General features: G+C 43.5%; 1 protein-coding gene across 1 annotated transcript; it reads right to left on the reverse strand.

Moving 5' to 3' along the window:
* Positions 1–3,905: 3,905 nt before the first annotated feature.
* On the reverse strand, positions 3,906–32,511 carry LOC138654368 (interleukin-8-like). Its single transcript, XM_069743416.1, has 4 exons — positions 32,340–32,511; positions 18,932–19,064; positions 15,749–15,835; positions 3,906–7,429 (listed from the first exon to the last, which is right to left on the reverse strand). Exons 1-4 carry the CDS (start codon positions 32,410–32,412, stop codon positions 7,411–7,413), a joined length of 312 nt encoding a protein of 103 aa, XP_069599517.1. The 5' UTR covers positions 32,413–32,511; the 3' UTR covers positions 3,906–7,410.
* Between the last annotated feature and the right edge of the window lie 39,578 nt (positions 32,512–72,089).

Genomic DNA, 72,089 nt, shown 5'->3' on the forward strand with positions numbered 1-72,089 from the left:
CAGGCTATTGGTTGCAGTGGGTTTGCGATACGTACATGTACTGATCCCCCCCTTTTCATTTTTAGTAATTTTGAGGTCTAGAAAAGCAATACTCTGTTCCTGAATGTCGGACGTGAACTTCATCCCTATATTGTTGATGTTAATCTCTTCTATAAATTTGTCAAACTCCGCCCCTGGGCCAGACCACAACACTAGAATATCGTCAATGTATCTGGCCCAGAGGCAAATATAAGGCTGCCACCACCTCTCTTCCTCAGGAAAAATATGGGTTTCCTCCCACCAGCCCAGGAACAGGTTGGCATAAGTGGGGGCACAAGGGCTCCCCATTGCCGTGCCCCTGAGCTGGTGGAAGTATTTCCCATTAAAGATAAAATAATTATGGGAGAGTGTAAAAAGAAGGAGTTGCTTAACAAATAAATTGTGTTCCCCACATTCGACAGCCCTTGTTTTGAGAAAGTGCTCTATAGCTCTCATACCGACATCGTGGGGGATGCTGCTGTAGAGTGCCTCTACATCAATGGAGGCCAGTTTAACACAAGGCTCCACAACGACATCCTCCATCTCTTGGGTATGTTGGAGGATGTCGTTGTGGAGCCTTTCTCAAAACAAGGGCTGTTGAATGTGGGGAACACAATACTTCCACCAGCTCAGGGGCACGGCAATGGGGAGCCCTTGTGCCCCCACTTATGCCAACCTGTTCCTGGGCTGGTGGGAGGAAACCCATATTTTTCCTGAGGAAGAGAGGTGGTGGCAGCCTTATATTTGCCTCTGGGCCAGATACATTGACGATATTCTAGTGTTGTGGTCTGGCCCAGGGGCGGAGTTTGACAAATTTATAGAAGAGATTAACATCAACAATATAGGGATGAAGTTCACGTCCGACATTCAGGAACAGAGTATTGCTTTTCTAGACCTCAAAATTACTAAAAATGAAAAGGGGGGGATCAGTACATGTACGTATCGCAAACCCACTGCAACCAATAGCCTGTTGCAGTGGCAGAGTCATCATCCTACCCCTCTTAAACGTGGTATACCGAGGGGGCAGTTTCTTCGAATCAGAAGAAACTGCTCTGATATAGATACGTTTAAACACCAAGCCAGTGAACTACATCAGAGGTTTAGAGAGAGGGGATACCCCACGGACATCTTGGCCCGGTCCTATAATGAGGCACTTGGGAGGGATAGATCCCTGTTGTTGAGAACGAGGGAGACCTCTAGAGCATCTCCTGACCCCGTTAGACTCATAGGGACATTTGATAGTCAATCGGAAAGAATATTTCAAATTATGAGAAGACACTGGGGGATACTTCGAGCGGACCCATACTTGAGGGATGTTGTTCCATCTACACCCAGTATCACCTACAGGAGAGGGAGGTCAATTGGGGATAGGCTAGTGCATAGTCTCTATCAAAAACCACAGGGCACAGGAACATGGCTGGAGAGAAAACCTCTGGGTTTCTTTAGGTGTGGTAATTGCTCCAAATGTCAATATGTCAAGCAAACAAGACAGTTTGCCAGTGCTGCCACTGGTAGAACCTTTGATATTAGGGACTTTGGCAATTGTAAGTCCACTGGAGTCGTGTATAAGATCACTTGCCCCTGCCCCCTAGATTATATTGGAAAGACCACTAGGGAACTTAGAACTAGGTTTGGTGAACATCTGGGGGACATCAGGCATGGGAGGGACACTCCAGTTGCTCGCCATGTTAACCTAGTACATGGAGGGAAATTGGATGGGATTACCTTTTGTATGATAGAACTCTTACAACCTAGGATAAGAGGGGGGGATTTTGATAAAGCCCTCCTTAAACGTGAATCGGAGTGGATTTTTCGCATGCAGTCAGTCTCCCCGAGAGGCCTAAACGAATCTCTTACGTTTACCTGTTTCCTATAAAGTATGTAACTCTGGTATTTGGTCTAGTCCTGGTTTTGCACTGTGTTTTAAGCAATTTAAGCAAATCAAGATATTGGGAACCGTAGTCGGAACCGCCATATATACTGCATATTGTGTTTGATGCAGTAGTCAATTTTGACTCTACACTATCTTTCTATTATTGTTCAACTCCCTTTATTTATCTAATTTTTCTATTCGTCTTTCATACCAGTTCTATATGGACATGTATATTTAACCATATTATTGCGTTAACATGGCCCTCTATTTATTGCTCAGGTGTGTTTATCATGGGAAGCTAGATAGAATCTCATCTTTCCGCTGCGTGTGATTATATGTCTATCGTATTAGTTTTGGCAGCTGTTTATATATTAGTTTTTCTATTTTTACGTCTGGGGTTCTTCTGGTCATTTTAGCAATTTGTTGTGCCCTCTTTTTGAAATTGGCAAGAGGTGCAAATGCTACCCGTGATTGTCTATATCTAATATGCACTGCCATTACATTGTGGCCCTTGAGGTTATGTCCCTTACTATGCACATCTATTCGGGCTGTAGGCAATGTGGGGTCCATACGCGTGCGCATTGTGCTGCCTTGACTGTTTCTATTCCATTGCGCAGGCGCCTTCTGGCTATGTCACTGCACAGGTGCGACTCCATTCATTTATCTGATGGATACGCACTATCGCCGCTATGCGCTCCAAGTATGCGTTCCACGGTGTGTCGGCGCTTCCTTATGCGCGTGGTCTGCGCATGCGGGCTACGCACGGTGATTTTTCACGATGGCGGCTTCCATCGCGCCACGTGTATCCTCACGCCTATATGGATGATGCCATACAGATTAGACATGTTATGTACTGTTTACTTTCATTATGATCCGGTAGAGCTGTGGGTGAGGGAACCACATGCTCTTATGGACAGATCTTGAGCTATCGATCCAATTTATGGATCGTATCATTTCTACCCGGTGTTGTTGTTTTTGTCAATTGGGGGCGGGTCTCCACCGGCGGGTTTCTACTGGCCGGTGGATTTGATTCTTTACTATAAATCCCTCCCCCTTTGGGATTTACTCAGGCCTGCCCAAGCATCATGGCGCCTGCATCCATCCTATATGCCTCCTGATATCTCTGCCTCCTGAGGAACCGTTTTGCGGGGAAACGCGTCGGGGCGACTAACTGGCAGCTAAGTTGATCTGGCCTATGTCCTTCTCTAGCTGTACTATATATCTGAGTATACCAATATGCTGAGGCTGTGAATTGTTAATATAATGATCTGTTTTCAGTCTGGTGCCTAAACAATGAATAGACTTTTCTATTTGACAATGGTAGTGTTTTTCATGTCAGCTACATATGATTGCTATGTCATACTATCTGTCATCTACCATGGCACTATTGGCACATACTATCTCAGGCTGGTCTAAAAGGGTCTGTTGGTAACAGTCTGCTGACATACACTGAATCAGGCTATTGTTAGGTTATTTTTCCTACCCCAGTTATCAGGATAATTTTTTGTAGCGTGTAACCTCTTTAGTGTTGGCTGGATTTATGTATTTCAGTCTTCTTAGCCAGCCCACTATTAGTATAGCTCCTGTGTGATAGGATCTATGCTTGTATGCAGCACACATAAGGAGCTTTTGTGACTGGATGCTATAGTAATACTGGGGCTATTTATTCATTATTTGTTTTTTTGTGCACCTTAGTTTATCTCTTCAGCCCTTCCTTCATTTCTTTTAATAGCTTATTGTTTTCCCACCTGTAGCTCGCTAGACATTTATCAGGGTGAGTCTGGGTCAACCGGCGTTGAGTGGGGGCGCCAAATCGTTCTATTAGAGTGCCAACCTCCACTGGTAGGTAGGGATAGTAGCTGAGTGCAGGGCTGTTTGACAGGGTAGGTGTACATTTGGATCCTGTTGTTTATTTTTTGTTGTTCTTCACTGGGAATTGGTTTTTTAAGATATATATTAATAAATTGATGTTTTTAAGGGATTATATGTTACATAATAGCAGCATGAGGTTAACCAAGTATAAGGTTAGATAACGGCAGTGGAGAACAGTGACACAAGAAGTATGAAATGTCTATCTCCAGCAGAACTGCTTATCACTGTTGTTCATAGTTTGATAGAACATATATATTTGAGTAACATTTATAAAATTCATATGAAAGTTCAATTATGAAATATTATTCCTTTTTTTAAAGCTGGAGTCGGTACATTTCTACCGACTCCGACTCCAACCAAAACTAACTCCAACTCCACAGCCCTGGTGCCCAGTGTTAAAGATGGGGTACGCAGGACGCATGCCGACGTAGGTGGAGCTGAAGAAAGAGGTGCGGCAGTAGGTGGGGCTTAACGGAGGAACTACGCAGCCCTCCTCAAAGCCCTCGTCCACAAATGTGAAACTAGTGTAAGTTGGTTACTTCCGCCTCATCTCTATCTTCGTGTTGATTCTAGTAACCTGTTCACATGTCGCTGGAAGATGGTTGAACACATACTCTTAGAGGTCACAGAACTTCCAACGCTGAGCAGTGGTCTGGATGGAACATCATCCAAAGGAGGAATGTCAGAGCCAGCAGTGTCAGGCGGTGTAACCATGCCTTCAGCGTCATCACTGGCCGAGCTGAATCACAGAGGCCTTGTAGTCCGAGCTTGCCTGTGTGTGCATGCAGTTTCACATTGAATGAGCCATCATGGGTCCAGAGAAAACGGGAGAAGATGGTAGAAAATGGTGCTGGCCACCACTACTGAAATGCTCTTGAAAAAGAAAATGGAATCAGAAAAAGCTGAATCTTATATAGTTTTACAAATAAGATCCCAAGACAAGCATATTTACTCAAAAAGAAAAAATAATGGGAGTGCTTCTGTAAGGATTGTATTTTTTTCCCAAATTTTTTTTCTCATTCTCCTAATAATAATCTTGCCTACAAAGATAGTAAACACAATGTATAATACAATTGAAATACACCTAATATACAGATGACCACATACGGTAGATGGGGGTACAAAGATCTTAGTAGAAGAAAAATAATTCTCAATATAAATTCTAGAAGAGAAATTCTATTCCTTCCAGTTTGCCTCGGAGTTAATATGGGCACGTTTCTGCACTTGTTTTATGGCAGTTTCCTGGCCTGACGTGGCGCTTATTACTTCGAACTGATGCTGACAATTTTCGTCATTAAATTCGTGATCAAGCCAGGTCACTATTAGTAATGTGAGAGCAAAAATGAGCTCTTTTGGCATATCTGGAAAACTGTCAAAACCTACAATAGGAAACATGTCCAATTCATCCTCTGATGTTTATGAAATTGCATAATGATGTATCATCCAAAGGGTAAGACATTATCGTGGTTCATAAACACTAGAGACGCAGGACATCTGGAAGATGGTGGTGGGAGAGAAAATTAAAAGATATTGATTAACATTCAGTTTATTTGTATAGATATCCATATTGTTGCATTTTTTAAATTCAACCATACAATAGTGTTTTCAGTAAGTAAAGTCTGCAAATGTAAGAAATGGGAATGGGCGATTGGGACGTCAGAATCACTTACTGACAAAATGTATCTTTATACAGAAAACATCTTTGCAGATCTACCAGTGCACTAAAAAATCCCATAATGGGCCCGATTTTTCAAGACCAGCTTTCTTCACACCAGTCTTGATGAGGAGGCATGGTGGAGTCAGACGCCTTTGAATCACAAAGAGGCATACACCTCTTCATGAATCAGGACTCCTGGACAAGTGGTGTACACCTCTGTGTGCACCTTGCCACAAATCCCTGCTGGAGTAAGACTTGTGCATGGCAAATGCCGCCTATCATCATGAGTTTACCTGCACCCTATATCCCCCTAATCTGTTCTGGCTAGGCGAAAATGGTGTAGAATGGCAAAAGTCTAAATTTTTTATGCAACTAACTAGATGAATGTAAAGATTTGATTGGTGGGATCTAAGTCTGCCTACCCAGTTTATAGCTGAACTTGCATATATGCCTATGTTATGTTTGAAGAACATTGTTTCCCTGTTTTCTTCCCTTTCACATAAAATATGATGCTATCCTACTTATTTTGTACTCAACTAAAATATCACAATTATATTATTTTCCTTAATATTCTTTAAAATGTCTATTATAAAAATAAGTAAAAAATAAACTTTTAAAAATGCCCTTTTGATTCTAAAAATATTTAATTGCAAAATAAATGTAAAAAAAATAGAAGAATAAAGAAATGTAACATCTTGCACACAAACTATACGTTTAAGATCTTGAAAAACATTTGAACCCAAATTCATCAGTAGGCTTGAGCGAAACGGATCAAACAAATTCAAAAGTCGCCGACCCGACCCGATCCTAGTGTGGAATCGGCCATGCGGTCGGCGATCTTCGCGCCAAAGTCGCGTTTCATATGATGCGTTTGGCGCCATTTTTTCAGCCAATGAAGGAGCGTGGGCAGAGTGATGACATAGATCTTAGGGGCGTGCACGCCTATCGCCATCTTCTCGCTTGTGCGCTGTAGCGATTTGCAATGTATAACACCAGCTTTTCTGTTCAGGGACGGAGAGAGAGAGAGAAATTTCCCATTGACTTTGCATTGGGTTTCGTGTTTCGGTCGATCCCCGACTTTTCGCGATAATCGGCCGATTTCACTCGACTCGACTTTTGAGATAGTCGGATTTCGCGAAACCCGACTCGACCCTAAAAAAGTAAAAGTCGCTCAACCCTATTCATCAGGATTTTCTCTCCAGTCTTGATGAGGGGGCATGTAGGAGTCAGAGGCTTGTGCCTTCTAATGAATCAGGAGTGTCTGACGAGTGTCGTGCGTCTCCATGCGACATGATAGAAATCTTACTCCAGTCATTGCCTGGAGTAAGATTTCTGGCATAAGAAATGCCACAGTTCATCATGAATGTGGCATCATGCCCCAGCTCCGTCATAAACAAGCCATAACGTTTTTAGGGCAACTACAGGCTGCTCCAAAATATAGTGAATTTTCAAACCAATGTATGCCACAATTCTAGAAAATTGCTTTGATGATTCGGGACCATAGGATTTAATAGAATAACCTAGAAAATATTAGATAACAGACGAGATGCTTGGGATTTCGCCGGCCAGTGGTGCAAAACTTAAAATAGGTTACCAGGGGGCTATATAGCCACAAGCATGTTAAAGTTAATTGTAAAGGCCAACCCATATCTAACACCTGGTGCCAAGTTAACCATTGTTTAATTTTTCACTAGAAATCCTCTATCAGTAATGTCAGAACATTTCCCAAATGATATAAATTGCTACATTAATCTACTATAACGGTAGTACAAGCTATAAGCTAAAGCCATTATATACTTCATAGTTGACATAAGAGTAAATATATTTCATATCTTTCCACTGCTGTTTTGCCCTACGAAATAAGGGAACTGAACAAAAATCTCATACTTGTAAACTGTCCATGGTTCAAAGACTGATACACGTAACGTATCTGAACTCTGACAATGGAGATTTCAATGCAGTTGCTTTTGTTAGTTCTTTCGTTGTAGCTTTACTTTGTTCTTGATGTCCTGTTAAGGCGATGACAATAGAAAGTGTCATTACTTGTGGGGTATTGATATATTTTCATGAATGTAGCAAGAAATATGAACATACTTTGCATATTATTATTATTTATTGTTATAGCGCCATTTATTCCATGGCGCTTTACATGTAAGAAGGGGTATACATAATAAAAACAAGTACAATAATCTTAAACAATACAAGTCATAACTGGTACAGTTGGAGAGAGGACCCTGCCCGCGAAGGCTCACAATCTACAAGGGATGGGTGAGAATACAGTAGGCGAGGGTAGAGCTGGTCATGCAGCGGTTTGGTTGATCGGTGGTTACTGCAGGTTATATGCTTGCCGGAAGAGGTAGATCTTCAGGTTCTTTTTGAAGGTTTCGATGGTAGGTGAGAGTCTGATATGTTGGGGTAGAGGGTTCCAGAGTAGAGGTGATACGCGAGAGAAATCTTGTATTTGATTGTGGGAAGAGGAGATAAGAGGGGAGTAGAGAAGGAGGTCTGAGGATCGGAGGTTGCATGTAGGTAAGTACCGGGAGACGAGGTCACAGATGTATGGAGGAGACAGGTTGTGGATGGCTTTGTACGTCATGGTTAGGGTTTTGTACTGGAGTCTCTGGGCAATGGGGAGCCAGTGAAGGGATTGACAGAGGGGAGAAGCTGGGGAATAGCAGGGGGACAGGTTGATTAGTCAGGCAGCAGAGTTTAGAATAGATTGGAGGGGTGCGAGAGTGTTCAAGGGGAGGCCACAGAGCAGGAAGTTGCAGTAGTCAAGGCGAGAGATGATGAGGGCACGGACTAGGGTTTTTGCAGATTCTTGGTTGAGGAATGAACGGATTCGTGAAATATTTTTGAGTTGAAATCGGCTGGAAGTGGAAAGGGCTTGGATATGTGGTTTGAAGGAGAGATCAGCATCAAGGATTACCCCAAGGCAGCGAGCTTGTGGGACTGGGGAGAGTGGGCAGCCATTTACTGTAATGGAAAGAGGTCACGTGAGATGGGGGAAAGATGATGAATTCTGTTTTGTCCATGTTAAGTTTCAGAAATCTAGCGGAGAAGAAGGATGAAATAGTGGACAGACATTGAGGGATTCTGGTTAGTAGGGAGGTGATATCTGGTCCAGAGATGTAAATCTGTGTGTCATCAGCATAGAGATGATACTGAAAGCCATGAGATTCTATGAGCTGTCCCAGGCCAAAGGTGTAAAAGGAGAAGAGCAGGGGCCCTAGGACTGAACCTTGTGGGACTCTGACAAATGGGGGCGAGGTGATGAGGTAGTGTGTGAGTGGGAGACGCTGAATGTTCGGTCTGTTAGGTATGATGAGATCCAGGATAGGGCCAAGTCTGTGATGCCAAGGGATGAGAGGGTCTGTAATAATAGGGGATGGTCCACTGTGTCAAAGGCAGCCGACAGGTCCAGGAGGAGGAGGACAGAGTAGTGTCGCTTGCTCTTGGCGGTTAAGAGGTCATTGGTGACTTTAGTTAGGGCAGTTTCAGTGGAGTGGTGTGACCGGAAGCCAGATTGTAAGCGGTCAAAGAGGGAGCAAGAAGTGAGATGGGAGCACAGTTCAAGGTAGATGTGTTGTTCCAGCTTGGAGGCATAGGGGAGCAGTGATATAGGGCGATAGCTAGATACAGAGGATGGGTCAAGAGAGGGTTTTTTGAAGATAGGTGTGATTGAGTCATGTTTAAAGCTTGAGGGGAAAACACCAGTTGTTAGTGATTGGTTGAAGAGATGGGTTAGGGTTGGGATGAAGACTGTGGTGAGGTTTGGAATGAAGTGGGATGGGATCGGGTCAAGTGCACAAGTGGTGAGATGTGATCTTGAGAGTAGAGTGGAGAGTCGATCTTCTGTAATGGTGGAGAAGTTGGTTTTGGAGGTGGAGGGCTGGGAAGTCGGGAGGAAGGGCTCTGGGGGTTGTTGACCAAAACTGTCTCTGATGTTATCAATCTTCTGCTTGAAAAATTAGGCAAAGTCTTCAGCTGAGATGAGTGGGGAGGGAGGAGGTGCTGGGGGACGGAGGAGAGAATTGAAGATGTTGAATAACTGTTTAGGGTTGTGAGACAGGGAGGATATGAGAGATGAGAAGTAGGTTTGTTTAGCTGTGGCGAGTGTGGTCTTGAAAGTAGTGAGGGACTGTTTGAATGCGATGAAGTGCTCGTTGGAGTGGGATCTTTTCCATCTGTGCTCAGCAGCCCTGGAAGCTTGCCTCTGTTCTTTGGTCAGGCTGGTGTGCCAGGGCTGTCTGTTGATTTTGAGAGCTTTGGTATATGTAAGTGGGGCAGCAGATTCCAAAGCTACAGCTATTGTGGTGTTATATAGAGCGGCAGCATCATCCGCATTGTGTAAGGAACTTATGTCTGTGAGAGGGAGGAGGGATTCAGAGAATGAGTGAAGGTCAAGGTGTGTAAAATTTACATATTGCAAAATACTTGCATATCAAGTCCATTTTAAAAAATATAAATTTTTGATGAAGTTCTAATATGATTATTTTAAATTCTTATTTATTTCAGTGCCCCTTTATTTGTCTGTGTCAGCCATGACAGAAAAGGGGGCTGGCTTTGCTATTGAAATAAGCATGTGAATCAGCCTCTTAGGCTTCTTTCACATTTACGTCGGTATGGTGCCATCACAAAGAGTCGGCGCGATGTACCGACGTACGTTTGTGAGTTTGTGCATAACGTGAGCAGCGGACGCAGTATTTCAACGCGTCCGCTGACCATTCTAAAGTCCCGGGGAGGAGAGAGAGATCTCCGCCCGGGCATGCGCAGTTAAAAATGCAGGATGCAACGTACGAAAAAACGTTCCCTTGAACGTTTTTTGAAAACGACGGGCCGCCAAAACTTGACGCATCCAGTGGACGACGCATGCAACGTATTGCCACACGTCGCAATGCGTTGCTAATGCAAGTCTGTGGTGCAAAAACGCATCCTGCGGGCAACTTTGTAGGATGCTTTTTTTTCTCAAAAACGATGCATTGTGACGATTCCAAAGCAACAGAAAGGTGAAAGAAGCCTTACACACACACACCCACCCTATGCCCTGGCACAGGAAAAGTCTCAATTGTTGAGCTAGGACTTTAATGTGAAGCTATTGGAATCACAGTGACACCTAAAAATCGGTAAAATAAAAGTACGGTATATTTTTAAGTTCTATAACAGAATTGGTTGTTTGTTTTTTAAAGTGGACAACTTCTTTGAGCATGGTGTTCCTTAAATGTGAACCTGATTTCTTGCTGACCTAAAAAGCATGTCACTCACTTTTAAATTTCCTGCAGATTACAAAAAAATTACATTTTTAAGTGTAGATGAGAAATAAAAATGTAAGATTTTTGCCATGGCTTTTTTATAAGGGGCATGCGTGAAAAAAACCAAGTGAAAAAGACAGGTCTACAGTCATGGCCAAAAGTATTGACACCCCTGCAATTCTGTCAGATAATACTCAGTTTCTAATACAATCCAAAAAGGGGTCCCAGAAATATCATTGTGTCAACATAACCATTCAAATCAAATAAATCAGTCTTTTACTTGTCAAACAAAAAGACTAATAGCACAATGTTTACCATAGTGTTAATATCATAAAGTTTATTAATAATTAACAATAATAAAACAAAAATTTTTATTTATAAATAAGAAGAACAATTCTCCCATGTAATGGAACGATTTAACAACATGGCCAACAAAACAAGGAACACCTGCATATATCATAGGTTCACTACCAAAGACAGCCTGTATTATTTATATATCACTCTCAGCTGGGCACCATTAATCTCCCATGCATCCAGCCCTCCAGTGACAAAAGGTGTTGTATCCCCGGATGCTGCAGATGATATTGTCACTGCCTTAAGCATATGACTCACTCATTAGCTGCCCCTAAGTAAACATCCCAGACAATGGTAAGAAATACGTTGGTCTAAGTGAGCCCAAGACTACTTACATAGTGTGTTTGTGGAGCCCGTGTCCGTTCCTTTACCCCGACGCGCGTTTCGTAACACTTCCTCAGGGGGCGTCACTTAGACAAACGTATTTCTTACCATTGTCTGGGATGTTTACTTAGGGGCAGCTAATGAGTGAGTCATATGCTTAAGGCAGTGACAATATCATCTGCAGCATCCGGGGATACAACACCTTTTGTCACTGGAGGGCTGGATGCATGGGAGATTAATGGTGCCCAGCTGAGAGTGATATATAAATAATACAGGCTGTCTTTGGTAGTGAACCTATGATATATGCAGGTGTTCCTTGTTTTGTTGGCCATGTTGTTAAATCGTTCCGTTACATGGGAGAATTGTTCTTCTTATTTATAAATAAAAATTTTTGTTTTATTATTGTTAATTATTAATAAACTTTATGATATTAACACTATGGTAAACATTGTGCTATTAGTCTTTTTGTTTGACAAGTAAAAGACTGATTTATTTGATTTGAATACTCAGTTTCTTCCTGAAAATGATTGCAAACACAAATTGTTTGACATTATTATTTTCATTTAATTTGTCTTAAATTAAAAAACACAAAAAAATTGTCCTAAAACCAAATTGGATATAATTCCACACCAAACTGTAGTGTGCAGGCGCTGGGCCTCTCTGACCTTTCCGGCACCTGCGCACTGCAGTACTTTGCTCTGCCCTCAACAGGGCAGACAGAGTACGCCTGCGCCGGAGCCGTGACAAGAAGAGGACGTCATGGAATGAAGATGGGAGGCGCCGGAGCGGACCTGAGACGCCCATCGGAGCGGGACCGCCCCTGGGTGAGTATAATCTAATGTCTTTTTCTCCTCTTTCAGGTAACATTGGCGGCTTATCTACAGCATTACAGAATGCTGTAGATAAGCCCCTGATGACGGTGAGCTTACCTCACCATCAATTTTGGGGGTGACAGGTTCCCTTTAAGTGCTCTGTCATGGCGAGAGCACCTACCACTCCATTGGCAAATAAATCAAAATACTCATTTCTCAGGAATGCAGCAATATCTAAAATACAAAGGTATTCATGGACTAACATATGTGCAGTTTAGGGGGTAGGCCTCGCCCCGGGTAAGGCAAACATACCATGGTTTAATATTGTACTTCTACACACTTGACACCACTGTAAGGCTCTACTTTGCATATCAAAACAGAACTTGCTTTATAAAGAATGTAGTTATTGGTGGGATTAGGCACAGTAATGTGATCCTGACAGAATAATTGGAAAAATACCCAGCCCTCATGTGGTAGTAAGGATGTCCACGTACCTCTGAGAGTGACACTGGTGGTTACATGCATACGAAAAGCGCAATATACAATTTTTACAGGATGGGTGAATAAATAGGTGTGCATGGCACAACCACTATTGGTGCAAAAATGATAGCCACTGCGGCATCCATTGTATTATTGTAATAGAAATAAACAAAAGGGAGTGGAGTTGTTCTGCGCTTTTATAAACGCGACTTTCAAAAGCGTCAACAAGAAACCACCATCTATTCTTGTCCCAGATTCCGTTTTTTATAAATTCAGCTGCGCAAAACAACTCCACTCCCTTCTGTTTATTTATACTGGTGGTTACATAGAGACAAAGTAAAATAACAAGTATAATAACACCCCCTTTCATTTAAAATAAGTTATGGATGGAGATTCTCATGGAAATCTATGTCCCACCCATAGATCTTAACAGCTCATTTACATGTAAGAAACACGTGGATTTCTCAGGTATAAAACACCGGCTTGCAAATATCAAGGTATCATTTTATTCCGCTTCTTATGACATACATCCCCATGTAGATGTCTTAGAAGGGTTGATCCTACTGACAGATGCCCTTTAATATAAGTTGTTGGGAGTCTATTCCCCCTTATCTCATCTTGCACTTATTATTCCATGTTATATAGTTCTGGCAAAAATTAAGAGACCACCACATCAAATCCCTGTCATGGGCAGCCCAATCTCCAGACCTGAACCCCATTGAAAACCTCTGGAATGTCATAAAGAGGATGATGGATAGTCACAAGCCATCAAACAAAGAAGACCTGCTTAAATTTTTGCGCCAGGAGCAGAGTGAAAGGCTGGTGGAAAGCATGCCAAGACCCATGAAAGCTGTGATTAAAAATCATGGTTATTCCACAAAATATTGATTTCTCTTCCTGAGTTAAAACATTGGTATTGTTGTTTCTAAATGATTATGAACTTGTTTTCTTAGCATTATTTGAGGTCTGAAAGCACTGGGTTTTTATTTTATTTTAAACATTTCTCCTTTTCAGAAAAAAATAGTAAAATTTATTGCTTGGAAATTCGGAGACATGTTGCCAGAAGTTTATAAAATAAAAGAACAATTTACATTTTACTCAAAAATATACCTATAAAGAGAAAAATCAGAGAAACTGAACATTTTGCAGTGGTCTCTTAATTTTTCCCAGAGCTGTATATACAGTCATGGCCAAAAGTATTGACATCCCTGCAATTCTGTCAGATAATACTCAGTTTCTTCCTGAAAATGATTGCAAACACAAAGTATTTGGTATTATTATCTTCATTTAATTTGTCTTAAATGAAAAATCACAAGAGAATGAAGCAAAAAGCAAAAGATTGATCATTTCACACAAAACTCCAAAAATGGGCCAGACAAAAGTATTGGCACCCTCAGCCTAATACTTGGTTGCACAACCTTTAGCCAAAATAACTGCGACCAACCGCTTCCGGTAACTATTAATTTTTCTTACAATGCTCTGCTGGAATTTTAGACCATTCTTCTTTGGCAAACTGCTCCAGGTCCCTGATATTTGAAGGGTGCCTTCTCCAAACTGCCATTTTTAGATCTCTCCACAGGTGTTCTATGGGATTCAGGTCTGGACTCATTGCTGGCCACCTTAGAAGTCTCCAGTGCTTTCTCTCAAACCATTTTCTAGTGCTTTTTGAAGTGTGTTTTGGGTCATTGTCCTGCTGGAAGACCCATGACCTCTGAGGGAGACCCAGCTTTCTCACACTGGGCCCTACATTATGCTGCAGAGGCAGCAAAGCAACCCCAAAACATCAGGGAACCTCCGCCATGTTTTACTGTAGGGACTGTGTTCTTTTCTTTGAATGCCTCTTTTTTTCTCCTGTAAACTCTATGTTGATGCCTTTGCCCAAAAAGCTCTACTTTTGTCTCATCTGACCAGAGATCATTCTTCCAAAACGTTTTAGGATTTTTCAGGTAAGTTTTGGCAAACTCCAGCCTGGCTTTTTTATGTCTCGGGGTAAGAAGTGGGGTCTTCCTGGGTCCCCAACCATACAGTCCCTTTTCATTCAGAAGCCGACGGATAGTACGAGTTGACACTGTTGTATCCTCAGACTGCAGCGCAGCTTGAACTTGTTTGGATGTTAGTCGAGGTTCTTTATCCAACATCCGCACAATCTTGAGTTGAAATCTCTTGTCAATGTTTCTTTTCCGTCCACATCTAGGGAGGTTAGCCACAGTGCCATGGGCTTTAAACTTCTTGATGACACTGCGCACGGTAGACACAGGAACATTCAGGTCTTTGGAGATGGACTTGTAGCCTTGAGATTGCTCATGCTTCCTCACAATTTGGTTTCTGAAGTCCTCAGACAGTTCTTTTGTCTTCTTTCTTTTCTCCATGCTCAATGTGGTACACACAAGGACACAGGACAGAGGTTGAGTCAACTTTAATCCATGTCAGCTGGCTGCAAGTGTGATTTAGTTATTGCCAACACCTGTTAGGTGCCACAGGTAAGTTACAGGTGCTGTTAATTACACAAATTAGAGAAGCATCACATGATTTTTCGAACAGTGCCAATACTTTTGTCCACCCCCTTTTTTATGTTTGGTGTGGAATTATATCCAATTTGGCTTTAGGACAATTCTTTTTGTGATTTTAATTTAAGACAAATTAAATGAAAATAATACCAAACAATTTGTGTTTGCAATCACTTTCAGGAAGAAAATAAGTATCCTTTATTTTGAGGTCTCATATGATCTCATGTTCTAACTATATACTGGCAACATATGTGGACCCCTTATATGATTCTTTTCTCGTGAGCTTTTGTTCTGTCTTGCTCCTCACTTATATTATTAATTTTATCATTATATACTTAATAAAATTATATTGATATTTACAACTGTGCATGTGCCTACATTGCTACTTGGTTTTGAGTATAGTCCATGAGTATAGGAATTATTTTCCAGATTAGATTTTAGGTTGGTCCTAAAATGTAAATGAGAAAATGAACACAAAGATATAAAGATAATCTGATTGTAGGCACAATGCTGTGTGATGAGATTATTGCGATATGTACGTTTTTCTGTATTGAATATGATTTTCACAGACTGAATATCTTGAGAGAATTTAAAAATACCTTTTCCTTAACATTTTTTTGACCATGCGTTTCACCCACTTGACTTCTGGATTTAAGCAGTCTTTGCGCCCATTTTTAAATGTTACACTGCAAAAGACAGAGAATCCACTTAAAATTATACATTTTTGTAATTTTGATTCTCTATTATAAAATATATTTTTATGGCAAAATTAACTTATATTATCCTTATAGTAAAACATTTAAATAAATATTCCATTCAGAATTGTGGTCCACATTCCTCAAGACAGGCATTGTTAACACCAGTCTTGATGAGGGGGTGTGCTGAAGCCAGAGATGCCTGATATGGGGTTTTCTCAAATTGTCTCTTGAGCAGCTCAGAACTATGCAATCTCCTTATGGTTTCTTTCATGGTTTCTGGCTGGGCGGATTCTCTTCCTTGAATACAGCTGTGGTGAATAGAACTATAGTGTGACTCTCGGACAAACTGAGAGTCAGGATAGTCAAGAAGTCTGAGGTCAAAAGCCCAGAGGGTACGTCATAAACAGAGGGAAGAGACAAAGGCATAGTCAGATAACTGTTCAGGGTTAGAATGCCAGGAATAAAGCAGATCAGAGCAAAGGGAGCAGGCAAAGCAGATGGTCAGAGCAAGGTCAGGCAGCAAAAAGATCCACAAGCAGAACACTAGGCACAGAGAGACAAACCACACAGAGCTAAATGTGTAACTGGCAGAGATCTGGGACTGATAGCCCTGCTTTAGTAGCTGGGCAATCACCTGAGATGGAACATCTGAAGGCAGTCTAGAACCTCCCAGTCTCAGATTGGCCAGCCGAGCTGTCAATCAAAGTGCTAACAGCTTCAGCATGCCTCTGCACCAGACTGAATGCCTTAGTGGAACTATAAAGCCCAGCACAAGTTCTGATATAATACACATAGCTATTAGTGATCCGTTCTAAGTCTACACTGTTATGCCTGTATCTACACACAGAGATAACAAGCACACAGGTCTGGATAGCCAAACCAGAAAGCCATTATTAGGAGACTTTCTGTGAAAGCTGTAGGTTGTTGATGTATAACTGCATCTCTTCAGAAGATGAGAGGGAGATGAGCAGCTAAATTCTGTATACAATTCAATGGACTGAAGAGAGCTGGCTGGGATATTAAGAATTAACACCTCTCCTGGAATGTAACTATTACACATTTTGGTCCAGCGCAAGACAACAGGCTCTATGGAAGTTATACACAATAAAAGATAAAATCTCTCATTGCAGGAAAATAACAGCAGATAGAAAAAGTCAATTGCAAACTTGCTTATTTTCATGCTGTCTAAGTAGGTAAAGGAATTTAAGAACTTGAGAATACCCCTTTAAGAGGCACATGCTTCTTAATGAATCAGGCATGTCTGAAAAGGGGTTGTCACCTCTGTGTGCACCTCACTACAATTCTTACTCCAGTCAGAGAAAGGTTGCATCTTAGATAAGAATACACTGCATGGAAATATCATTTAGAGTGCTGCTTTAATATTTGCTATCTATATATATAATTGTCTAAGGGGTACTTCCATCTTTCTGTCGGCAACTTCCGTAACGGAAATCCTGTGTCGCTGATTGGTCTCGCCAGCTGCCTGTCATGGCTGCCGTGACCAATCACTGACGGGCACAGTCCGATTAGTCCCTCCCGTACTCCCCTGCAGTCAGTGCCCGGCGCCAGCTCCGTAATCCCCTCCAGTCACTGCTCACACAAGGTTAATGCCAGCGGTAACGGGCCGTGGGTGCCGCACTCCGTTACCGCTGCTATTAACCCTGTATGTCCCCAACTTTTTTACTATTGATGCTGCCTAGGCAGCATCAATAGTAAAGAGATCTAATGTTAAAAATAATAAAAAACAAAAAATCTGCTATTCTCTTTCGTACTCTGACGATGCGCTTGCGCCGGCTGCCATCTTCTGTTACCAGAGATGCATTGCGAAATTACCCAGAAGACTTAGCGGTCTCGCGAGACCGCCAAGTCATCTGGGTAATTTCGCAATGCATCCTGGGAATGGAAGATGGCGGCCGCCGCGCACGCATCGCCAGAGTTTCGCTGGATCCTAGGGGATGAGTATATAACTATTTTTTATTTTAATTATTTTTTTAACAGGGATATGGTGCCCACACTGCTAAATACTGTGTGGGCTGTGTTAGATACCGCGTGGCTGCTATATACTACATGGGCAGTGTTATATACTCCATGGGCTGTGTGATATACTCCGTGGGCTGTGCTATATACTACATGCCCTGTGTTATATGTTACGTGGGCTGTGTTATATACTGCGTCGCCTGTGTTGTATACTGCGTGGCTGCTATATACTGCGTGGGCTGTTATATAGTACGTGGGCTGTGCTATATACTACGTGCCCTGTGTTATATACTGCATGGCCTGTGTTATATACTACGTCGCCTGTGTTATATACTGCGTGGCTGCTATATACTGCGTGGGTTGTGTTATATAGTATGTGGGCTGTGTTATATACTGTTTGGGCTGTGTTATATACTGCGTGGCCACTGTTATATACTGCGTGGCCTGTATTAACGCATCGGGTATTCTACAATATGTATTTATATAGCAGCCACATAGTATATAGCACAGGCTACGTAGTATTTGCTATATACTACGTGGCCTGTGCTATATACTATGTGGCTGCTATATACATACATACATACATATTCTAGAATACCCGATGCGGTAGAATCGGGCCACCATCTAGTTTTTTATATTCATCTATGGTGGTCTTTGGGGACCATGGTTTGCATGGTTTGCACGCACCCAATTTTCTCGCAGAAGGACTGAGTGCTGTTTATGTGAGTTTTTATTACTGTCAGAATAAGTGACTGTTGAAAGGATTAACATCTCCTGTAATAGTTCAATGATGTTGGTTCATTCTGGTTCTGTTAGATGACAAAGTCATCATGATTTGGAATATTGTAATAAGAGCGTATGTTAGAGGGCTTTTTCCATCTGTTAGGATATATGATGGGTTACGCTCTGCACTGACCTTTTCTATGAGTGAGCGAAGAGCCGCTGAGTATCCTTGGCTTCCACTTAAACAGATATAGCGCATGCATGATATAGATATCCATTGAAACATATGACTGATAAGAACTTTTTAAAGGAGTGGACTATGTATTTCCAACATCGAAACAAGTGACAGCATCTGAAATTATTAACTGGCGTATTAATACTCACATGAGTTCCACTCTGGAGCAGTGAGGACCACTGCTAATAAGCTGCATATTCATAACTTGCGTCTTTTTGATAGGTTTTGATACAGTAGCACTTTTAATACATTGACAAAGCAGATTAGCTGCCCCAGTTATACCTGTAAGTGACGAATGCGATGTTTAGTATGTATAATTTAGTAAACCAGTTGCATTTAAAGTGGTTTCACTCTTTCACGTCAGAGCCTGTTTTCACCTTCATGACAAGGCCAATTTTTTCAATTCTGACCACTGTCACTTTATGTGGTAATAACTCTGGAACGCTTCAGCGGATCCAACTGATTGTGAGACTGTTTTTTCCTGACATGATGTACTTCAGTTAGTGGTAAATTTAAGTCAATATTTTTTGCATTTATTTGTGAAAGTATTAATACTTTTACTCTTTTGAACCAGATAGTTTCACCAAAAATATCAACTATTACAAAAATAGTTAGTAAATAACATTTACCACATGTCTACTTTACATCAGCATCATTGTTGAAGCATATATTTTTGTTAGGAACTTAGAAGAGTTAAAAGTTTATCAGCTATTTAGCCCCAAATGTAGCAGTCTCACAAAAGTAACAGGAGAAAATGGACCATACTGTTTTTTTTGTTCAATTTCTTCTAAATACACTGATACCCCCAATGTGATGGACAACTATTGTTTTGGTGCATGGTAGGCCTCGGAAGGCAAGGAGCACCGTTTGACTTTTGGAACACAAAATTGTCTGGAATAGATAATGGATGCCATGTCATGTTTCCAGAGTTCTTGATGTTCCCCCCCACCAGTGACTCCATTTTGAAAACTGCACCCCTCAATGAATTTATCTACAAGAGTGGTGAGCACTTTGACCCCACATGCGCTTCACAGAATTTTATAATGTTGATCCTTGAAAATAAAAATACATCAAATTTTTCCTACAAAAATGTTGCTGTAGCCCTAAATTATTTATTTTCACAAAAGTAAGGCTATCTGCGGATTTGCTATGGATCCGCAGCATTTTTTCTGCGCGGAATCGCACGAAATCCACAAAGGATTGCTCAAGCAAGGTTAATCAATGGGAATCCAGAATTGGTGTGCACATGCTGCGGAAAATTCCGTTCTGATTCGCAGCGTTTTATTTTCTGCAGCATGTCAATTCTTTTTGCAGATCTGCAGCGTTTCTGCACCCATACATTGAGTCATTCAAATCCGCAGCCAAACCGCAGGTGTAAATAGGTTTGCGGATTTGTGTGCCAAAAATGCAGAAAGGAAAAGCTGTCAAAAGGAGGAAGAGTGTGTGGGCGGTGAATATGTGCACGTCTGTCTGTGTGCGGGTGTCTGTGGGTGTCTGCCTGCAGGTGTCTGTGTGTGTATACCCAGGCGTCGCCTGATGGGATTACTACTCCCATCTGGCTATGTCTGCTGTCACATATAACAGTGATGGCATGAGCCGATGATGGGAGAGTAGTTCCATCATCCAGTGCCTGTGTTCAATTGTAAAACAAAAATTAAAACATTTACAGAATTACATACAATATACATACTCACCAAACACCTAACCCCCCCGATGCCCTCATCTCCTGCAAGCAATCAAATATAATATACCAACATATACTCACTTGTGATGAGCGAGTATACTCGCTACTCGAGATGAACTCGAGCGTGAGAAAATATTCCGAAAAATTCCCACGCTCGAGTTCATCTGAGTTTATGCCAGCAGGGGGCGCAGCTCCGCAAGTCTAGGTAGCTACGTTCCCCTGCTTTCCATTCATTCCCCAGTTTTTACAGGCAGGGGCGACTGCATTAGCAGGCTCCTGCTTGTAAGATTATTTAACCCCTTCAGATGGATTTACAGCGTGGGACAAGACCGAACGACGGAAGGTATGGGATATTGTTGATTTTTTATTTTAACTTTGTTTCAGGTGACAAGGGTCTTCAATTGGATTGAGAGTATAATAAACTATTACAACACCCTGTGTCTTTATTTCAATAAAATACTCTTTTCCTAATGTGTGTGTTTTATTAACCATTTACTACTATTGGATTAATAATGGATAGGTGTCTTATTGACAACTCTTCATTATTAACCTGTCTTAATGTCACCTTAGCAAGGTGACATTAACCCTTTATTACCCCATATCCCACCACTACACGGGAGTGGGAAGAGAGAGGCTAAGTGCCAGAATAGGTGCATCTTACAAATGTGCCTTTTCCGGGGTGGCTGGGGGCAGATGTTTTTAGCTGGGGGGTCCTATAACCATGGTCCCTCTCTAGGCTATTAACCCCTTTCTGCCATTAGACGTACTATTGCGTCCATGTGGGGTGGGCTTTACTTCCCAAGGACGCAATAGTACGTCATATGCGATCGGCAGCGCTCACGGGGGGAGCGCCGCCGATCGCGGCCGGGTGTCAGCTGCCTATAGCAGCTGACATCCGGCACTATGTGCCAGGAGCGGTCAAAGACCGCCCCCGGCACATTAACCCCCGACACACCGCGATCAAAGAACGGCAGTGCAGGGAAGCACTGCGCAGGGAGGGGGCTCCCTGCGGGCTTCCCTGAGCCCCCCGCAGCAACGCGATGTGATCGCGTTGCTGCGAGGGTCTTACCTCCCTCCCTCCCTGCTCCAGGCCCGGATCCAAGATGGCCGCGGATCCGGGTCCTGCAGGGAGGGAGGTGGCTTCACAGAGCCTGCTCAGAGCAGGCACTGTGAAGCAGCCTGCACTGCTCTCAGATCGGTGATCTGACAGAGTGCTGTGCAAACTGTCAGATCACTGATCTGTGATATCCCCCCTGGGACAAAGTAAAAAAGTAAAAAAATTTTTTTCCAAATGTGTAAAAAAAAATAAAAAAAAATATTCCTAAATAATGAAAAAAAAAAAAAATATTCCCATAAATACATTTCTTCATCTAAATAATAAAAAAAAAACAATAAAAGTACACATATTTAGTATCGCCGCGTCCGTATCGACTCGCCCTATAAAACTGGCACACTAGTTAACCCCTTCAGTAAACACCGTAAGAAAAAAAAAAAACGAGGCAAAAAACAACGCTTTATTATCATACCGCCGAACAAAAAGTGGAATAACACGCGATAAAAAAAAAAGATATAAATAACCATGGTACCGCTGAAAGCGTCATCTTGACCCGCAAAAAACGAGCCGCCATACAGCATAATCAGCAAAAAAATAAAAAAGTTATAGTCCTGAGAATAAAGCGATGCAAAAATAATTATTTTTTCTGTAAAATAGTTTTTATCGTATAAAAGCGCCAAAACATAAAAAAATGATATAAATGAGGTGTCGCTGTAATCGTACTGACCCGAAGAATAAAACTGCTTTATCAATTTTACCAAACGCGGAACGGTATAAACGCCTCCCCCAAAAGAAATTCATGAATAGCTGTTTTTTGGTCATTCTTCCTCACAAAAATCGGAATAAAAAGCGATCAAAAAGTGTCACGTGCCCAAAAATGTTACCAATAAAATCGTCAACTCGTCCCGCAAAAAACAAGACCTCACATGACTCTGTGGACCAAAATATGGAAAAATTATAGCTCTCAAAATGTGGTAACGCAAAAAATATTTTTTGCAATAAAAAGCGTCTTTCAGTGTGTGACGGCTGCCAATCATAAAAATCCGCTAAAAAACCCGCTATAAAAGTAAATCAAACCCCCCTTCATCACCCCCTTAGTTAGGGAAAAATTAAAAAAATGTATTTATATCTATTTTCCCGTTAGGGTTAGGGCTAGGGCTAGGGTTAGGGTTGGGGCTAGGGTTAGGGCTAGGGTTAGGGCCAGGGTTAGGGTTGGGGCTACAGTTAGGGTTGGGGCTAAAGTTAGGGTTAGGGTTTAGATTACATTTACAGTTGGGAATAGGGTTGGGATTAGGGGTGTGTCAGGGTTAGGGGTGTGGTTAGGGTTACCGTTGGAATTAGGGTTAGGGGTGTGTTTGGATTAGGGCTTCAGTTATAATTGGAGGGTTTCCACTGTTTAAGCACATCAGGGGCTCTCCAAACACGACATGGCGTCCGATCTCAATTCCAGCCAATTCTGCGTTGAAAAAGTAAAACAGTGCTCCTTCCCTTCCGAGCTCTCCCGTGTGCCCAAACAGGGGTTTGCCCCAACATATGGGGTATCAGCGTACTCAGGACAAATAGGACAACAACTTTTGGGGTCCAATTTCTTCTCTTACCCATGGGAAAATAAAAAATTGGGGGCGAAAAGATAATTTTTGTGAAAAAATATGATTTTTTATTTTTACGGTTCTGCATTATAAAGTTCTGTGAAGCACTTGGTGGGTCAAAGTGCTCACACACCTCTAGATAAGTTCCTTAGGGGTCTACTTTCCAAAATGGTGTCACTTGTGGGGGGTTTCAATGTTTAGGCACATCAGGGGCTCTCCAAACGCAACATGGTGTCCCATCTCGATTCCAGTCATTTTTGCATTGAAAAGTCAAATGGCGCTCCTTCGCTTCCGAGCCCTGTCATGCGCCCAAACAGTGGTTTACCCCCACATATGGGGTATCGGTGTACTCAGGTCAAATTGTACAACAACTTTTGCGGTCCATTTTCTCCTGTTACCCTTGGTAAAATAAAACAAATTGGAGCTGAATTAAATTTTTTGTGAAAAAAAGTTAAATGTTCATTTTTATTTAAACATTCCAAAAATTCCTGTGAAGCACCAGAAGGGTTAATAAACTTCTTGAATATGGTTTTGAGCACCATGAGGGGTGCAGTTTTTAGAATGGTGTCACACTTGAGTATTTTCTATCATATAGACCCCTCAAAATGACTTCAAATGAGATGTGGTCCCTAAAAAAAAATGGTGTTGTAAAAATGAGAAATTGCTGGTCAACTTTTAACCCTTATAACTCCCTAACAAAAAAAAATGTTGGTTCCAAAATTGTGCTGATGTAAAGTAAACATGTGGGAAATGTTACTTATTAAGTATTTTGTGGGACATATCTCTGTGATTTAATTGCATAAAAATTCAAAGTTGGAAAATTGCAAAATTTTCATAATTTTCGCCAAATTTCCGTTTTTTTCACAAATAAAAGCAAGTACTATCAAAGAATTTTTACCACTATCATGAAGTACAATATGTCTCGAGAAAACAGTGTCAGAATCACTGGGATCCGTTGAAGCGTTCCAGAGTTATAACCTCATAAAGGGACAGTGGTCAGAATTGTAAAAATTGGCCCGGTCATTAACGTGCAAACCACCCTTGGGGGTAAAGGGGTTAATATCTGCTCTCAGTCACTGGCTTTCTCACTCTGGCGGAGAAAATTGCGCCGGAGTCCACGCCATTTTTTTCCGTGATTTAACCATTTATTTTAACAGCCCCCAAATTTTGCACACAGACACTTGGAACATTATTAATGAGGAATATGTTAAAAATAAGGGATATGAAATGGTTTACTGTATGTAAACCAAGTCTCATATCCTGTCAGGTTTGGGAAGGAGATAGCAAAAGCCGGCAATTGAATTACCGGCTTTTCTGCTTTCTAGCGCTGTATGAAATATATCTATATACCTAATTGTCTAAGGGGTACTTCCGTCTGTCTGTCCTTCTGTCACGGTTATGCATTCGCTGATTGGTCTCGGCAGTTGCCTGTCTTGGCTGCCACGACCAATCAGCGATGGCCACAGTCCGATTAGTCCCTCCCCTACTCCCCTGCACTCACTGCCCGGTGCCCGCTCCATAATCCCCTCCACTCACCCCTCACACCGGGTTAATGGCAGCGGTAACGGCCCGCGGAGTAAAGCGGTCCGTTACCGCTGCTATTAACCCTGTGTGTCCCCAACTATTTACTATTGATGCTGCCTATGCAGCATCAATAGTAAAAATATGTCATGTTAAAAATAATACAAAAAACCTGCTATACTCATCCTCTGCCGCCTTTCTCGCCTCTCGCCATGCTCCCGGGACCGCTCCATTGCAAGCGGCAGCTTCCGGTCCCGTCCCAGGACTGGTGTGCGACAAGGACCTGCCGTGACGTCACGGTCATGTGACCGCGACGTCATCATAGGTCCTGCTCACACCAGCCCTGGGACCGCAAGCTGACGCTTGCAATGGAGCGATCCCGGGAGCGTGGCGAGGAGCGAGAAAGGCAGCGGATGGTGAGTATAGCAGGACTTCAACGGCCATAGGTGAGTATATGTTTATTTTTTTTTAAGTCTCTATACTACATAGCTCTGTGCTGGCCAATATACTACGTGGCTCTGTGCTGTATACTACGTCGCTGTGCAATATACTACGTGGCTGGGCAATATACCGTACTACGTGGCTCTGCTATATACTATGTGGCTGGGCAATATACTACGTGACTGAGCAATATACTACGTGGCCGGGCAATATACTACGTGGCTGCACAATATACTACGTGGCTGGGCAATATACGTGACTGGGCAATATACTATGTCGCTGGGCAATATACTACGTGATTGGGCAATATACTACGTGGCTGGGCAATATACTACGTGGCTGGGCAATATACTACGTGGCCGGGCAATATACTATGTGACCGGGCAATATACTACGTGGACAGGCAATATACTACGTGGCCGGGCAATATACTATGTGGCTGGGCAATATACTACGTGGCTGGGCAATATACTACGTGGCCGGGCAATATACTACGTGACCAGGCAATATACTACGTAACTGGGCAATATACTACGTTGCTCGGCGATATACTACGTAGCTGGGCAATATACTACGTGGCTGGGCAATATACTACGTGGACATGCATATTCTAGAATACCCGATGCGTTAGAGTTGGGCCACCATCTAATATATATATATATATATATATATATATATAAAAAAGGCAAAGGAAGGCAGCACTCCAAATATCATAAGGTGAAAATAATGAGGTTTATTCAGCCCACATCTTCATGCAGCAACGTTTCGGCTCACACTGAGCCTTTCTCAAGCCTTGAGTATACATTTGGGGATAGCGGACCACTTGACCCAGGAGGCCGGGCACCCACCGGTGAGCATTGTGCTGTTCCAATTTTTTTCTTTATATATATATATATATATATATATATATATATATGTATACACACCCCTATGCTATGTGTAGGCAGTGTGATTTTAGTGTACACGGCGCTGAATTACCGGCTTTTCTATAGAACACCACTGCGTATTTCTCGCAAGTCACACTGTTGGTCCGTGTATAATCTGTATTTTTCTCGCCCCATTGACTTTCATTGGCGGATTTTTTGTGCAATACACTGACAAACGCAGCATGCTGCGATTTTCTACGCACGTAAAATACGGCAGAGAAATGTACGGCAGTTAGGAGCTGCCCCATAGAGAATCATTGGTCCGTGTGCAAGCATAGTTTTTGCACCTCTCATACGTCCGTAAAACTCGCTAGTGTGACCCCGGCCTTACAGGTTTGGGTACTGTCGGTGCGTGCAGCTTCACGTTGAGATACCGCCTGCTGTGGCTTCAGGGTTCATGTACCTCCGGTGGCTTTAGACTCAAGAGACCTCCAGGTGCAGTTTTGGATTCAGGGACCACCGGATGCAGTTTCAGGTTCAGACTTGGCCATACAAGGACCAAGGGTTCAGGTTCAAGTGCTGCCAAAGCGGTTATAGGTTTGGTTGCCACCGGTGTGACTTCATGGTTCAGGCACTGCAAGTGCTGCTTCAGGTAATGCCAGATGTAGCTTAAGACTACAGAGACTGCCAGATGCAGTTTCTGGTTCAGGCACTGGGCACACAAGCACCAGAGGTTCATGTTCAGCCCCTGGCCACACAAGGACCAAGTTAACGTTCAACTACACGGCATACTAGGATGGGGGATCTGGCAACATACAGTTGCACACACACACACACTAAACTTTTACTATTTAATGTGTGTATGGTATACAAGATGCCTCCCAGCTACTGGCTAATTGCAAAGTCTCCCAAAGCACAATGAGACCAGCTTCCTGGGAACATGCCATTCGAACACTCATCAGGACTGTATGGTGATATAGTCTCCACTTCCCTTCTTTCGGAGACATCAGCACACATCGAGTCAGCGACTAGCAGGCCAGGCAGAGAAAATATAGACGCTGGCAGCCGAACTTTACTGGAGCTCCTGACTAGAATGGGCACTTGAGTTCTCAGTCACAGCGTTAAATAAACCAGACAACACATTGAAGACAATCTTCTCCGTATGTAATGCTCTTATCTGGAGCTCATCTTGCTCAGAATCTACCTGAATGTTTTCGGATAGGGCTTGTCCTTCGCCAGATGACACTCTCATCAGATTTTGGAGACGTTGGACGGAAATCTGATACCAATTCTCCACTGTTTGCAGCAAGTGATTTTCCACCAAGTCTCTACATGATACGAATATAGTCAGAGTCATAGGTGGAGAGGAAATACTCTCGTCAAGGGTAGTCACTTCCACAGACTCCTGGATTTAGAGTTTTTCAGACTTCTCAGGATGTTGTACATAACTGCAGCAACAACACAATTTCTAATCACGACTGAGTTCCAGCTGCTGCTCAGTCAGCCCAACACCGTCAACTTGTATAGGTTTAGTATGGCCTGCTGCTTCAAAAAGCTGGGGAACACTCGTTCTCTGGAAGGGTGGAGCCAGACGTGTCAGATTACTCCGCTCATCGAAGACCTTTCGGAAGGCCACCAGGAAGGCCTGCAGGTCTGAAGTCACAAATCCACTCTCTCTCACAAGGTTTTGCTCCAAGCTAAGGCCTCTCCTGCTAAGTTGAACATAAGGAATCCCACTGTAACCCGATCAGAGGCAAATTGATGACCCAATAATTCATAGTACTGCATGCACTGCTCTAGAAACCCACATTACTGCTTAGGATCCTCATCGTAATATGGCAGATCAGACAGTATGGAATCAACTTCAGGAGCGTAAGTTGCAGGCAGAATAGATATGGCTGCAGGTATTGCAACTTAGGCTGGAGCAGCTGATGTCAGGGCTTCCAATCGGGCATCTACTGTATGTAGATAGAACTACATTTTTTCCTGCTGCTGTCACTTGTGAAACAATTCTAGCTGTAGCTCTGAGTGCGAAGGGCCATGGAAATCAATGGGGTCCATGGCCTGACCAAACTTTCACTCCTGCAGGTGGCGCACATTGTACGTGGACCCACTGTGCCAGGGGGCCAGGCTTACTTAGGAGAGACATAGTTAAGCGGCTACCTGGTTTTCATTGGAGCTGCTGATGGAGGAGTCACGTTTGAGCTGCAAGTAGCCGCCAGGTACCACTCTTAGGCAGTCCCCAGTGCTGCCGCTTCTGACCCCAGGGGTCGGCTTTACAGACATTGACTGGGCTCGGAGTAACTGATAGGACAGGATACAAACTTGTTTTTAGATTGCAAAGGTTCTGGATCCTTGGGCAGAACGGATACTGACACAAATCCACAGACAGGGCTAGACTCGGATACTGGAACAGGTTCCAACAGTATGGACTCTATAATACTAACCAGGGCAGACGCTGGTGCAGGTTCAAATACCGCCAGAATGGTTACAGGTTTGGGTACCGCTGGTGAGGCTTCAGGATTCAGATACAACTGGTGCAGCTTCAGGGTTCAGATACCACCTGTGCAGCTTCAGGGTTGAGGACCGCCAAAGCGGCTTCAGGTACCGCTGGTGTGGTTTCAGGGGTCAGATACCGCCAGTGCAGCTACAGGGTTCAGGTACCGCCGGTACAGCTACCGGTTTCAGGTACTGCCGATGCAGCTTTAGGGCTCAGGTACTGCCATTCTGGCTACAGAGTTCAAGTACCGCCAGTGCGATTTCAGGTTTCAGACACCGCCAGATGTGGCTTTAGACTTAAGTGACTTCTAGGTGCAGTTTCGGGTTCAGTCCCTGGCCCCACACAGGACCAGGAGTTCAGGTTCAGGCCACACAAAGATCAGGGGATCAGGTTCACATTCAACTTCATGGGATGCAAGGATGGGGACCTGGAAAAAAACAGTTGTACACACACTACACTTAGTTAGGAACTGCAGGGGTTGCTCAGGCACCACCCTACTGGGGAGGGTGCCTTTATACAAGATGTCTCCCAGCTATTGGCTGGGGGCATTTTAAAAGTGTGCTGCCCTTTTAAGAACAGCCTGTGTGACGTGCATGTTGGCGTTTCTGCATGAAGTGGGAAGAGGGGTCATGCAGAGGTGCCTGCACTCGTCTTACTCCATGGGTGTCAAACTGCATTCCTCGAGGGCCGCAAACCATGCGTGTTTTCAAGATTTCCTTAGCATTGCACAAGGTGCTGTAATCATTATGTGTGTAGGTGATTAAATTATCACCTGTGCAGTACAAGGAAATCCTGAAAACATGACCTGTTTGCAGCCCTCGAGGATTGCAGTTTGACACCTCTGTCTTACACAGATTCACAGTGCTACATGGATCACAATAATCTGCCTTCTGGACTACAAACAAAGGGAGTAAGGCACCTCTTGAGATCTAATACTGCCAGATCTTCCACAAATAGCCCCCTTATTTAAGGAATCTCCTTGTCGGAAGTGTCTTCTCATCACTATCAGAAACTGGCACATTCCCTGTAACAGCAAAAAAAAAAAATGCAGGACTTGCACCCACATATTACCAAAAAATACTGGCCATATGTCCAATATAAATCAGGACTATGAGATCATGTACATCGGCTAATGTGATGTTCATGATACAATATACAAGGTGCCCTGGAGGAATCTATATTGGGGAAACAAAGCAAAAACTACAAACAAGGATGAATATACACGACACACAATAAGGAATGAAATGAACACACCTGTGGGAAAACATTTCTCTGGAACTGAACACAATATGACAGATTTATAAGTCTTAATAATGTTAGGTCATTTTAAAGAAGACAGAGAGAGGAAAACCTGTGAATTCATTCTGATAATAATGTTCAAGTGTTTGGCAATACGACTCAATCTAACACCTGGATTTATGACTCACTACATGGACACAGTTCACACCTCCATCAGACCGACCCCAGATCAATAAACTATCACTCCACTACCTCTCCCTTTGTAACATACGTGCAAACCTTAATTTTATAACTTTGGCTTATATTTAGAAGACATCCCCTCCATGCTTAAATGTCCTGTTGTAATATCTCTTAAATGTTGTGATTTTGTCTCAGTGATTCATCTATAAATGCCTGAAGAAGGAGCCTCTGTGGTCTGTTAGGGTTGCGAATATAATTTATCGGGTTAACCAATAAAGATATCACTCCTTGAATACTTTTGTCTTTTTGGGCACGAAAGTATTTACATATATACAGTGGGGCAAAAAAGTATTTAGTCAGTCAGCAATAGTGCAAGTTCCACCACTTAAAAAGATGAGAGGCGTCTGTAATTTACATCATAGGTAGACCTCAACTATGGGAGACAAACTGAGAAAAAAAAATCCAGAAAATCACATTGTCTGTTTTTTTAACATTTTATTTGCATATTATTGTGGAAAATAAGTATTTGGTCAGAAACAAAATTTAATCTCAATACTTTGTAATATATCCTTTGTTGGCAATGACAGAGGTCAAACGTTTTCTGTAAGTCTTCACAAGGTTGCCACACACTGTTGTTGGTATGTTGGCCCATTCCTCCATGCAGATCTCCTCTAGAGCAGTGATGTTTTTGGCTTTTCGCTTGGCAACACGGACTTTCAACTCCCTCCAAAGGTTTCCTATAGGGTTGAGATCTGGAGACTGGCTAGGCCACTCCAGGACCTTGAAATGCTTCTTATGAAGCCACTCCTTCGTTGCCCTGGCGGTGTGCTTTGGATCATTGTGATGTTGAAAGACCCAGCCACGTTTCATCTTCAATGCCCTTGCTGATGGAAGGAGGTTTGCACTCAAAATCTCACGATACATGGCCCCATTCATTCTTTCATGTACCCGGATCAGTCGTCCTGGCCCCTTTGCAGAGAAACAGCCCCAAAGCATGATGTTTCCACCATGCTTTACAGTAGGTATGGTGTTTGATGGATGCAACTCAGTATTCTTTTTCCTCCAAACACGACAAGTTGTGTTTCTACCAAACAGTTCCAGTTTGGTTTCATCAGACCATAGGACATTCTCCCAAAACTCCTCTGGATCATCCAAATGCTCTCTAGCAAACTTCAGACGGGCCCGGACATGTACTGGCTTAAGCAGTGGGACACGTCTGGCACTGCAGGATCTGAGTCCATGGTGGCGTAGTGTGTTACTTATGGTAGGCTTTGTTACATTGGTCCCAGCTCTCTGCAGTTCATTCACTAGGTCCATCCCCGCGTGGTTCTGGGATTTTTGCTCACCGTTCTTGTGATCATTCTGACCCCACGGGGTGGGATTTTGCGTGGAGCCCCAGATCGAGGGAGATTATCAGTGGTCTTGTATGTCTTCCATTTTCTAATTATTGCTCCCACTGTTGATTTCTTCACTCCAAGCTGGTTGGCTATTGCAGATTCAGTCTTCCCAGCCTGGTGCAGGGCTACAATTTTGTTTCTGGTGTCCTTTGACAGCTCTTTGGTCTTCACCATAGTGGAGTTTGGAGTCAGACTGTTTGAGGGTGTGCACAGGTGTCTTTTTATACTGATAACAAGTTTAAACAGGTGCCATTACTACAGGTAATGAGTGGAGGAAAGAGGAGACTCTTAAAGAAGAAGTTACAGGTCTGTGAGAGCCAGAAATCTTGATTGTTTGTTTCTGACCAAATACTTATTTTCCACCATAATATGCAAAAAAAATGATAAAAAAACAGACAAGGTGATTTTCTGGATTTTTTTTTCTCAGTATGTCTCCCATAGTTGAGGTCTACCTATGATGTAAATTACAGACGCCTCTCATCTTTTTAAGTGGTGGAACTTGCACTATTGCTGACTGACTAAATACTTTTTTGCCCCACTGTATATTAATATACAACAAAATATTTATCAAATATTTACAATGACATCTTCATCCTTAGAGGGAACTGGCTGTCTTCATGAAAATGCCATCTAGTCTGCAGGCACCACGTTATAGAAATGGGGAGCAGAGCAGATATAGAGTTTTGTGAGAAAAGATTCAGTGTAATTTGTGTTTTCATTATTTAATCCTCTGCTCTTACTGGCATATTCGGTCCAGGGGCGGTCCTATCGATGATTGACAGCTTTGTCTTTATGCACATCCAGCAAAAGAAAGCTGTCATAGGGCCGCCCACTGAATGTAAAATCTCAGAAAAAGCAGAGGTTTAATTGTTGAAAGTAAAAGTTATACTGAAGCTTTTCCTACAAAACTATCAATCTGTTCCTCTTCCCGCTACTCTATAACCTGTCTGTAGAATAGACTGCATTTTTATGGCGACAGGTTCCCTTCAAGACTTATTCTGTCTATCCACATAAGGCTATAAATTCAAATACAATGGACAATCCATGAAACTAGTACAACTATAGGCAAAAAATAATGTCTCTTACCACGGCTGATAAACAGTAATGCGGAGAGCTGTAGCAGGATAACAAATGCAGATGATAGGATTTTGCAGTTCATTTTCTAGCTGTACAAGGACAGAGATGTCCGTCTGAGTCCCCTTCTGTCTGTTTTGCTGCCGGTGTTACTTCTGCGTAGCTCCACTTTCTTTTATACTCCCAGACTCATTCATGTCAGAGGAGAAAAGTTTTCACCCATTTCACAGATTACAGAATCCCGCCTTCTTACAATTTAGATTTCCTGAATCTTTCCTAAGGAAATTCAAGTAATGCTAATTTACATAAGATAGTGTGAAGAAACGCTGAAATCGATCTTTCATCACGTTTCTACAATGGCAGCAACTTTCAGATTGAGCAACCAAAAGAACATTGTTGTCTCTCTTGTAAAATTTGTAGTGGCGTTATGAACTTTTTTTTATTTCTCTGTCAACATAGCCATATCACTTTTATTTTTTAACGGAAGAGTTGTATTTATAATGTATAGAAAAATTAAAAATTTGGGGTAGGGTATAAAAAAATAAACAGCAATTCTTAGAATGCATGATTACAATGTTTTTTTATGTTTCACTACTGTTGCATAATAAAAACACCTTTAGGGCTTATGGGCACATGGGTGTAACTAGTCAGCGTGCTGTCCGTATGTATGCAAAACTGATAGCACACGGACAATGTAAAGTAACGTGGTCTGTGTGTAAAAAGATTTCAGCATGCACTACTTTGATCCATATTTCAGATCAGACTCAGACTACAGAATGCTGTACATAAGCCCCTGATGCCGGTGGCCTTAGCTCATATACGATTTTTGGAGTGACAGATTCCCTTTAACCCCTTACCGGCATCGGACGTACTATACCGTCCGATGCCGGCTCCCCTGCTTTGATGCAGGACTCCGCGGTAAGCCCGCATCAAAGCCGGGACATGTCAGCTGTTTTGAACAGCTGACATGTGCCCGTAATAGGCGCGGGCAGAATCGCGATCTGCCCGCACCTATTAACTAGTTAAATGCCGCTGTCAAACGCAGACAGCGGCATTTAACTACCGCTTCCGGCCGGGCGGCCGGAAATGACGTCATCGCCGACCCCGTCACATGATCAGGGGTCGGCGATGCTTGTATATTGTAACCATAGAGGTCCTAGAGACCTCTATGGTTACTGATGACCGGTGGCTGTGAGCGCCACCCTGTGGTCGGCGCTCACAGCACACCTGCAATTCTGCTACATAGCAGCGATCAGCAGATCGCTGCTATGTAGCAGAGCCGATCGTGCTGTGCCTGCTTCTAGCCTCCCATGGAGGCTATTAAAGCATGGCAAAAGTTAAAAAAAAAAGTTTTAAAAAATGTGAAAAAAATAAAAAAAACATAAAAGTTTAAATCACCCCCCTTTCGCCCCAATCAAAATAAATCAATAAACAAAAAATCAAATCTACACATATTTGGTATCGCCGCGCTCCGAATCGCCCGATCTATCAATTAAAAAAAAGTATTAACCTGATCGCTAAACAGCGTAGCGGGAAAAAAATTCGAAACGCCAGAATTACGTTTTTTTTGTCGCCGCGACATTGCATTAAAATGCAATAACGGGCGATCAAAAGAACGTATCTGCACCGAAATGCTATCATTAAAAACGTCATCTCGGCACGCAAAAAATAAGCCCTCAACCGACCCCAGATCATGAAAAATGGAGACGCTACGAGTATCGGAAAATGGCGCACTTTTTTTTTTTTTTAGCAAAGTTTGGAATTTTTTTTCACCACTTAGATAAAAAATAACCTAGTCATGTTAGGTGTCTATGAACTCGTAATGACCTGGAGAATCATAATGACAGGTCATTTTTAGCATTTAGTGAACCTAGCAAAAAAGCCAAACAAAAAACCAGTGTGGGATTGCACTTTTTTTCCAATTTCACCGCACTTGGAATTTTTTTCCCATTTTCTAGTACACGACATGCTAAAACCAATGATGTTGTTCAAAAGTACAACTCGTCCCAAAAAAAATAAGCCCTCACATGGCCAAATTGACGGAAAAATAAAAAAGTTATGGCTCTGGGAAGGAGGGGAGCGAAAAACGAACACGGAAAAACGAAAAATCCCCTGGTCATGAAGGGGTTAAAGTCACAGTTATCTTAAATTTAATTTCTTTTATCCATTGGTAAATTAAAGTCAGGCAAAAATTGATGTTTTAAGTAATATTGTGTTTGAAATAAAGCTATCACCACTAGATGGAGATGAAGGCTGAGATAAAATTTCTACGTATCTGCTATGGAGAAGTACCGCCAGTAGTAAAACCACACTTTAGGGGATTTTCAAACGTTAAAGGTTGTGTTGAGGTTTATTGATGTGACTATAGCAAAATTAGGAGAAAATGTTGAGGTTTTGTTACTATTTTGCAAAAAACGATAAATTTTTCTGCAACAAGTGGCATCATAGCAATAAACCGTACATTTCAATATACCAAAAGATGCATGCTGAAGCCACTCTGGAAGTGTGAGACTTTATATCTAACCAATCATCTGGAAAAATATATGTCCCATCATGTAAAAATAGCTTCTCTACATCTGCCATAACCTATAGTTCATGCAAAAAAAAAATAATAAATTCTGCGGAATAAAAGGTTTCCAGTATTTCTGTATTTTAATCTAGTACATAATATCTGATAATGCTTATCCTCCGGGCTTCTGGGTTTCTCTTCTTCTGAATGTGCCACTATTTTGGCTCCTGACACTGTCCAGTATAACTGGATCGCCCCCATGGTGCCATGGGGTACTCGGTACCGGGTCCTGCGGTTCACAGGGGGATATCACGGTGGCTGACTCCTTCATTGGCCCTTGGATGTCCGTGTAAAAGGAAAAGGTCTTTAAAGGGATAAAGTTGGTGTTCGTGACGAAACCTGTGGAATTCGTTCAGGGTGACCGACGCTGCTTTAAGGGGTCCACTGGGGTGATGTTTTGGCAGCTAGATGGTATACAGTTGTGGCCAAATGTATTGACACCCCTGCAATTCTGTCAGATAATACTCAGTTTTTTCCTGAAAATGATTGCAATCACAAATTCTTTGGTATTATTATCTTCATTTAATTTGTCTTAAATGAATAAACACAAAAGAGAATGAAACAAAAAGCAAAACATTGATCATTTCACACAAAACTCCAAAAATGGGCCAGACAAAAGTATTGGCACCCTCAGCCTAATACTTGGTTGCACAACCTTTAGCCAAAATAACTGCGACCAACCGCTTCCAGTAACCATCAATGAGTTTCTTACAATGCTCTGCTGGAATTTTAGACCATTCTTCTTTGGCAAACTGCTCCAGGTCCCTGATATTTGAAGGGTGTCTTCTCCAAACTGCCATTTTTAGATCTCTCCATAGGTGTTCTATGGGATTCAGGTCTGGACTCATTGCTGGCCACCTTAGAAGTCTCCAGTGCCTTCTCTCAAACCATTTTCTAGTGCATTTTGAAGTGTGTTTTGGGTCATTGTCCTGCTGGAAGACCCATGACCTCTGAGGGAGACCCAGCTTTCTCACACTGGGCCCTCCATTATGCTGCAAAATTTGTAGGTAGTCTTCAGACTTCATAAAGCCATGCACACGGTCAAGCAGTCCAGTGCCAGAGGCAGTTTAGCAACCCCAAAACATCAGGGAACCTCCGCCATGTTTGACTGTAGGGACTGTGTTCTTTTCTTTGAATGCCTCTTTTTTTCTCCTGTAAACTCTATGTTGATGCCTTTGCCCAAAAAGCTCTACTTTTGTCTCATCTGACCAGTGAGACATTCTTCCAAAATGTTTTAGGCTTTTTCAGGTAAGTTTTGGCAAACTCCAGCCTGTCTTTTTATGTCTGGGGGGTAAGAAGTGGGGTCTTCCTGGGTCTCCTACCAACAGTCCTTTTTCATTCAGATGCCGACGGATTGTACAGGTTGACACTGTTGTACCCTCGGACTGCAGGGCAGCTTGAACTTGTTTGGATGTTAGTCGAGGTTCTTTATCCAACATCCGCACAATCTTGCGTTGAAATCTTTTGTCAATTTTTCTTTTCCGTCCACATCTAGGGAGGTTAGCCACAGTGCCATTGGCTTTAAACTTCTTGATGACACTGCGCACGGTGGACACAGGAACATTCAGGTCTTTGGAGATGGACTTATAGCTTTGAGATTGCTCATGCTTCCTCACAACTTGGTTTCTCAAGTCCTCAGACAGTTCTTTTGTCTTCTTTCTTTTCTCCATGCTCAATGTGGTACACACAAGGACACAGGACAGAGGTTGAGTCAACTTTAATCCATGTCAACTGGCTGCTAGTGTGATTTAGTTATTGCCAACACCTGTTAGGTGCCACAGGTAAGTTACAGGTGCTGTTAATTACACAAATTAGAGAAGCATCACATGATTTTTTGAACAGTGCCAATACTTTTGTCCACCCCCTTTTTATGTTTGGTGTGGAATTATATCCAATTTGGCTTTAGGACAATTCTTTTTGTGTTTTTTCATTTAAGACAAATTAAATGAAGATAATAATAACAAAGCATTTGTGTTTGCAATCATTTTCAGGAAGAAACTGACTATTTTCTGACAGAATTGCAGGGGTGTCAATACTTTTGGCCACAACTGTACCTTCCCACAGGTGAAGTATGTCCCCAGGGCTTCCCGGTGTGTAGATGGTGGATGATAAATGGCGCAGTGAAGAACGAGGACACAAGGTTGCAGTCTCTTTGCCTTTACTGAAGACCTCAGCATCCACAGTCCAGGGCACCAGATCACAGGGCAGGCAGAGTCCGGCCGGTTTGGAGACAAGTCCAGAGTCCCCTTTGTCCAGGTGGAAATCAGAAGCCTTCATTTGTGCTGTAGTGCTGTAGTCCCTTACTGCCTATGGCTTCACATGAGTCTCACAGATGTGGTGTCTCTCTCTCTCTGTCCCCCATATAGGATAGGACAAAACCCATATGACTGGTGGCTTGAGGCTGTCTACCACGCCCCTGCCTCTGAGGGGTGCCACCGTGCCTCCTGTGTATAGGTGCGGACAGGTAACCTGCAATTAGCTGTCCTGCCGGTCTCTGGAGCAAAGCATAAAGGTCCTTACTCCCTTGGTGTTCCAGGTACCGGGATTCTGCGCCTCAGAAGGAGGCAGCCTGTGCAGGGCTGGTCCCCTTCTGGTATCCTCTCCTTTGCTCTGACTTCCTTCACGCTCGCTGCAATACAGTTCTGCCTTCTGTGTGTCTCATTCTGGTAGCTGCAGCTCTGAGGGCATGCACAGCTCCTTTAACCTTCCATCCTCCTCAGACTCTGGTCTGGAATGTTCTAACTTTCCCTGCAGACTACCAGTTATATATATATATATATATATATATATATATATATATATATATAGGGAGAGACCTAAAAAATAGGAGCATAAGCTCCCCCTGGTGGCCTGGAGTGTAAAATGTGTTGCATGTTTGTAATACCTGGATGCAGTTATCTTTCATTGCCTCCAAACGTAGCATTACTCTCCCTGAGAGGAAAGCAATACCACTGCGATGACCAGGACCCTGGGGCGCTGCATAACTCACTATGTCTTTATATTACTGGAGTAAGGACTCAATGTGCAGCAACATATGGAGAGGAAGAGGAACTTGGGGTGAGGAGTATTAAGGAGTATGACATTTTTTTGTCTGTGATCTAAATTACTTTTTGTTGCCATGATGGCTACAGACAAAAGATGACTTTGCAGAAAACACTGTAGTTTTCAGAAGTCATAATGGCAGTCTGGGCAGCAAAGAAAATGTCTACAATCAGAGAAAACCTCACCTTTTACTTACTGGATTTATGGAACAACTATCACTTTTCCCGACATGTTTGTTATAATAAATGAGATTACAGATTTGGCCTTTTGTAGCGCAACTATTTAATGTTTATAGTACAAAGCAATATAAAACAAGTTGTATACAATATTCGGGACAGTAGTTCTTACCGAATGATGGAGAGATAAATAATCTATATACAGCCCAATCCTAGTTGACAACTAGGTGTTACCTTTTACCTTGTCAAGTTAATGTATTCCTTTACAGTCTGATACTTTCAGTGTTAGATGGACAGTGTCAATGTGTAGAGACAGACTCAGACTGGCTCACAGAGGAACAAGTGAATCCGCTGATGGGCCTCTGTGCAGGAATGGGCCCTTTTTATTCTATATGAGCAGTAGTTGACACAATAGATTTAATTAATTATGTACAGACAAAACCAGTATCTTGTAAGATGGTGAATGGAGGATCCTGCATCCCTCTAAGGACTACTCTTTTGTTTTACAATGTGTGAATGTATTTTATATTATACTGTAGTGTGGTAGTATGTTTATAGGTCACCCAATGGCAGTGTTGATTTAATAGTCATCTTTGTGGCACACTCTTTGTGGGGTTTGTATTGAGGGTTAATAGTGAGTCCGGCCCAGACTGGGGATTGTGGGTTAATGACAGGAATTGGAAGTTCAGGCAATTAAGTATTGAGTGTTAGCAAGGCAAGAAGATGTACAGGATATCCTCAGGAAAGAAGATCATTCTTGGGTGTTTGGGAATCAGTGACAAAGGAAGCAAGTGTCCTCAACAAAACTTCATTGGCGTCAGTGTTCTACCTGGAAATGACAAGTTGGGGGACCTACAGTGAGAGAAGAGGAACATTTCCAACAGACTTGGTAGGAATGTCCCTAGTGCTGGACAGATCTGAGAGCTGCAATCAGTGAGACAGTTTCGGCAGGTCTGGGCATGTACAGGAAGAAGATTGTGAGAAAATCTCCCTTTTGTTCCCAAGGAAAGATTGGTCCGAGTGCAGTTCCACGGCAAAACACATCAACCTAGGTGGCGCTACACTAATAATATAGAGGTTCTTTGCTTAGACTGTGACCTGTCAGCAATGTTTATCACAAGTATTGTGCCGTCGCCAGTAACCGTCAAGAACATGTCTCTGGTGCAGAAGAGAACAACAAGTGTAATTCCTGCTATATTTTGTATGCGAGTTGTTGGCTAGTAAAATGGACTTTGCTTTTAAACTGTCTGGTTTCCTTGTCATGGGAAAGAAGGGGTCCGAAGCTACACAGACTGTGGCAGGGAAGAACCTGAAATGATCTACAGAAACTACATCACACACACACCCAAGGACCCTATTTTTCTGTAACGTGTCGGATTAATGACATTCGCCTACGGCTACAGCCCATTTACAATCTCATCATCCTCATCATTCATTTAGCAAACTACCCAGTTTATTATTATGTAGAAACAGGTTAATTTGTGAATGGTTAATGTAATATTTGCAAGTGGCAGAAACGTGGGCTCCCAGAGTCAATGCTCCATAGAGCAGAAAACAGAAAAAATAGCACTCACCGAATCCTTTTGGTAAAAGTCCTTTATTCCAACTGATTTGGACATGAATTCGGCGGCATGCAAGTGTACAGGAGAGATAAGTGCAGGGAGGAGGGTGGATGACAGCCGTTTCACGTCTAGCCGACGCTTCTACGTGTCCATACACCGGATTAACAATGATATACATAATAAAACATTGTAAAACATTATAACAGAACAGACATATCTAATTTTTTGTTTAATCCTAAAGAACCTTGGGGATCTGTTTCTAGGATCCACTTAGCTTCTTTTTTTAGAAGAAAAGAAGCTAAGTGTATCCTAGATTTTCTATATATATTGTAGTTAATCCAGTGTATGTCACCACCCTTTAAAGGAAGAGAATCTGAATGCAAAGCACGAGCTGCAGTGGAGTACACACCTGAAAAACCTGGAAAGATCTGAAGCTCCTCCTGCTCCCTCTTCTGTTGCTATCTCAGCCTCTTCCTTCTGCTCCAGAGCAACAGGGCCACCTGGATTCCTGCAAAGAGTGGATTTGACCGCGCCAGCAGTGTCACCAAAGCATCTCCACACTGTCCCATGGGAAGTGTTCAGCTGTCCATCCCACAAACTCTCGAGAGAAAGAGGAAATACCCACCTAGCCATCCTCGAGTCCTGGTCCTTAACCCCTTTACCCCCAAGGGTGGTTTGCACGTTAATGACCAGGCCAATTTTTACAATTCTGACCACTGTCCCTTTATGAGGGTATAACTCCGAAACGCTTCAACGGATCCTGGTGATTCTGACATTGTTTTCTCGTGACATATTGTACTTCATGATAGTGGTAAAATTTCTTTGATAGTACCTGCGTTTATTTGTGAAAAAAACGGAAATTTGGCGAAAATTTTGAAAATTTCGCAATTTTCAAACTTTGAATTTTTATGCAATTAAATCACAGAGATATGTCACACAAAATACTTAATAAGTAACATTTCCCACATGTCTCCTTTACATCAGCATAATTTTGGAACCAATTTTTTTTTTTGTTAGGGAGTTATAAGGGTTAAAAGTTGACCAGCAATTTCTCATTTTTACAACACCATTTTTTTTTAGGGACCACGTCTCATTTGAAGTCATTTTGAGGGGTCTATATGATAGAAAATGCCCAAGTGTGACACCATTCTAAAAACTGCACCCCTCAAGGTGCTCAAAACCACATTCAAGAAGTTTATTAACCCTTCAGGTGTTTAATAGGAATTTTTGGAATGTTTAAATAAAAATGAACATTTAACTTTTTTACACAAAAAATTTACTTCAGCTCCAATTTGTTTTATTTTACCAAGGGTAACAGGAGAAATTGGACCCAAAAAGTTGTTGTCCAATTTGTCCTGAGTACGCTGATACCCCATATGTGGCAGTAAACCACTGTTTGGGCGCATGGGAGAGCTCGGAAGGGAAGGAGCGCTATTTGACTTTTCAATGCAAACTTGACAGGAATTGAGATGGGACGCCATGTTGCGTTTGGAGAGCCACTGATGTGCCTAAACATTGAAACCCCCCACAAGTGACACCATTTTGGAAAGTAGACCCCCTAAGGAACTTATCTGGATGTGTGGTGAGCACTTTGACCCACCAAGTGCTTCACAGAAGTTTATAATGCAGAACCGTAAAAATAAAAAATCATATTTTTTCACAAAAATTATATTTTTGCCCCCAATTTTTTATTTTTCCAAGGGTAAGAGAAGAAATTGGACCTCAAAAGTTGTTGTCCAATTTGTCCTGAGTACGCTGATACCCCATATGTGGCAGTAAACCACTGTTTGGGCGCATGGGAGAGCTCGGAAGGGAAGGAGCGCAGTTTGACTTTTCAATGCAAAATTGACAGAAATTGAGATGGGACGCCATGTTGCGTTTGGAGAGCCACTGATGTGCCTAAACATTGAAACCCCCCACAAGTGACACCATTTTGGAAAGTAGACCCCCTAAGGAACTTATCTAGAGGTGTGGTGAGCACTTTGACCCACCAAGTGCTTCACAGAAGTTTATAATGCAGAACCGTAAAAATAAAAAATCATATTTTTTCACAAAAATTATATTTTTGCCCCCAATTTTTTATTTTTCCAAGGGTAAGAGAAGAAATTGGACCTCAAAAGTTGTTGTCCAATTTGTCCCGAGTACGCTGATACCCCATATGTGGCAGTAAACCACTGTTTGGGCGCATGGGAGAGCTCGGAAGGGAAGGAGCGCCGTTTGACTTTTCAATGCAAAATTGACAGGAATTGAGATGGGACGCCATGTTGCGTTTGGAGAGCCACTGATGTGCCTAAACATTGAAACCCCCCACAAGTGACACCATTTTGGAAAGTAGACCCCCTAAGGAACTTATCTGGATGTGTGGTGAGCACTTTGACCCACCAAGGGCTTCACAGAAGTTTATAATGCAGAGCCATAAAAATAAAACAAAATTTTTTTCCCACAAAAATTATTTTTTAGCCCCCAGTTTTGTATTTTCCCTAGGGTAAGAGGAGAAATTGGACCACAAAAGTTGTTGTCCAATTTGTCCTGAGTACGCTGATACCCCATATGTGGGGGGGAACCACCGTTTGGGCGCATGGGAGGGTTCGGAAGGGAAGGAGCGCCATTTGGAATGCAGACTTAGATGGAATGGTCTGCAGGCGTCACATTGCGTTTGCAGAGCCCCTAATGTACCTAAACAGTAGAAACCCCCCACAAGTGACACCATTTTGGAAAGTAGACCCCCTAAGGAACTCATCTTGATGTGTTGTGAGAGCTTTGAACCCCCAAGTATTTCACTACAGTTTATAACGCAGAGCCATGCAAATAAAAAAAATTTTTTTTTCCACAAAAATTATATTTTAGCCCCCAGTTTTGTATTTTTCCAAGGTTAGCAGGAGAAATTGGACCCTAAATGTTGTTGTCCAATTTGTCCTGAGTACGCTGATACCCGATATGTGGGGGGGAACCACCGTTTGGGCGCATGGGAGGGCTCGGAAGGGAAGGAGCATCATTTGGAATGCAGACTTAGATGGATTGGTCTGCAGGCGTCACATTGCGTTTGCAGAGCCCCTAATGTACCTAAACAGTAGAAACCCCCCACAAGTGACCCCATATTGGAAACTAGACCCCTCAATGAACTTATCTAGATGTGTTGTGAGAACTTTGAACCCCCAAGTGTTTCACTACAGTTTATAACGCAGAGCCGTGAAAATAAAAAATCTTTTTGTTTTCCCACAAAAATTATTTTTTAGCCCCCAGTTTTGTATTTTCCCAAGGGTAACAGGAGAAATTGGTCCACAAAAGTTGTTGTCCAATTTGTCCTGAGTACGCTGATACCCGATATGTGGGGGGGAACCACCGTTTGGGCGCATGGGAGGGCTCGGAAGGGAAGGAGCATCATTTGGAATGCAGACTTAGATGGATTGGTCTGCAGGCGTCACATTGCGTTTGCAGAGCCCCTAATGTACCTAAACAGTAGAAACCCCCCACAAGTGACCCCATATTGGAAACTAGACCCCTCAATGAACTTATCTAGATGTGTTGTGAGAACTTTGAACCCCCAAGTGTTTCACTACAGTTTATAACGCAGAGCCGTGAAAATAAAAAATCTTTTTGTTTTCCCACAAAAATTATTTTTTAGCCCCCAGTTTTGTATTTTCCCAAGGGTAACAGGAGAAATTGGTCCACAAAAGTTGTTGTCCAATTTGTCCTGAGTACGCTGATACCCCATATGTTGGGGTAAACCCCTGTTTGGGCACACAGGAGAGCTCGGAAGGGAAGGAGCACTGTTTTACTTTTTCAACGCAGAATTGGCTGGAATTGAGATCGTGTTTGGAGAGCCCCTGATGTGCCGAAACAGTGGAAACCCCCCAATTATAACTGAAACCCTAATCTAAACACACCCCTAACCCTAATTCCAACGGTAACCCTAACCACACCTCTAACCCTGACACACCCCTAACCCTAATCCCAACCCTATTCCCAACTGTAAATGTAATCTAAACCCTAACCCTAACTTTAGCCCCAACCCTAACTGTAGCCCCAACCCTAACCCTAACCCTAATCCTAGCCCTAACCCTAGCCCTAACCCTAACCCTAGCCCTAACCCTAGCCCTAACCCTAGCCCTAACCCTAGCCCTAGCCCTAACCCTAGCCCTAACCCTAGCCCTAACCCTAGCCCTAACCCTAGCCCTAACCCTAACCCTAGCCCTAACCCTAGCCCTAACCCTAGCCCTAACCCTAGCCCTAGCCCTAACCCTAGCCCTAACCCTAGCCCTAATGGGAAAATGGAAATAAATACATTTTTTTTTATTTTTCCCTAACTAAGGGGGTGATGAAGGGGGGTTTGATTTACTTTTATAGCGAGTTTTTTAGCGGATTTTTATGATTGGCAGCCGTCACACACTGAAAGACCCTTTTTATTGCAAAAAATATTTTTTGCAATACCACATTTTGAGAGCTATAATTTTTCCATATTTTGGTCCACAGAGTCATGTGAGGTCTTGTTTTTTGCGGGACGAGTTGACGTTTTTATTGAAAACATTTTTGGGCACGTGACATTTTTTTATCGCTTTTTATTCCGATTTTTGTGAGGAAGAATGACCAAAAGCCAGCTATTCATGAATTTCTATTGGGGGAGGCGTTTATACCGTTCCGCGTTTGGTAAAATTGATAAATCAGTTTTATTCTTCGGGTCAGTACGATTACAGCGATACCTCATTTATATCATTTTTTTATGGTTTGGTGCTTTTATACGATAAAAACTATTTTACAGAAAAAATAATTATTTTTGCATCGCTTTATTCTCAGGACTATAACTTTTTTATTTTTTTGCTGATGATGCTGTATGGCGGCTCTTTTTTTGCGGGACAATATGACGCTTTCAGCGGTACCATGGTTATTTATATCTGTCCTTTTGATCGCGTGTTATTCCACTTTTTGTTCGGCGGTATGATAATAAAGCGTTGTTTTTTGCCTCGTTTTTTTTTTTTTTTTCTTACGGTGTTTACTGAAGGGGTTAACTAGTGGGCCAGTTTTATAGGTCGGGCCGTTACGGACGCGGCGATACTAAATATGTGTACTTTTATTGGTTTTTTTTTTTTATTTAGATGAAGAAATGTATTTATGGGAATAATATTTTTTTTTTTTTTCATTATTTTGGAATATTTTTTTTTATTTTTTTTACACATTTGGAAATTTTTTTTTTTACTTTTTTACTTTGTCCCAGGGGGGGACATCACAGATCAGTGATCTGACAGTTTGCACAGCACTCTGTCAGATCACTGATCTGATAGGAGTGCAGGCTGCTTCACAGTGCCTGCTCTGAGCAGGCTCTGTGAAGCCACCTCCCTCCCTGCAGGACCCGGATCCGCGGCCATCTTGGATCCGGGGCTCGAGCAGGGAGGGAGGTGAGGAGACCCTCGCAGCAACGCGATCACATCGCGTTGCTGCGGGGGGCTCAGGGAAGCCCGCAGGGAGCCCCCTCCCTGCGCGGTGCTTCCCTGTACCGCCGGCACATCGCGATCATCTTTGATCGCGGTGTGCCAGGGGTTAATGTGCCGGGGGCGGTCCGTGACCGCTCCTGGCACATAGTGCCGGATGTCAGCTGCGATAAGCAGCTGACACCCGGCCGCGATCGGCCGCGCTCCCCCCGTGAGCGCGGCCGATCGGCTATGACGTACTATCCCGTCCAGGGTCAGATAAGCCCAGGGCACCTCGACGGGATAGTACGTCTAAGGTCACAGAGGGGTTAATGCCTTAAGGCCATCCGCCACTACATTTCCAGGCGCGCCATCCTTGCCCTGCACGAACATGTTGGGGACAAAATCAGGTGTGCACTGCACAACGCCATCTGTGGCAAAGGTTCACATAACCACTGATACGTGACCAGTAAGCACGTTTAGAAACGTTATATCTCCCTAACTGTCCACTGGTTAAATGTATTGGCGGCTGGGCCTCAGGTGGAAAACATTTTGGTGCATGTGATACCACTGCAAGGATTGCTGGATATTTGTCTGTCCATGTTGCCTCCTCCTCCTCTGCTTCCTCCACCGCCTGCTCATCCGGTCAGCATGTCACCTGCAGGGCCATCTTCAGCAAAGCCAGGGGGAAATGACAGCAGGCTGTTCTTTAACTCATCTGATTTGATGAAAAATCCCACTCTGAGCAGAAGCTGTGGACAGGGATCAATCAACAGACTGACCAATCACACCATTATCATACCAGTTGTCCACACATGGCTCAGAGGGTGGGTGTCTGTACTAACAATGGCCTGATACACAACTGTCCAGCCAGGGGACAGTTTTGGAGGAGGAACCATGTTCACAGCAAGATGGCATTCAAAGCAGTTCATGAGCATCACTGGAGCATGGCTGGGAGATACAGAGGACACAAACGATACACCTTCCACTGAGGACAGCTTGTCGTTGCCTCTGGGTAGCCTGGTACCCATGAGTAAATACATGCTGCTGTGTCTGCGACCGCTGAGTTGCCTGGATTGTTACCAGTGCTGATTACTGGTAGCCACCCTGCTGGATGAAAGACAATGTGATATCCTTATATCAGTCACTGAAGCATGATCTGAAATTGACGGAAAAAAAGCACTACTGATGCGGGGGCTCAGTGGAAGCACAAGGAAGAGGAGGAGGAAAAGGTTGCTAACAAAGCTGGGGCACCGCAACCACCTCAAAATGGGGGGTTAGCTTGGTCAAAATGTGGAAAACCTTCCTCAGCACACCACAACATCCAGCACCACCATCTGATGCAGTCCATATTAGCAGAAGGCAGTGTGTCAACAACATAGTGGAAGAGTATGTGTCCACCTACTGAGTGATGGGTCTGCCCCATTTAACTTTCCAAATTGGACACATGGCCCTTTACGTCTTGGAGGTGCTGTGCTGCCCCCCGGCAAGTGTAGTGTCGGATGGTGTGTACCACAGCAGTGGGTGTGATCACAGACAGGTGCATCTGCCTGTCTACGTGGGCAAGCTCACATTCAGTAAAATGAACCATGCGTTGATCTCACAGGACTTTTCCGTACCTTTGGCTGAGTAGAGAAGTATACAAGCCACTCCTAGCCATTGGTAGGTCACACTTTGAATATTTGATGAGTTTTTTTTTACCTCAGTATTTGTAAGCCAAAACTAGGAATGGATGAGTCAGAAGAAAAGTACAATGGAAAAATTTGCATTTTTACCCATTTGTTGTATGAGCGCCACTCAGTACCGTACTTTTTGGACTTTAGATGGGCTGGACCATAAGACACACCTAGGTTTTAGAGGAGGAAAATAGAAAAAGAAATTGAAGCAAAAAATATGATCAAGACACACTGTTATGGGATGGGGTATCTGCTGTTGACACTGCTACAGGGTTAATGTCCCCCAACTCTGTACTAATATCCCCTATCCTGGTATATATATGTCCCCAGTCCAGGCATACATGGCCTCCTCATCCCCATCCTGGTATACATGGCCCCCTCATCCCCATTCTGGTATACAAAGTCCTATCATTACCATCCAGGTATACATGGTCCCGTCATTGTCATCCTGGAAAGCATGGTCCCCTCATCCCTATCCTGATATGCATGGCCCCTTCATCCCTATCCTGGTATGCATATCCCCCATCCCTATCTTTGTATTCAATGCCCCTATCAGAAAAACATTAAACATAACATAAACCATTCTACTTACGCCCCCTCGCAGCATCCTGTTCTGATGCTAGCAGCTGATTTATGCTTGTGAGCAGCACATGGCAGTGACATCATGCTCTGCTTACAATCTGAGGACAGCTGTGAGAATACTCACTGTTCCCCATGCCCAGGACTATGGCCGTGTGGAGCAGTAAATATTTATCTTTAATAGCACACTGCTAGCCACAGCCGCTGGCTTCCTGCAGTGGCTGGGAGATCACGTGTGCCTGCTTCTAAAGAGCATGAATATTCACTGCTCTCCACTTCCATGGGCGTGGGGAGCAGTCTATATTCATTCTCTTTAAGAGTGGGTACACGTGATCACCCAGCCACTGCAGGAGCCGGCAGCTGTGGCTAACACTGTGCCTGCTATTAAAGAGAAATGAATATTCACTGCTCCCCACACCCAGAGTCCCTTCTACCTCTCGGCTCCGGTTTCAGTGCATAGAGGAGCAGTGAATATTCCTTTCTCTTTAACAGCGGGCAAAGGGGTTAGCTGCAGCAGCCATCTCCTGCCTCCTGTGACCCGCTCATTTGCCACAACCGCTCTCCCACTACCCCATCCACAGCCACGGCAGATACACCGGACTATAAGATGCACCCCCCATTTTCCTCCAAAATTTTGGAGGAAAAAAGTGCGTCTTATAGTCCGAAAAATATGGTATATGGAAGCAGGACAAAGGAACATGAGTTCTTTGGACTCTTGAAGGGATTTTACTCAAGGTGACCATTAACCAAAATCTTTCAGAATCATGTGAGGTAAAAGAATCCAGGCAGAGGCTGATTTTAAGATTTAAATCAAGCTTCTTTCCATCACACTGAATCACATTTCTTTATACAATGCTTCCAGCAAAAATATATATGCAAGTCTCTTCACAGACAATTTCTCTTAATATACAGCACAGACCAAAAGTTTGGACACACCTTCTCATTCAAAGATTTTTCTGTATTTTCATGACTATGAAAATTGTACATTCACACTGAAGGCATCAAAACTATGAAATAACACATGTGGAATTATATACTTAACAAAAAAGTGTGAAACAACTGAAAATATGTCTTACATTCTAGGTTCTTCAAAGTAGCCACCTTTTGCTTTGATTACTGCTTTGCACACTCTTGGCATTCTCTTGATGAGCTTTAAGAGGTAGTCACCAGAAATGGTTTTCACTTCACAGGTGTGCCCTGTCAGGTTTAATAAGTGTGATTTCTTGCCTTATAAATGGGGTTGGGACCATCAGTTGTGTTGTGCAGAAGTCTGGTAGATACACAGCTGATAGTCCTACTGAATAGACTGTTAGAATTTGCATTATGGCAAGAAAAAAGCAGGAGCTAAGTAAAGAAAAAGGAGTGGCCATCATTACTTTAAGAAATTAAAGTCAGTCAGTCATTGGGAAAACTTTGAAAGTGTCCCCAAGTGCAGTTGCAAAAACCATCAAGCGCTACAAAGAAACTGACTCACATGAGGACCGCCCCAGGAAAGGAAGACCAAGAGTCACCTCTGCTTCTGAGGAAAAGTTTATCCAAGTCACCAGCCTCAGAGATCGCAGGTTAACAGCAGCTCAGATTAGAGACCAGGTCAATGCCACACAGAGTTCTAGCAGCAGACACTTCTCTACAACAACTGTTAAGAGGAGACTTGTTGTGAGTTCTGTTTTTGGGCTCCCTCTGGTGGTTACTGATGGTACTGGGTGACTTGTCTTTCCTGGGTTTCTGGGTTCCACCTGTTCCATCAGCATATGGGAGTTTCCTATTTAACCTGGCTTTGCTGGCATTTCCTCGCCGGTTATCAATGTATCCAGTGTGTCTTGTTACCTCTGCTCCCTGCTCCTAGAACCTTCTGGTCAAGCTAAGTTTGGATTTTCCTGTTTTGGTGTTTTGCTTTATTTGGTTTTTAGTCCAGCCTGCAGATATGTGATTCTTGCTGCTGGTTGCTCTAGTGGGCTGAAATTGCTCCTCATGTACCATGAGTTGGCACATGAGTTCAAGTAATTTCAGGATGGTTTTTTGAAGGGTTTTTCGCTGACCGCGCAGTTCACTTTTGTATCCTCTGCTATCTAGCTTTAGCGGGCCTCATTTTGCTGAAACTGTTTTCATACTGCGTATGTGCTTTCCTCTCATTTCACCGTCATTATATGTGGGGAGCTGCTATTTCTGTGGGGGATTTCTCTGGAGGCAAGAGAGGTCTGTGTTTCTTCTAATAGGGGAAGTTAGATCTTCGGCTGGAGCGAGACGTCTAGGATCATCGTAGGCACGTTCCCCGGCTACTTTTATTTGTGTGTTAGGTTCAGGGTCGCGGTCAGCTCAGGTTCCATCGCCCTAGAGCTTGTTTGTATCTGTGCTTGTCCTTTAGTGATCCCCTGCCATTGGGATCATGACAGTATAACCGGCCCACAAAGTGTTAATTGTATTGGCTGAAGTAGGAGGATAAGTAGTCTGAGGAAGTTTTTTTTTTTTTTTTTCTTTCTCTTTCCCTCAGAGTTTGCTGCCAAGCCTTATTGCAGCCTGGCTACTTCCTCCTCCTCTTAATCTTTGAATGGCTCTGATCCCAGCTGTTTATCATGGACGTCCAGAGTTTGGCTTCCAGCCTGAATAATCTTGCCACTAAGGTTCAAAATATACAGGATTTTGTTGTACATGCTCCTATGTCTGAACCTAGAATTCCTGTCCCAGAGTTTTTTTCTGGAGATAGATCTCGTTTTCTGAATTTTAGGAACAATTGCAAGTTGTTTCTTTCTTTGAAATCTCGCTCCTCTGGAGACCCTGCTCAGCAAGTCAAGATAATTATATCTTTCCTGCGGGGTGACCCTCAGGATTGGGCATTTGCATTGGCACCAGGGGACCCTGCGTTGCTTAATGCGGATGCGTTTTTTCTGGCATTGGGTTTGCTCTATGAGGAACCTAACCAAGAGATTCAGGCTGAAAAAGCTTTGTTGGCCCTCTCTCAGGGGCAAGATGAAGCAGAAATTTATTGTCAAAAATTTCGGAAGTCGTCGGTGCTTACTCAGTGGAATGAGTGCGCTCTGGCTGCAAAGTTTAGAGATGGCCTTTCTGAGGCCATTAAAGATGTTATGGTGGGGTTCCCTGCGCCTGCTGGTCTGAATGAGTCTATGACTATGGCTGTTCAGATTGATCGGCGTTTACGGGAGCGCAAACCTGTGCATCATTTGGCGGTGTCGTCTGAACCGTCACCTGAGATAATGCAATGTGATAGAATTCAGTCCAGAAGTGAACGGCAAAAGTATAGGCGGAAAAAAGGGTTGTGCTTTTATTGTGGTGATTCAGCTCATGTTATATCAGCATGCTCTAAACGCTCAAAAAAGGTTGATAAGTCTGTTGCCATTAGTACTTTACAGTCTAAGTTCATTCTGTCTGTGACTCTGATTTGTTCATTATCATCCATTTCCGTCGATGCCTATGTGGATTCAGGCGCTGCCCTGAGTCTTATGGATTGGTCATTTGCCAATCGCTGTGGGTTTAGTCTGGAGCCTCTGGAAGTCCCTATTCCTTTGAAGGGAATTGACTCTACACCTTTGGCTATGAATAAACCTCAGTACTGGACACAAGTGACCATGCGTATGACTCCCGTTCATCAGGAGGTGATTCGCTTCCTGGTACTGTATAATTTGCATGATGTTCTAGTACTTGGTCTGCCATGGTTACAAACTCATAATCCAGTCCTTGACTGGAAATCAATTTCTGTGTTAAGCTGGGGTTGTCAGGGGGTTCATGATGATGCACCTCCGATTTCTATCGCTTCATCTACTCCTTCTGAGATTCCTGTGTTTTTGTCTGACTATCGGGATGTTTTTGAGGAGCCTAAGCTCAGTTCGCTTCCTCCTCACAGGGATTGCGATTGTGCTATAAATTTAATTCCAGGCAGTAAATTTCCTAAAGGTCGTTTGTTCAATCTGTCAGTGCCAGAGCATACTGCTATGCGGGATTATGTTAAGGAGTCCTTGGAAAAGGGACATATCCGTCCATCTTTGTCCCCTTTGGGAGCAGGTTTTTTTTTCGTGGCCAAAAAAGATGGTTCCTTGAGGCCTTGTATAGATTATCGTCTTTTGAATAAGATTACCGTAAAATATCAGTATCCTTTGCCATTGTTGACTGATTTGTTTGCTCGCATTAAGGGGGCTAAATGGTTCACTAAGATTGATCTTCGGGGTGCGTATAATCTTATACGAATAAAGCAAGGTGATGAGTGGAAAACCGCATTTAATACGCCTGAGGGCCATTTTGAGTATTTGGTAATGCCTTTTGGACTTTCTAATGCTCCTTCAGTCTTCCAGTCCTTTATGCACGATATTTTCCGTGAATATCTGGATAAATTTATGATTGTGTATTTGGATGATATTTTGGTTTTTTCTGATGACTGGGAGTCTCATGTTCAGCAGGTCAGGAAGGTGTTTCAGGTCCTGCGGGCCAATTCCTTGTTTGTAAAAGGCTCAAAGTGTCTCTTTGGAGTCCAGAAGATTTCTTTCTTGGGGTATATTTTTTCCTCTTCTACTATTGAGATGGATCCCGTCAAGGTTCAGGCTATTTGTGACTGGACGCAGCCTACATCTCTTAAGAGTCTACAGAAGTTCTTGGGCTTTGCTAATTTCTATCGTCGTTTTATAACTAATTTTTCTAGTGTTGTTAAGCCTTTGACGGATTTGACTAAGAAGGGTGCTGATGTTGCTAATTGGTCTCCTGCGGCTGTGGAGGCCTTTCAGGAACTTAAGCGCCGGTTTTCTTCTGCTCCTGTGTTGCGTCAGCCAGATGTTTCGCTCCCTTTTCAGGTTGAGGTTGATGCTTCCGAGATTGGAGCAGGGGCGGTTTTGTCACAGAGAAGCTCCGATGGCTCAGTGATGAAGCCATGCGCGTTTTTTTCTAGAAAGTTTTCGCCGGCTGAGCGGAATTATGATGTTGGTAATCGGGAACTTTTGGCCATGAAGTGGGCATTTGAGGAGTGGCGTCATTGGCTAGAGGGTGCTAGACATCGTGTGGTGGTCTTGACTGATCACAAAAATTTGATTTACCTTGAGTCTGCCAGGCGTCTGAATCCTAGACAGGCTCGTTGGTCACTGTTTTTCTCTCGTTTCAATTTTGTGGTTTCATACCTGCCAGGTTCAAAGAATGTGAAGGCGGATGCTCTTTCTAGGAGTTTTGTGCCTGACTCCCTTGGAAATTCTGAGCCCTCTGGTATCCTTAGGGATGGGGTGATTTTGTCTGCTGTCTCCCCAGACTTGCGACGTGCTTTGCAGGAGTTTCAGGCGGGTAAACCTGATCGTTGTCCGCCTGAGAGACTGTTTGTTCCGGATAATTGGACCAGTAGAGTCATCTCCGAGGTCCATTCTTCTGCGTTGGCAGGTCATCCTGGAATATTTGGTACTAGAGACTTGGTGGCCAGGTCTTTTTGGTGGCCTTCCTTGTCGAGGGATGTGCGTTCTTTTGTGCAGTCTTGTGAGGTTTGTGCTCGGGCTAAGCCTTGCTGTTCTCGGGCCAGTGGATTGTTGTCACCTTTGCCTATCCCGAAGAGGCCTTGGACGCACATTTCCATGGACTTTATTTCGGATCTCCCTGTCTCTCAAAAAATGTCCGTCATCTGGGTTGTGTGTGATCGCTTTTCTAAAATGGTTCATCTGGTACCCTTGCCTAAGTTGCCTTCCTCCTCCTGAGTTGGTCCCTCTGTTTTTTCAGAATGTGGTTCGTTTGCATGGGATTCCTGAGAACATCGTTTCTGACAGGGGATCCCAGTTTGTGTCTAGATTTTGGCGGACGTTCTCTGCTAAGATGGGCATTGATTTGTCCTTTTCGTCTGCATTCCATCCTCAGACGAATGGCAAGACTGAACGAACTAATCAGACCTTGGAAACTTATTTAAGGTGTTTTGTTTCTGCTGATCAGGATGACTGGGTTACCTTTTTGCCGCTGGCCGAGTTTGCCCTTAATGATCGGGCTAGTTCTGCTACCTTGGTTTCTCCTTTCTTTTGTAATTTCGGGGTTTCATCCTCGTTTTTCCTCTGGTCAGGTGGAACCTTCTGATTGTCCTGGAGTGGACATGGTGGTGGATAGGTTGCATCGGATTTGGAGTCATGTGGTGGACAATTTGAAGTTGTCCCAGGAGAAGGCTCAGCAGTTTGCTAATCGCCATCGCCGCGTGGGTCCTCGACTTCTTGTTGGTGACTTGGTGTGGTTGTCTTCTCGTTTTGTTCCTATGAAGGTCTCTTCTCCTAAGTTCAAGCCTCGGTTCATCGGTCCCTATAGGATCTTGGAAATTCTTAACCCTGTGTCGTTTCGTTTGGATCTCCCGGCATCGTTTGCTATTCATAATGTGTTCCATCGGTCGTTGTTGCGGAAGTATGAGGTACCTGTTGTTCCTTCGCTTGAGCCTCCTGCTCCAGTGCTGGTGGAGGGAGAATTGGAGTATGTTGTGGAGAAGATCTTGGATTCTCGTGTTTCCAGACGGAAACTCCAGTATTTGGTCAAGTGGAAGGGTTATGGTCAGGAGGATAATTCTTGGGTGGTTGCCTCGGATGTTCATGCTGATGATTTGGTTCGCGCTTTTCATAGGGCTCATCCTGGTCGCCCTGGTGGTTCTCGTGAGGGTTCGGTGACCCCTCCTCAAGGGGGGGGTACTGTTGTGAGTTCTGTTTTTGGGCTCCCTCTGGTGGTTACTGATGGTACTGGGTGACTTGTCTTTCCTGGGTTTCTGGGTTCCACCTGTTCCATCAGCATATGGGAGTTTCCTATTTAACCTGGCTTTGCTGGCATTTCCTCGCCGGTTATCAATGTATCCAGTGTGTCTTGTTACCTCTGCTCCCTGCTCCTAGAACCTTCTGGTCAAGCTAAGTTTGGATTTTCCTGTTTTGGTGTTTTGCTTTATTTGGTTTTTAGTCCAGCCTGCAGATATGTGATTCTTGCTGCTGGTTGCTCTAGTGGGCTGAAATTGCTCCTCATGTACCATGAGTTGGCACATGAGTTCAAGTAATTTCAGGATGGTTTTTTGAAGGGTTTTTCGCTGACCGCGCAGTTCACTTTTGTATCCTCTGCTATCTAGCTTTAGCGGGCCTCATTTTGCTGAAACTGTTTTCATACTGCGTATGTGCTTTCCTCTCATTTCACCGTCATTATATGTGGGGGGCTGCTATTTCTGTGGGGGATTTCTCTGGAGGCAAGAGAGGTCTGTGTTTCTTCTAATAGGGGAAGTTAGATCTTCGGCTGGAGCGAGACGTCTAGGATCATCGTAGGCACGTTCCCCGGCTACTTTTATTTGTGTGTTAGGTTCAGGGTCGCGGTCAGCTCAGGTTCCATCGCCCTAGAGCTTGTTTGTATCTGTGCTTGTCCTTTAGTGATCCCCTGCCATTGGGATCATGACAGAGACTTTGTGCAGCAGTCCTTCATGGTAAAATAGCTGCTAGGAAACCACTGCTAAGGACAGGCAGCAAGCAGAAGAGACTTGTTTGGGCTAAAGAACACAAGGAATGGACATTAGACCAGTGGAAATCTGTGCTTTGGTCTGATGAGTCCAAATTTGAGATCTTTGGTTCCAACCACCATGTCTTTGTGCAACGCAGAAAAGGTGAACGGATGGACTCTACATGCCTGGTTCCCACCGTGAAGCATGGAGGAGGAGGTGTGATGGTGTGGGGGTGCTATGCTGGTGACACTGTTGGGGATTTATTCGAAATTGAAGGCATACTGCACCAGCATGGCTACCACAGCATCTTGCAGCGGCATGCTATTCCATCCGGTTTGCGTTTAGTTGGACCATCATTTATTTTTTAACAGGACAATGACCCCAAACACACCTCCAGGCTGTGTAAGGGCTATTTGACCAAGAGGGAGAGTGATGGGATGCTACGCCAGATGACCTGGCCTCCACAGTCACCAGACCTGGACCCAATCGAGATGTTTTGGGGTGATCTGGACCGCAGAGTGAAGGCAAAAGGGCCAACAAGTGCTAAGCATCTCTGGGAACTCCTTCAAGACTGTTGGAAGACCATTTCCTGTGATTATCTCTTGAAGCTCATCAAGAGAATGCCAAGATTGTGCAAAGCAGTAATCAAAGCAAAAGGTGGCTACTTTGAAGAACCTAGAATATAAGACATATTTTCAGTTCTTTCACACTTTTTTGTTAAGTATATAATTCCACATGTGTTAATTCATAGTTTTGATGCCTTCAGTGTGAATGTACAATTTTCATAGTCATGAAAATACAGAAAAATCTTTAAATAAGAAGGTGTGTCCAAACTTTTTGGTCTGTACTGTACACTGTTTTTACAGAGTAGCACTATACCTTCGTCATGCAGTGAAGGGGAGGAAGGATGAGTCTGATGCAGTCACTTCCCTGAAAGAATTGGTCTTGGCAGCTTATCTTAGTTCAGTCTGATAGGAGACTTTCTTTAACACTGCTTCCTCCTGCAGATCCCTGGACACAACAACCACTTTCCCAGAATCCCCTCCGGCTGTGCTAACCACTCCCTGTATCCTGTAACCACTTTAACCCCTCTAGTTGCTGGTTGATTCAAAATCATCAATGCAGCTTCTACTTGTCACACATTCCTGGTTTTGCCTTACAAATTCAGATGTAAAATACTCACCAAACACTCAATGTTTACACGTGGCCGTATACTCCAAAAAAAATCAACCTTTTCCCCCTCAAAAACAGTGTTTGCAACAAACTCCTCCTCCTTTGTCTCTTCAATCTACAAAGCCACTTCCACATCTATCTCCTCCTCAAGCTCCTCCTCCACTTTGACCATAACCTCTTGGTTCAGGATTATTATATGGATGTCAATTGTCCTGTTCTTGCCTCCGATTGCCGCCCCTTAGCCCTTACTATAACCATTTTGCAGCCATTTTACAGCACCAAAGTTTGGTCCTGTTTGACTTCTACGGGGTTTGAGTTTGGGTTGACGTCTTGGCACCCGATCCAAACTTTGACTAAAAGTTCGGCTAAACCAGACGTAACCAAACATCCATGGGTCCACTCATCTTTAGTTGTGTGCTCATATCCTTAGTTTTCTGCCTAAAACTGTTATCGTTCTCCTATATAAATAAACTCTCACATTAAAGAATTATGTAATACTCTTAGCATAAGCTTCTAATAATGGTCAACCAAAAGCGAGACAATTCCCAAAACATTGCATTCATATAAACCTTAATTTCCAGAAAACGATTTTGCAATCTCAAGGGTTTAATGGAATTTATATGAATTTCACAAGATTTCTCCGCAGACTTGCATGGGGCATCACAAGACTTTCCATCTCAGATTATAATATAATATATAAATGTGGCACCCCTAGGGGTATTTGCCACAAAAATAGTTACTGACAGTAAGTACAAATACTAAAATAGCAAGACTGCACTACCACCTCCGGCCAGGAGGGGGAGCTCCAGAGACTCCCCTTGATCCATTCTGGTCTGAGAGAAGAAATGGCAGTTGGGCTAAGGAGCTGATAGTGAGAGGTCATACAGTTGAATCTCTAACAGCCCTGTGACTGTTACCAGGCCTAAATCACCGGCCTGAGGAGAAGAGGGATAGAGAAAAAGGACATTGTGAGAACCGGGTAGCATTAATCACTACCCAGAACAGGCGCAAAGACGGATACCGGATCCGTGGCTGTATTCATTATATATAATACAGCAACCGGAAAAACGTGAGGTGATATCAGCTTCACTAGGGTCGGATGCAGCAACAGACACAGAGTTCAGCGGTACTCCCAGAGGGGGTAAACCGATAAAAGGACTCGGGTTGCCCGTCGAACCAGGACCCGGAGGGGACAGATTGGGCCGGCAGCCAGTTCACATACAGCAGCAGGGCCACACAGAAATTGCGCACAATAAGAGGCGAAGACCCCGGCAGGGTCAAAGTAACTCAGAGTTCCCATACAGACTCCGGTGACAGGACTGGTTGTAAATCCTTTTATGTTAAAGTAAACTGGTTAAACGTTTCAGTGCCTCAGTCTTTCATTTGGACAATAGCCATCTATCCAGGATCGAGATCGTCACCGCTGGGAGAACCTGCTGCTGATCAAGTAAGTGCCTGTCCCCTCATGATACCCCTTACACTGTGCATTGCCTGAGGCCACAGCACCGGGTCAAGCCACCCGTGACATCCCCCTCAAGAGACAGACTCCATTGGTCCGGTGCTGGGTATCCCGGTCTCCTGGGCGTCACAATTGGCGTCACGAACAGGATCTAGCCAGCCCGTATACCGGGTATTGTGTGCCGTGATTGGAGCCCAAAACTGTGAAAACTGGGATGAAAAATCTTGAAAATTGACTTTATTAAAGAAAAATCCATTCCCCATTGAAAACTATTGAAAGTGACTTTTCCCCATTGGTTATAATGGAGTAAAGATGGCCGCCATCCCCTGAGGTAATCACTTCATAACCGTTAGGCACGAGACTGTTAATTGAGCTACGCCATCACCTGAGCCCCAGTCTAACTGAAAAACTTCAGAATCCGCCATTACAGAGCGCGGTGGGTGGGAGCAGCAGGGGGCGTGTCATTGTGGGCGGCACCAAGCTGAGCGCTCTGACATCAGAGCAAGGGGAAAATCGATCCTGCTGCACAGCGGAACGAATCTACACTATCCCGACGGAAGCGGAGGACCGGAAGGGTCCGGATTAACTAAGGGGGCACAGTATGTCGCAGCACGGAGACGCCGCAGCACTCGGCAACGCTAATGCAGCTGAAAGACAGAGTGTCAATAGAGAGTCTGGCAGCGCAGCGGTGCAAGGAGTGGCGCCCATCATGCCGGTGCTGATGCCATATACCCCGGGTGGCCCATGGCTTCCAATGTATGAAGGTGAGCCTAATACCCTTGACGATTTCAGAGAAAAGATGCTGGCCCATTTTGACATGTTCCCTGTGGGTGAAGTTCAGCGTGTTAGTCTCCTGATGATGCAGTTAAGTGGCCATGCTAAGCGAGAAGTCACAGCATGGGCAGCTGATCTAAAAGGCACTGTTGAACGCATATTTGCTGGATTAAAAGCTACATTTGAAACCACGGCCAGCAGCAAAGCTAAAATACGATTCTTTAGTTGCAAACAAAAAGCTAATGAGGGCGTGAGAGACTTTGCCTTAAACCTGCAGGAAGCCCTTAAATCACTTACACTGGCTGAACCCATTTTTAACACCGGAGCGGATAAACTGCTAAGAGATCAATTTATTGAGGGACTCTACACCCCTTCTCACCGGGGGCATGTGAGCATGCTTGTTTTTAAGAACCCTGAATTGACATTTGCCCGATTAAAGGAGAGCGCTATACGTCTCCAGCTGGCAGAGGCACCTCGGGATCAGGATCCTGCGCAACCCATGGCAGAGGCACCTCAACAACAGGGAGTGCCAGTGACATCAGCTATGTCTGGGGCCATTGCTAAGCCCCTGGGGCCCAGTACTAATGAGGCTCTTCAACAAAAGCTTGACTCTTTAGCTGATGTTGTTGCTTCAATGGCTAAAACCATGCAGGAGATGAGAGGACACAAGATGGAGTTGGCAAACTGTAGAGAGGATGTTCCATGTATGAGACCCCGGAGATACCCGACATGGAGAGGACGACCCCGCGACCGCTACCAACCGGATGGACAGCCCATTTGCCGCCGTTGCCAGCAGCCGGGCCACTTTGCACGAGATTGTGATTTAAACGGGAATCCCCTGGGAATGCGGGCCGCTTCGCAGGAATGAACTTTCAAGGCCCAACACCCTGGCACGACAGGTACATCGGAGGACGACCCATTATCCCTATCGTGCTGGACGGAATTCCCCTCAACGCTTTGCTGGACACAGGTTCCCAGATTTCATCTATACCGTATATCCTTTATAAGAGGTACTGGGCTGATGCAGATATTGATAAAGGGCCCTCTGATGTTGAACTAGATATATGGGCCAGTAATGGTAAGTTGGTACCGAAACTAGGATTCAGGGAGATGACCATAAAGATTGGTAAAGTAGAACTGAAGAAACAGGGTATAATTGTTGTTGATGTTGACCGGCGGAACTGTGAACCAACTGTATTGATAGGAATGAATGTGTTAGAGAACTGCTTTTCCGAAGTCATTTCTGTCTTACAGCAAATTGCTGAAACTGCCCAATCCTGCCAGCAGAGAGTTCTCCGGAGGGAAATAAAAGTATTGATGTTAAGGCAACAGGTAGAAGTTGCAGGTGGAGAAATCGGCAGTGTGAGGGTAAGTGATCCAACGTCTATTGTAATCCCACCAAAAACAGAAATGCTGGTATGGTGTAGAGCAGCCATTGGTACTAAGGGACGAGATTATCAAGCCTTAATAGAACCAGTGTACACCGACAGCAGGCCCACTATACTCACAGCACGAGGGATAGTCGAGGTACACCGGGGACGAGTGCCGGTACGACTTTTGAACTGTGGAGAGGAAGAGGTCACTTTGCCAAGGTATGCTACAATGGCAAAGCTATATACTGTTGACAACAATGCCATCACAACCATTGAGCCCTTAGAACCAACCTGTCAGGTGGAAGTCAATGGCTCAGATGGAGAAATGGAGGATTGGTGCCAACAGCTACACGTGGGCATAAATTCAACACCTACCCATCAAAAACAAGGGGTGTATAGTCTAGTGACGGAATATGAACAAGTCTTCAGTAAACACCCATTGGACTTCGGACGGATAGAAGGGGTAGAACACACAATCCCCACAGGTGACCATCCCCCAATAAAAGAAAGATATAGACCCATACCGCCCGCTCACTATCAATGTGCAAAAGATATGCTGAGGGAAATGAAACAGGCCGGGGTAATAAGAGACAGCTGTAGCCCCTGGGCGGCCCCTCTAGTGATTGTCAAAAAAAAGGACGGAACCATGAGAATGTGCGTAGACTACCGGAAGATTAATAACATCACCCATAAAGACGCCTACCCCTTGCCTAGGATAGAAGAGTCCTTAACTGCTTTGAAATCTGCTAATTATTTTTCCACCTTAGACTTAACAAGCGGGTATTGGCAAGTCCCTGTGGCTGAGAGAGATAAGGAAAAGACGGCATTCACCACACCAATGGGTCTATGTGAATTTAATCGCATGCCGTTCGGACTCTGCAATGCATCCGGTACCTTCCAGCGGCTGATGGAATGCTGCCTCGGACACAAGAACTTCGAGACCGTCCTCCTGTACCTAGATGATGTGATCGTCTACTCAAAGACTTACGAACAACACTTAATAGACCTGGCAGAAGTGTTCGAAGCCTTATCCAGGTATGGCATGAAAGTCAAGCCATCCAAATGTCACCTTCTCAAGCCAAAGGTACAGTACCTGGGACACATCGTGAGTTCGGAGGGAGTAGCACCAGATCCCGAGAAAATAAGCGCCATAAGGGATTGGCCAAGACCTACCAGCGCAAAAGAAGTGAGACAATTCCTGGGATTGGTGGGTTACTATCGCAGATTTATAAAAGGATTTACCAAGTTGGCAGCACCCTTGCAAGACACCTTGGTAGGGCAGACGAAGAAACCTTCAAACCGAAACCCTCCTTTTCAGTGGAACGACGAAAGGGAAGACTCCTTTGAACAACTAAAGAAGGCACTAACCGGAGAAGAGGTTCTGGCATACCCAGATTACCATAAACCTTTCATCCTCTACACCGATGCCAGTAATGTGGGACTAGGAGCGGTGCTGTCACAAAAGCAAGAAGGTCGGGAGAAAGTCATCGCCTTTGCAAGTAGAAAGCTCCGGCCTACTGAAAGAAATTCAGAAAATTACAGCTCCTTCAAATTGGAACTACTGGCAGTAGTTTGGGCTGTGACGGAGCGTTTCAAACACTATCTGGCCGCTGCAGAATTTATTGTCCATACTGACAACAATCCGTTGACCCACCTGGACACAGCCAAATTAGGTGCGTTAGAACAGCGATGGATAGCCCGGTTATCTAATTACAACTTCATAATCAAGTATCGAGCAGGTCGCAAGAATGGAAATGCCGATGCCCTATCCCGGATGCCACACTTGAGAGATGTAGAAGAGGAAACGGGGGAGCTTGAAGAAATTGAACTACCAGCCTTCCATCGTCCCAAGGCAAAACATCATCAGTCAAGTACCTATCAGAAACAACAAGAGGTGAATTTTAATCCGTTAGCACACCATAGATGGGCTGACACCCAAGACAGCAATCCGGCTGTGAAGTTGGTGAAGGAACTGTTGACTGAGCAAAGTGCATATCCCTATGAGGATGCCCCAGAAGAGACGCATCAACTCTGGAAAGAGAGAGGCAAAATGTTCCTGTATCAAGGGAAGCTCTGTAGAAGATACACCAATCCGAAAACACATGAATTGGTTTGGCAGATTATTGTGCCTAAACAAGATGTGAAGATGGTCCTCGAAGCTTACCATAATGGTGCTGGTCACTTCGGTTGGAAAAAGTTAGAAGTACTTCTAAGAGAAAGATTTTATTGGGTCGGGATGAGAAAATCAATCGAACAGTGGTGCAGAAATTGTGGCCCGTGTAACCTCAGAAGAAACGATCAAAAGAACCAAAGAGCACCACTGCAGCCCATAATCACCAAACAACCACTTGAACTTGTAGCCATGGACCACGTGAAGTTGACACCAAGCCGGTCCGGCTATGTCTATGCCTTGACCATCGTGGACCATTATTCACGTTTCTTGGTAGTAGTACCCGTAAAAGATCTGACAGCAAAAACAGCAGCCAAAGCGTTCCAAACGTACTTTTGTAGACCCCATGGATATCCGGAACAGGTTCTCACCGACCAAAGTACAGCCTTTGAATCAGAGATCTTCAGAGAATTCTGTAATATGTATGGTTGCAAAAAGATCCGGACGACGGCCTATCATCCACAAACAAACGGCTTATGCGAGAAGATGAACCATATTGTAATAGACCTACTAAAGACTTTACCTGAGACAGAAAGGAATCAATGGCCAGAGAAATTGCCTGACTTGGTGGATCTGTATAATCATGTCCCGGTGAGCTCCACCAACTGCACCCCAGCTTACCTTATGCGTGCAAGACCCGGCCAATTACCAATCGATCTAGAAATGGGAATTCTGAAACCAGACGCAGAAGTTCAAGACTCCAATTGGGATATCATACGGCAAAAGCAGTATCGCCAAGTGCAAGAGAGTGTGGAAAGAAGCCTTCAGCAAACTAGAGAAAGACAAGAGCGAACTTTCAACCAGAATGCTCTAGCGACCCCATTAAGACCGGGTGACCAAGTGCTCAAGAGAAATCGTCGAACCAATAAACTGGACAATCAGTGGGAAGCCGTACCCTACACAGTTTTACCAACAAGAGTGGATAATCCTAAAATGTGTCTCATTAGCAAAAACGGAGGCTTAACATCTGTACTAGTGTCAAGAGACAATCTTAAATTATGTCCGGAAGCATTGAAAGAGCCAGACGTTGTCCAGCCAGAACCAGAAGTTATTCAACCCATACAGGTTCAACCAGTAAAGGAAAAAGAAGAGGAAGTGTATCACACCTGTATAGGAGACTTTCCCAAAACCCTACTAACATACCATGGTGCAGTAGTGGTTCCCATGGTGGCCTTTTACCCAACACCGAACCCAATACCAGAAGTCCCAAGACAGGAAGAGGCTGACCCCGTACTACAGGAGGTTCCAGGCCAGGAAGAACAGATTCCTGGTCAGAGTAATCCCATTCACGGTGGACTTGCCAACTCCATAGTCGTGGAATTATCTTTAGCAGAGCGGGCAGATACTACATCTGCAGTAGACCGTAGTACACCACATGAAGAGACACCGCTATTACGTAGATCACAGCGTAGTACCCAGGGTCAATTACCAGCCAGGTATGCAGATTACCAACTATAAAGCTCATAATGTGAATTGTATATATGTTATGCCGTATATAGTTAAACAGAAAATGTAGTATAGTCATTGCTATCAGTCTGCAACGTTTAAGCCCAGTGCCTACAGAGACTTGTCTGTATGAACTTATTGCATATTCTTGAACTTTTTATGAGCCCGGAGGCACTAAATCAAAGCTCCGGAAAGACTGCTTTTTGAACTTTGCTTTTTGCTCTTTTTGAACTTTCTTTAGACTTTATATTGATAATTCCTTTGGAAAAATGGAACTAAATTCCTGGACACTAAGTACAGTGCCGTTCCTAATACCTTCAAGGATAGAACTGTATTAATGGACGCTATTTGAAGTGACTTTTTACAGAACTCTATTTTTGTTTCCTTGAGTGGTTTTTGTAACTTTTCATTTTTAAGACTCTGTACATATTAATTGTTATTTCAAAATGTTATTGTCCCACAGTCCCGGAGTACTGTTCTTAACTAAGGGGGAATGTGGCACCCCTAGGGGTATTTGCCACAAAAATAGTTACTGACAGTAAGTACAAATACTAAAATAGCAAGACTGCACTACCACCTCCGGCCAGAAGGGGGAGCTCCAGAGACTCCCCTTGATCCATTCTAGTCTGAGAGAAGAAATGGCAGTTGGGCCAAGGAGCTGATAGTGAGAGGTCATACAGTTGAATCTCTAACAGCCCTGTGACTGTTACCAGGCCTAAATCACCGGCCTGAGGAGAAGAGGGATAGAGAAAAAGGACATTGTGAGAATCGGGTAGCATTAATCACTACCCAGAACAGGCGCAAAGACGGATACCGGATCCGTGGCTGTATTCATTATATATAATACAGCAACCGGAAAAACGTGAGGTGATATCAGCTTCACTAGGGTCGGATGCAGCAACAGACACAGAGTTCAGCGGTACTCCCAGAGGGGGTAAACCGATAAAAGGACTCGGGTTGCCCGTCGAACCAGGACCCGGAGGGGACAGATTGGGCCGGCAGCCAGTTCACATACAGCAGCAGGGCCACACAGAAATTGCGCACAATAAGAGACGAAGACCCCGGCAGGGTCAAAGTAACTCAGAGTTCCCATACAGACTCCGGTGACAGGACTGGTTGTAAATCCTTTTATGTTAAAGTAAACTGGTTAAACGTTTCAGTGCCTCAGTCTTTCATTTGGACAATAGCCATCTATCCAGGATCGAGATCGTCACCGCTGGGAGAACCTGCTGCTGATCAAGTAAGTGCCTGTCCCCTCATGATACCCCTTACACTGTGCATTGCCTGAGGCCACAGCACCGGGTCAAGCCACCCGTGACATCCCCCTCAAGAGACAGACTCCATTGGTCCGGTGCTGGGTATCCCGGTCTCCTGGGCGTCACATATACATCCACCTCTCGTGTCTCCCCTTTTCCTCATAGTTTGTAAGCTTGCGAGCAGGGCCCTCATTCCTCCTGGTATCTGTTTTGAACTGTATTTCTGTTATGCTGTAATGTCTATTGTCTGTACAAGTCCCCTCTATAATTTGTAAAGCGCTGCGGAATATGTTGGCGCTATATAAATAAAAATTATTATTATTATATTATAATAATAATATATAATTTAATAACCTTTAAAAAATACATTTAACCCTTTTACCTCCCACACAAATTTTGCTTTCTGCACTTAAATTTTTTTCTCCCCTTCATACTTTTATATTTATGCTACAAACTACCCACCTTTTTGATGCAGGGGAGTTGTAGTTTTGAAGAGACCATTAATTTTACCTTTTAATGAGGTTAAAAACAGAAAAAGATAAAATAAAATAAAATAAAAGTGTGATGAAATGGTAAAAAAAAACCCACACAAAACAATTCAGCCATTGTTATCTGGATTTTGCTAACAGTATTTTAGGCCAGTACGATAATGGAATATCAGACTCATAAGGTTTTTTCTTTTTGGCGGGGGTAAAAGAATCTGAACTTTAAAAAAAAAAACAAGAAAATAGGTTTTTGTTTAGATGATTTGAGACTTCTATTGATTGACTCTTGTGAAAGTGTGTTCTTTGCACATTGAGTTGTAGTTATAAATACAATTTTGGCGTACATAAGACGTGATCGATTTTGATAGAATTTTTGTTTCTATCAGCATTTTTCATAGTGTAGACTTTGACAGAAACATCAATAATACATATATTTTTTATCTTTTCACTTTTTTAAATCTTTATTTTATAATTGAAAAAAGGAATGATCTAAAATTGTGTTTTTTTAATTTTTCAATGTTTTAAAAATCTTTTTCAACTTTATATTTTAGTTCCCCTAGTTGACTTAATTTGTATTCACTGAAGTACTTATGTAAAATTTCTGAGTTCGTATGAAACCATGGGTTTCATGCTAACACCAAGATGGGCGGCATGGTGACTCAGTGGTTAGCACTGCAGCCTTGCAGCGCTGGATTCCTGGGTTCAAATCCCACCAAGGACAACATCTGCAAATATGTTCTCCCCGTGTTTGCGTTGGTTTCCTCCAGGTACTCTGGTTTCCTCCCATATTCCAAAGACATACTGAATTTAGATTGTGAGCCCCATCGGGGACAGTGATGATAATGTGTGCAAACTGTAAAGCACTGCAAAATATGTTAGAGAGTCGCCCAGCCAGGGCAGTGGGGTACTCGGTACCGGGTCCGGTCTCAAGGGGAATGTCACGGTGGCTGCGACCCAGTCCATGGCCCTCAGGCTCAACGTTAAAGGGGCTCGGTCTTCAAAGGGGAAAATGTACAAAGTCTGTCGTGACGCCACCTGTAGTGTTCGGTCAGTAGTGGGACCGACGCTGCATTGAAGGGATCCCCTGGGTGATGTTGCGGCAGCACGGGTGTTACACTTCCCACAGGTGAAGCGGGGTCCCCAGGGGTCCTGTGGTGTGTGGCTGAGATGATGGTATGTGTCCATGAATAAATGGAGGAGACAAGTTATAAGTCTTTACCTGGTTTACTGTAGTTGGCTGGCCACAGTTCAGGGTACCAGGCACGGGTGATGGTGGTCCGGCCAGCTCAGAGGCAATGGAGGGTTCCCTTGTTCCAGTAGAGGTCCAACTAGCGCTGTTAAAGGTGAGGTCATTGCTGCCTGAAGCTTCCTACAGAGTCCTCTATTCCCCCTGTCCTGAGACAGGTTGCCTGCATGATGGGCAGCTTGAGCCTTTTTACAGGGACTCTATCATGCCCCGGGCTCCTCAGGTGCTGCTGCATCTTAGGTGTGGTGTGGGCAATGTCTGTATGATCTTATGCCCTCGGGTACTGCCAAGTGTCGTACAGTTCCACTAAGGCCTCTGGCTCCCAGTACCCAGACTCTGCGCTATGGCTCTGAGGGTGCCCGGTCACAGTTCCCCTCTGAGCCCTGTTCCTCTCCTTTGCTCCTTCCCTTCTGGCTCCTCCACATTCAACCCCTCAGGTCTTCCTCCTTTCACAGGCTGCAGCTCCCTTGGCAACCCATCTGCTCTTCACAAATTTGTTATGGCAAGGGTCAAAAGGGGGCTATGTTTGCTGGAAAGATCTCACCACAGAATCAAAGCATTTAATTGTTGCTGTCAGACATTGGCAGATACATTTAAGTGGTAAGCAGCTGCTATCAGAAGGTGCTGGCTGCATAACACAGCTGGTGTAACGCTAGTAACCGTTCACGGTGTAGCTGGGAGGCAGGAGTGTCAATCATTCCAGGGTCAAATACCATGAGAGCACGCAATAAGCAAAAGGACAGAGATAAAGGCAAATTCAGGTCACGTTCCAAAGACAGAATACCAGGAGAAAAGCAGATTATTATTATGGCGCCATTTATTCCATGGCGCTTTACATATGAGGAGGGGTATACATAATAAAAACAAGTACAGTAATTTTGAACAAAACAAGTCACTGACTGGTACAGGAGAAGAGAGGACCCTGCATGCAAGGGGTCACGGTCTACAAGGAATGGGTGAGGATACAGTAGATGAGGGTAGAGCTGGTCGTGCAGCGGTATGGTGGAATGAAGGTTACTTCAAGTTGTAGGCTTGTTGGAAGAGGTAGGTCTTCAGGTACCTTTTTAAGGTTACCACGGTAGGGGAGAATATGAAATGTTAGGGTAGATAGTCCCAGAGTAGAAGGAATGCACAGGAGAAATTTTGTATGTGATTGTGGGAAGAGGATATAAGAGGGGAGTAGAGAAGGAGGTCTTAGAATCGGAGATTGCGTGAAGGAAAGTACCAGAGACTATGTCACAGATGTATGGAGGAGATGGTTGTTAATGGCTTTGTATGCCCTGATTAGGGTTTTGAACTGGAGTTATGGTGCAATGGGGAACCAATGAAGGGATTAACACAGAGGAAAGGCAGGGGACAGGTGGATTACTTGGAGTGTGAGAGTGTTAGAAGGGAAGCCACCAAGCAATAGGTTGCAGTAGTCAAGGTGGGAGATGATGAGGGCATAGATCTGAGCTGACAGCTGAGGTATGTAGCATGGAATTAATTTAATAACAGGAAGCACCTGCAAGTGGCCCAGCACCTCCCAGTCTATTATTGGACGGCTGAGCTGTCAATCAAAGTACCAACATCTCAGCACACCCCTGCACCACATTGGATGACAGCTGTTATTCAACACTTGCAACTAAGCACACCCCTGCAACAGATTGGTTGACTGAGCTATCAGTCACTTTGCCCATGACACACTGAGGGGAGGAATCAAGACAGCTGGCACTGACTTAGCATGGTGCAGGCTCAGTTCCAGAGTCCTGTTCCATACACCACCCTACCCAACATAAGATATACCAGGATGTATTCAACAATGATGTGGCCATGTGCATTTTTTAGCAAGCCCATCTCTTGCTCTGTGATGACATTTCACACTTGACTACAATTGCTCTGATCTCATGATTTTGGAAAAGGACCACAATTGTCACTCTCATCAATGTCTTTACTTTGGTTGTCAATTAAATCATTTTTCATATTAACCCCTTTAACCTGTGAGTGAGCGTCAAAGCCGTAGTCGTGGCTGAGCATATTAGATCTTGCGTGCCCTGGTCTCCCTTCACTTGAAAAAACTGTCCTTTAATCAATGTACCTGTCTCTCTGTTCTCCATCTTTTCAAGTTCTCCCCCAGGATGTTGGAGGTCTTCTCCATATGTTTGCGCACAAACAGAGACACAGTCGAGTTGTAAGTGAAAATGCAAAACTTTACTTGTTTCTCTTCGCAGCATATCCTCATTTCGTACAACAACAGCATAGGGTTCCATACAGTCCTTATTCTCCATTTTCCCTGCACCTCTTCCTACGGTCTTCAGTACATGCCCTGGTCCAACCGTCTCTTGCAGTAATGCAGCGTCCTCCCTGTTCAGACTCACTACGCTCAGGTATTTCCTCATCCTTTTTGCCCCGGATCTGAGGGCATCAGCTCATGCAGTAAGCTGCCACATTATAGAGCCACCTGCATCCCCATACTGCTATGACAGCCGCTGTAACCTCTTCTCCACCACTGCTGGCACATTGCTGCTCAAGCTGTACTTCTGGGCCCTGGATGGCTGGGCTTCTCGCTTATAATGTTATGGAGCTACTGGGTAGCTCGGGCTCTATGGCCCACCCAAGCTGTTCGAGCTCCCAAGGACCTCTGATTCTAACCAGGAAACTCTTCCTGCCTTACCCCAGTAAACCCCTCCTATAATCAACTATTTATAATGTACCCATCTTGTGGCCCAACTAGGGTACTACACTGTCCCTAGATGATTAGAGAAAAACAGTATACTTAGTAGTATTACACATTCATATAACAATAGAAGACACCATATAAATAGCAAAACGAAATTATCTTTACACAGTGCAGCAACCGGGATGTACTTAAAAGGGTAGGGGCTTGTACCAGTCTTTGTGACCCCTTACAAACCCCCCAAGGCTGTTTGCACCTTCATGATCAGGCCAAATTTTGCAATTCTGACCAGTGGTAATAACTCTGGAACGCTTCAATGGATCCCACTGATTCTGAGATAGTTTTTTTTCATGACACAATACTTGATGATAGTGGTAACATTTTTTCAATATAGCTTGCATTTATTTGTGGAAAAAATGGAAATTTGGCGAAAATGTTGAGAATTTTGCAATTTTCAAACTTTTAATTTGTATGCCTTTAAATCGGAGAGTTATGTCACACAAAATAGTTCATAAATAACATTTCCAACATATCTACTTTACATCAGCACAATTTTGGTAACATACATTTTATATATATAGGAAGTTAAAGTTCACCAGCAATTTCTAATTTTTTCAACATAATTTACAAAGCCATTTTTTAGGGACCACATTACATTTGAAGTGACTTTGAGGGGTCTCTAAGACAGAAAATACCAAAGAGTAACACCATTATAAAATCTGCACCCCTCAAGTTCATCAACTTTTCAAGTGATTCACAGGAATTTTTTGAATGTGGAAGGAAAATTTTTTTTTACTTTAGACTCAAATTTTTGTATTTTGACAAGGGTAACATTAAAAAAATGGACCCCAAAATGTATTGTGCAATTTCTTAGGAGCATGCTGATACCTCATATGTGGAGGAAAGCAACTGTTTTAGCACATGGCAGGGCTTGTAAGGGAAAGAGCACCATTTGACTTTTTGAATGCAAAATTTGCTAGAATCATTAGCAGATGTCATTTCGCATTTGGAGAGCACCTGATGTACCTAAACAGTGGAAACCCCACACAAGTGACACCAAGTGACACCATTTTGGAAACTAGACCCCTCAGGGAACTTTTATAGATATGAGGTCAGCATCTTGAACCCCCAGATGTTTCTCAGTAGTTTATAACATTGAGCCATAAAAATAAAAAAATCTCAATATTCCCACAAAAATGTTTTTAGCCCCAAAGTTTGCATTTTCATAAGAGTAACAGGAGAAATGTCACCATAAAATTTGTTTTGCAATTTCTTCTAAATATGCTGATACCCAACATGTGGAGGAAAATTACTGTTTGGGTGCAAAAAAAAGGCTTGGGATGGAGCACCATTTAACTTTTTGAATGCAAAATTTGCTGGAATCATTAGCAGATGACATGTCACGTTTGGAGCCCTAGATGTGCCTAAACAGTGTAAACTCATTTTCACAAGGATAGCAGGAGAAAATGGACCCAAAAATTTGTTGCGCAATTTTTCCTGTTTTTAATTTTTCTAAGGGTTAATAGGAAAAAATGGACCTTAGCTTGTTGTAAAAATTTCTCCCGAGAGCGCCAATACAATATATGTAAACAGGAATTACTTTTCAGGCACAGTGCAAAGCTCAGAAAGGAAGGATCGTCAGATTTTACTGTTATGGTTTGCAGGTGCCATGACCAACTGGGAGAGCCCCTGAGGTGCCATAACAGTAGAATTTCTCATAAGTGACCCCATTTTACAAAATACACCTCCTGATGAATTAATCTAGGGGTGCAGTGATCATATTGACACCAGAGGTGTGTCACAGAATTTTATACCATTGGGCTGTGTAGTATTAGCCCCAGATTTTACATTTTCACAAGGAGAAATAGGTACAGTAATAATGGCACCAAGATTTGTCACACAATTTCTGCTGAATGTAGAAATACCCCATATGTGGCTGTACAGTATTGCTTAGTCACATGGAGAGACTTGGGAAAAATGGAGTGCTATTTGCCTCCTGGAGCGCAGATTTTCTTAGAATAGTTTGCAGACTCCATATACAGAGACCCTAAGTGTTAAAAGAGTAGAATCTCCCCTCAAGTGACCCCATTTTGAAAATTTTATGCCTATGGAAATTTATTGATCTCATTTATGGCACCACCATAAGGTGAGTTCATCTGTAGTCATCAGCGGATGAACTCTGGTGAACTTTCTCACTGCAGCTCAACACTACACATTGACACAGGAGTGATTATCTCCTGTGTCCATGTGAGTCTGCTCTCAAAGTCATCAGGATCGTTGTGGGACATTATGGATTACCTCTTCACTTCAGAGAGGTGAGTATATGTTGTTTGTTTGTTTTTTAAAGGGGACAAGGGCTTCGGTGAATATGTGTTAAGGTGAGTATAATGTTTTTTATTTTTAAATAAATGTGAAAAGCAGTGTGGTCATTTATTTAAATTAAATGACTTTATTCTTCGTGTTTTTAACGTACAATTTGAATATAGGGTTAGTGATGAGGGTGTCTTATAAATGCCTCTCCATTACTTTTCCCTGGGCTTCATGTCAGCTGCCAGTACAAGGCTGACATGAACCCCTCCAACTATCACCCCACTTGCCACCGCATCAGGGCAAGTAGGAAACTCAAGGCTAAGTGCCAGATTTGGCGCATCTTATTGATGCACCATTTCTGGGGTGGGAGCTGATGTGTTTAGTCTTGGAGAGGCCAATAATTATGGCCATTTCCTAGGCTATTAATATCAGCAATCAGCTGTTTGTTTAGCCTTTGCTGGTTAGAATTTATAGGAGAACCCTATTTCAATGTTTTACTGGGGTCCTCCTGTAAACTAACAAAGGCTAAGCAAACAGCTATGAGCTGATATCAATATCATGGGAACCATTATGGCTATTGGCTCCTTCCCAGAATATTAACACCAGCCCTCAGCCGTCAGCTTTCCCTCTGCTGGTTATGAAAATTATGCTGGGAGCCCATGCCATTTTTTTGATTTTTTTTAAATAAATAAAAACAAATGGCAGTGTGGGAGCTGCCGCCAATATGAACTGGAATAACGCCCCTCATGTCACCGCCGTCAGGTATCGAGGTGTGCGCCAAGTTCTGCCAGTTGGGGTATGTGCCTACAATCCAGAATAGCAGTGGTTTGGATGCAGCTCACCTGTGCTGTGTCCAAATGGCTATGTTATACGATGCAAGCACAGTGGATGGGATTTAAAGAAATCCCATGCCCTCTGTTCTTCTGTTTTACGCTGTGTAAAATCACCCGTTTACGAGCCACAGCATGTCAATTTCTGTTGCGGAGAC

Source organism: Ranitomeya imitator, chromosome 1 (assembly GCF_032444005.1).
Source record: "Ranitomeya imitator isolate aRanImi1 chromosome 1, aRanImi1.pri, whole genome shotgun sequence".
Lineage (NCBI taxonomy): Eukaryota > Metazoa > Chordata > Amphibia > Anura > Dendrobatidae > Ranitomeya > Ranitomeya imitator.

Coding starts and splice junctions, on each gene's coding strand:
- LOC138654368 (XM_069743416.1), bottom strand. CDS start 32,412: ATGAACTGCAAAATCCTATCATCTGCATTTGTTATCCTGCTACAGCTC. Junction 19,065..32,339: donor ATTACTGTTTATCAGCCGTG/GTAAGAGACATT, acceptor CGTCACTTACAG/GTATAACTGGGGCAGCTAAT. Junction 15,836..18,931: donor TGCTCCAGAGTGGAACTCAT/GTGAGTATTAAT, acceptor TGTCTTTTGCAG/TGTAACATTTAAAAATGGGC.